This window comes from Vanessa cardui, chromosome 5, assembly GCF_905220365.1.
Source record: "Vanessa cardui chromosome 5, ilVanCard2.1, whole genome shotgun sequence".
NCBI classification, from domain to species: Eukaryota; Metazoa; Arthropoda; class Insecta; order Lepidoptera; family Nymphalidae; genus Vanessa; species Vanessa cardui.
The window spans coordinates 2215127-2287215 of record NC_061127.1 but is presented as its reverse complement, the minus strand read 5'-3'; the positions used below and the strand labels follow the sequence as shown (position 1 = coordinate 2287215).

Here is a 72089-nt window from a genome sequence, read left to right as displayed (position 1 = left end):
TTGATACATTTTATTTCCCAATGCAAATATCACTAAAATGTTAAGAACATCATCATTAATGAAATTTCCTAAGGAACGAGCTTGAGCCACTAGGAAGAAAAGGATCTTATAGCTTACTTACTTACTTATAACTTAAACCTACGAACGAGTGCTTATAACTTCGGTTATTGTTATAACCTACATTTCATTTTGTAAGTAATAAATTATTGATGGTTATATAAAAACAATAATGTTCATCATAATATAAAATGTCCTTTGCAGATTTAAATGAAAGGGAAAAAAATATAACGTACCCGTCGCCGGAGGCTGTGCGTTGCGTCTGACAAGCGGATAAACGAATGCACGGTATCTACGAAAAGAACGATTTCTACGGTATCTGTCAATAATATGGAATTGCTTTGAGTTGTTATATTTTTTTCCTTTTATTTTAAATGTTTCTCATCGTTTTCTTGGAAAAAAAATAAACTAACATTTTAGATATAAGCTAAATCCCACCTACACATATAACATATCATAAAATTGGGGTGTCTGTTTGTAAAATTAAAATAGCCCTTTTTTACTCAATGCATGTGAATGTATACACGGTACATACACCAAAATAACATTTTTTTTTTACAATTTTTGTCTGTCTGTTTGTTCCGGCTAACGGACTTTCACTGGCAGATAACTGATATAATAAGGAGTAACTTAAGACACAAAAAAAAAGTTTTTTTTGTTAAATTCAAACGCGTACAAGGTCGCGGGCACAGCTTGTCTAAAATAAAAATTAGATATATGTCACACTAAACATATAATTTAAATTATTTTCAAATGTATTATGTATATAATGATAAACAAAATAGCAAAATTCCAATTTTCGATCAAATTTCTATACAATATTCTATACGGCTACATTTAAATCTGTGGTGGAAAAACTATTGTATCTAAACAAAACAATTCAATTTCAATTGAAATTTGACTATGTACCCTATAACAAACTATGATTATTATTTTAGCAATATTAATATTAAATATTTTATTGAAAGAGACCCTCTTTATATTTTTATATAGGATTAAAAATATATAGTACTGCCCGCCCCGGCTTTGAAAATATTCAATTAAATTACATGCTCTATATGATCTATATGAAATGCACAATGTATTTAAGCTACTCAATCGGTTAAGGAATAAGGCTGTATTCTTTAGATACTCTTCAAAAATAAGCCATTATTTCACGTAAAAACTTAAGGAAAAAAAATGGTTATTGTGGGTTATCCCTAAGAGATACACATATAATATCGGTGAGTTTTTTGTTAATATTTTTAGGTGTACAATATATTTATGTTTAGTATATAATTTTCTAGTACTCTCAGTATAATCTCTAGTACATTATTTTCATCTATCTTGTAGGGTTCAGCCAGCAAAATAAGAACAACAAATGTGTTTATTTACGACACATAACATGTTATGTGTTTAATGTTATGTGTTTTGGAAAAGCTAGTGTACACACTAGCTTTGCCCGTGACCTCGGACGCGTTTGAATGTAACAAAAAACAATATTATTGCGGCTTAAGTTACTTCCCTATTATATCACTTATCTGCCAGTGAAAGTCCCGTCAAAATTAGCCCAACCGTTCCAGAGATTAGCCGGAGCAAACAGACAACAATTGTAAAATGTTATTTTTTAATTGTACCGTGTGCAGGTGCGTATGCATTGAGCAAAAGGGCTATTTTAATATAAAAAACAGACACTCCAATTTTATTACATGTGTAGATGTGTTATACATATTAACTTTCCTCTTGATTCACTCTATCTATTTAAAAACTCTGTACAAAATCCGTAATTTAAAAAATCTATGCATACACAGACAAACACCGGTAAGCGACTTTGATTTATTCTATGTAATGATGCAAATTATGACACTGTTCCAAAATTATATTAAACCAATTATTCTCATACCGATTTGTTACAAAATTAGTATACATACATTTAAAACTAATATATTCATACTCGGTATTGTTGTGTTCCGGTTTGATGGGTAAATGAGCCAGTGTAACTACAGGCATAAGGGACATAACGCCTTAGTTCCCAAGGTTGGTGGCGCATTGACGACTTGTAGAATGGTAAACATTTCTTAAAGTGCCATTGTCTATGGGCGCTGGCAACCACTTACCATCAGGGGGCCCATATACTATAAATAAAATATATATTCTTGCTACGTTTATATGGCCTATTCTTATCAATATGATAAATAATCTCTTTGTTTTTTTTTCTAATCGAGTATTTCACCTCGTAATAAATGACATTGTTATTGCCAAAAAAAAATTAATTTGGCACGATACCCCAAAAAAAACTAAATAGAAACGATATAATAGCAAAGTATTATACAGACTAAAAGAGAATAATACCAAGATTTATCAGTTTTCTCCAGCTAAATCTTGCTTTAGACCATGAATGAGAAATTATCTCGCAACACTGGGGATTATCATAAAAAACCACTTAAGAATGACATAAATTGGATTATATATTTATTAAAACTGACGTTTTGTTATGAGCCAGATATGTAACGGTATTTGTGAAAATAAATGATAGATCAGATAGCGAAATATGAGAAAAGAAATTAATATAGACGTAACATTCTGACCCTCGTTTCTTTCCGATAATATTATGACAATTTGTTTTTGTTATTCAGCTATTTGTAGTTACACAATTGTTTTGTAATTCTTTTTATAAATAATTTGTAATAAAATTAAACCGATTTCGAAATTTAAAATTCTAGACCGATTTTAATGAAATTTACACTGCTCCTTAAGTTGAAGTATACCTAACTTAAATTAAAAATGATCATCTCACTACGCATTTAAGTTTAGGTAAACTTGCACAAAACTTGCAACGTGCAAGTCTGCCTAGATACGACTTACACATTGGAGAATAATCCACCAAACATAGAATAATTTACTAAAGGCACAAAGTACATAACATCTTAGTGCCTAAGGTTAATTAGTAGTAGTAGCTATGTACGAAGATGCGGAGTATTTCTCACAGCGCTAATGTGTATAGGCGCTAGGCGGTGGTGTCCACTTATCATCTGGTTTCTAATTGCCAGACGACCTACCTATTTTATAAATGGTTTATTTAAATCACAATGAGATTGCTTCAACAAGACTTTGCTATCCAAATAGCAGGCACAATATAATTGTGCTGTTTAGTTAAACATTAACCATGAGGAATATGTGTATCATGGGATAAGGATATGTTTAATAAAGATAAGTTGAATTGATAAACCGTGTATCCAAAATGTACAGTCGGGGTAAAAAAAGGTTCGTCATCTTAAGATCTATTTTTGTGTGCTCAGTATGAGCGACAATCTGTTTTACCGATTGAGAATGATATATTGCGTCGCAATGATTTGATTTACATTCAAAAGGTACTAAAATTATAAGACATGATAAAGAAATGAATTTGAAAACTGACAATGGCTTCTTACTCTGACTAAAAACTAGACGATCGTACTTCAGAAAACTGTGTGCGAAGGTATCACATAATGATCCCAATTCAGTATGAAACAAATGAATGGTACCAAGTTATATTAAAATGGGCTAAGTTTTTAGAAGGAAGTTGTTTTACGCGGCATACAGAAAAGTGTACAGTAAATTTTCACGATAAAGAAAAAGTGTGATCCCTTCCAAGCAACCTATGCCTCTCTCTTTCTCTTTCTCTCTCTTTCTATTGTACCTTTATGATTTTATGTAATATTGTTTAAACTTATTTTTTATTTTTGTTTTAATTCACACGGGGGTTTATTAAAAATTGAATTTTTTGACATTTAATTATTATCAAGCGATGTTCATTTTTTTTTTGGATTAGTATATCTTAAATGCTGCTAGCGTGCTTTCACTATACTTCTCCAGATTTCATTCCAAGCAGGAGGAGACGAACCCACTATAGTCTGCAGTTACATGATAATGGATTAAAAATAAAGCAAATTTTCGACCAAATCTATAACATTACATTGAACATTGTTTGATCTCCGAAAATCATTTCACTTACTTTAATAGAGTGCGTTATAATATATCTTACAGCCTCTTTGTTGTAGTGTTCTATAATCAGATAAGATCAGAGTTAATATTATTATCACTATATGAAATCTATCAGTGTTATCCAACACAATGTTTGCTCGGCGGATTCATTTCCGACTGTCTGTTGCGGACGAGCGACAGGTTTGTGTTAGAATAACCGATAATATTTTCCTTATTATTTTTATTTTGTCACATCTTATGCAAATATAAACTTATATCGATACACGTGTACTAATGTAAGAACTATTACACTTATATTTTGCGACAACTGCGTCTTAAAATTTAGGTTGTGGCAGTAATTTGGATTTAGTTTTCCTCTGAATTATCGGTCCTGAAGGAGGACACCATATCGGAAAATACATGTGTATCTTAATATAGGAGTAACTAGTGCAGCTGTGTAAAGATTTTAAACATTCTTAACATATGAGTTGCTTCTCCGGATATTAGATTCTGCTTCCAACTAACATTTATAACCGTTTTGATGGTATTTCATGATGACATGATCTTACGATAATATATTTCAAAAATATATTTTTTCTGTTTAATGAATGATTAAAAATGTGCATAGCTGAGATGGACCAGTGGTTAGAACGCGTGCATCTTAACCGATTATAGCGGGTTCAAACGGAGGCAAGCACGACTAAATACATGTGCTTAATTTGTGTTTATAATTCATCTCGTGCTCTGCGGTGAAGGAAAACATCGTGAGGAAATCTGCATGTGTCTAATTTCATCGAAGTTCTGCCACATGTGCATTCCACCAACCCGCATTGGAACAGCGTGGTGGAATATGTTCCAAACCCTTAATGGAATCTCCTTAATGGAAGAGTTGGCCTTATCCCAGCAGTGGGAAATTTACAGGCTGTTACTTTACTTTAAGTATGTTACTTTATTTAAATTTAGAACGACAAAATGAAACGTCATTTTAAAAGAAGACTTCATAGGTGTTAGTTTGTCTTTCATATGTCTGTGAGTATTTATACGGGGTGTAAACGTATCTAATAAATGAGTATGATGGGAGTAGTATAACCAGAGAATGAAATGGTTGTAAGATGATCGATCATACTCCGCCGAGAACGAAAGAATGGTATGAGATTATGTAAATTATAAAAATGTTATGAGAGTGTAATATAAAATTTATATTATCACATGACTTTATAATTTTGTCGTTTAATAATCATTCATCATTACCATCCTGTAGTTGATGCAATCAGAAGGAGTTTTTTATTTTCAAGAAAAAAACATGTAAAACCTTTTTGCGCAATTACATCGAGTTCGAAGGGTTTCAACTGCAAGCGTCACACAAGTTTGCCCGAACATCGCTTTACTAAATAATAACACATTCATAAAAATACAAACACAGCTAATTTTTGAAGTAGCAGCGGTAGATACTTTACTATATTTTCAATTATATAAGTAGGTGGGCGGACAAATGGACCAACTCTGATAACTGGATGGATATTCTCGGTGAATGTATGAAATATAATATAGTGGAAATGATATTGATCATAATAATACGAACTAATATGTAACAAAAAATGGTTGAAATATTATTGTAATATTATATATCGTTATTTTTTTTTATTATTTATATCTAAAAAATAGCTTGGCATACTTTTAATAATAAAATACGTTTTCATTTAGTCATTATGTAATTTGAATATACGTTTCCAGGGATACAAACAACAAAGGGTAACATCAGCCCCTGACCACACCGCCAAGTGTACCTGTGGGAAGAAACTAGCCAGGACTAAATACATATAGCAATGTTTTAAGTTAATAAAAATATGCTATTTGTAACTATTATGTGAGTCGAGATGGTCCAGTGGTTAACGCGTCCATCTTAACCGATGATCGTGGGTTCAAAACCAGGCGGGTGTTTATAATTCATCTCGTGTTCTGTGTCATATATCTCAGAAATTCTACCACATGTGTGTTCCACCATCCCGCATTCGAACAGCGTGGTGGAAGATGTTCCGAACCTTCTCCTCAAAGGGCCATAACCCAGCAGTGGGAAATTTACAGGCTGATGTTGTAACTATTATGTATTAGTGTAGTCATTGGCAAAAAAAACCTATCATACATAAATCGGTCGATATATTACGAGTCATAATTTATGACCATACCGTTCGTTCGTTATTTTCATTTATTCAGATCGGTTGGAAATTCAACGTACTCGTTAAATTGCTATCATTTTTGTTGGAATTTGAAATCATTTGGACGATATACGATTAATACATATAAGCTGTTATTATTGGCAAATACATTTCATAACATAAATTATATCATTGTAATATGCTTTATAATGCCAATAGTTATCAAATGTCATTATAGTTCTAACAGACATCGTAAAATGAATTTGTATATTTATGTATTAGGGTATTTATTTGAGAGTTGAGATGGCCCAGTGGTTTGAACGCGAACATCTTAACTGATTATTTCGGGTTCAAGCCCAGGCAAACACCACTATGTATACGTGCTTAATTTGTGTTTATAATTTATCTCGTGCTCTGCGGTGAAGGAAAACATCGTGAGGAAATCTGCATGTGTCTAATTTCATCGGAATACTGCCATATGTTTATTCCACCAACCCGCATTGGAACAGCATTGTGGAATATGTTCTAAACCCTCTCCTTAATGGAAGAGGAGGCCTTAGCCCAGCAGTGGATAATTTACAGGCTGTTACTTTACTTACTTTATGTATTAGGCTGTGCTAGGTAAAAAAAACTTTACTTAAAAAAAAGATTAAATAATTTGATAAATAAGTTTATCTATACGAATTTCAAAATTAATAAATAATATTTTTATATTTTTTCAAATGTGTCAAACATTATAGGTCAAAATAAAAGTTAATTTTTATTGTAAGCACTTTTTAAAGTAAGTTTTCTTCTTTGAATGTTTTTCTTGACATTCAAATTAATGTTCATTACACTCGTATTTATGTTACGTGTAAATAGCTGCAAGTTTACCATTGTGCGACCAGAGCACTAATTATTATAAACTATTTATGAATAAGAAGACGTTTTATTGTATTCCGTAGCCAAAAAGCTACTACCTACCTACTAGCAACGTAGTAGATTATACTATATATATGGAAGACAGCGTAATAGAGCGGTTTTGCACACAGCTTTGCAGCTATAAAGAAACAAAAATTTGTATATGAGAATCCAATTCTTGAAGGGTTTTACACACTATTAAGTACCACGCTATCGTCCACGAAGAATGAAAACGAAACATGAGCGTTTAACGCAAATGACACCGAGCGAAACAACTTTTAATAAAGAAAAGAGAAGCGAAAATTATCAACTATATGATATCAACTATTGGCTGACGAGCAAATGGGCCACCTGATGGTAAGTGGTCACCATCACCCATAGACAATGACGCTGTAAGAAAGATTACCTATACCTTGGGCACTAACATGTTATGTCCCTTGTGCCTGTAGTTACACTGGATCACTCACCCTTCAAACTGGAACACAACAATACCGAGTACACAACAACAACAATACAGAGTGGCGTACCCAAGAAAACCGGTGTACACACCACTCGACCGCAGAGGTCGTCTATATGTTTCTAGAGTTGAGTTGAGATCTTAAGAAGAAGACCTTTGATTTGATTCAAATTGAATCAAAATATACTCAATGCAAATAGGCTTTTACAAGCACTTTTGTATCGTCGTTTTACAGAACGGTTAAGAATGTAGAATATCGATAAGAACCGGCAAGAAACTCACTAATTGTTCTATTCCAACATATGAAATATGTTAAATGAATATAATTTTTTCTACATTTTTATGTAGTCTGTAAGAAATGTGATCGATCATGTTATCACCACGTATTTGTTAATATAAAATCTTGGATTTATTACATTACATAACTTTACATAAAATATGAAAAGATAAGATTTATTTACTATTTATTCAGATTTTCTTGTTCTTGTGGAAAGTAGATCAGAACTAATCTAAAGTGGGCGAATGCAGGAAGCCAATAATAAAGTATCCTAGTTTCTTAACAAGTAGACGTATACAAGGTACGCAAATGTTCAGGCGTATATACAATCATCTTTCTAACACGTTAAAATTAGTATCAAAGTTGTTGATAAAATTAATCTGAGGCTAATCGTCCAAATGAAAAGATTGTGTATTTATTTTGAACTAGAACTGAAAAGAAAATGTTATTGTGGCCTTATTTACTCCTCATTAGAGTATAAGTTAATGCCAGTTCCGCCAAAATCAGTCCAGCCGTTACAGAGATTAGCTGACAAAAATTGTAAAAAATGTTTTTTTTGGTATAGGTACCGTGTACACATATACCGTATACATCAAGTATGCATACGGCTATTTTAATTTTACAAACAGGCACTCCATTTTTATTATATGTATAGATAAAATAAAATCAAATTTAATTCCTTTCCTCAATATATGAGTATTACACTTTATTGATTGTCGAATTAAACACTACCACTGGTTCAGAAAATAAAACACGAAAGGAAGGAAATACGGCGAAACAAACTCAGCGGGGCTGTTTTGTAAATTTATGATTATTTACATATATTAAATATCAAAAGAAATAGGCAGGAGGCGATTATTTAATTCCCAAGGGGGAAGCGAAAAAAGATTCTAAGCAAGTCGTATCAACATCGGTAAATTTTCTTTTTTTTTTTAAACCAATCACGTTAAGGACCATTGCCACTTGATATGAGCAGAAAATAAATTCAGCTGATTCAATTGGATTCATTAATATTATTTGAAACAGTAAAAGTTAAGCAACTTTGACTCTAATTGATTACTTAGCACACTGTATTAAAGTATTTGACAAACAACTTATATTTACTCGACTTACTAGATCAATAAACAGACAGAGAAATATTTAAATTAATATAGTATTTATAATAGTTTTTGCAAAGAAATAAGACAGTCAAAAATTGTACTGAACGTTAAAATATAAAATTAAACTGTAATTTGTATATTATTATGACCTAAATCATTACCTGTAAAACAAAGATAATAGCCAAAGGATTTATTCTCATTTTCAACCGACTTCAAAAAGAATTGCTATATTTGGAGTCGGTGTCAGCCAAGAAAACCCTATAATATATACATCAAAAAACTATGCGAGAATACTTTAACAAATATGTTTTTTACAAATTACCTTTTATACGATAATACACTGGGTCAATCAAGGGGCTCGTATCGCTTCTTACTTTTGATTGTTGAGGCACGTGCCTGTGGCTGACACCGGCTCCAAATATAACAATAACTATAACTACGTTATATAATCGTAAATCGACTTTTAAGTAGTCTAATATTTTTCATTTTATTTTACTTAGGAGGTCTCTAAAAATATGTTGAATGCGCAATTATTTTTATTACTTTTTAGTGCATATTTATTTGTTTTAAAATTGTTTTTTGTTTTGTTTTTGTTATTTTAAATACTGTCTCAAAATATCTTCAATATCAATCATTTCCCATTCCTACATATTGCAAGCTGTGATTAAACCACAGCCAGAGTATAGAAAACTTGGCTTATCTTTTAGAATAGGAAAGTAATAGAAAATCGACGTGAAAAACATGCATCAAGCTGAAATACGGCACTGGCGACCGAGTCCTTCGAAATCGAAGCAATATTCTAGAAATAAAACAGGCCAAGTCAATTCATCGTAACGTATGCTACGCATGCGACCACCTACAATGGATGCTGTGACAATTGCATTTGATTACACATTGCTGGCCATTCGTATATCTAACGAATAATTCGGACTTGCTTCTGAATTTTGTGTAGATATCTTGATGCTGTGGTACAAATTTTTGGATTAAAACTTGATGTTTTCACGTTCTTATTTTGTGTTTACAATTCGTCTCGTGCTCAGAGGTGAATCAAAATGTTATATGGTATAATTTGCACTTCTTCTTCAAGACCAAAGGAAGCCTTAGAACAACAGAGAGACATTTACGAGTTACCATTATGCCTTTGTTTACACCAGATTAAAATTTTAAACTATTTCTACAACAATGATTTAAACATTGATATAAATAAAAGTAAATCAGATTTGTTTACTCTATTCGATCATCTTTTATTCAAATATATGGTTATGTTAATGATAAGGTATAAGTACCTACTATAAATATAAATGGATATTGGTACCATTGTTGGGGATTTAAATAAATGAAAAAAAAATCAGTAAATCAAAAATTGAATACTAGCATTCCCTCATTAATAGAATCCAAATTCAAATACAGTTTACACAAATTTAGTTTACACTAAAAAAAAAAAAACAAAATGGAAGTCAAATTTCATATATTACAATAAATTACGCAATTTTTAACAAAGCACGCAACAGACTGGCAACAAACGACAAAGTAACACGTAAAACATCCGGCGCACTTTAATTGCGGCATATCGACCTGCCCGTATAATTAATGGCCGTAGATAGCGGGAGCTAGCGAGATTTGAAATATGGCGTTTCCACATTCATGTGTAAATGTTGGGAGGACGAGGCAGCAAACGCGAATTATTCGAATTTCGTTCAAGTTCAAAAGCCGAAAAAACATAGACACAATTAGATCCTAGATGTGCTCTCTGATTGACGGAAGACATACTTAATTTGACCGTTTCATACAAGGTTAATCGACTTTTTAATTTGACAGCATTATACAATAAGCTATTAATAAACAAATCACTAATAATAAAGATTTTGGTGCAAAGGAATAGTGACTTCGTTCTAGAGAACGAACGAACTTGGCTAGAGCTAACTACGTAGGAGATGTTTAAAATAAACGTAGTCGTAACTATGGAATAGTTCGATAGGACGTCAATTCAATACATCACAGAGATCAGTATTTAAATCTGCATTACGTACTTAACAAGCCATGGAAAGTGAACACTGTGTTTACTGTCGTTTGTTATTGTAAATTTCTAGACAGATAACCCAGTATTCATTACTGGGACCAGATTTCCAGTAATGTAACAGCATTACGTTCCTTATCAAACTATTTTTATTATAATATAATATATAAATCTCAAAACGGATTTCAAATTAAAAATCTTTCATATTTATATTGGATGGATAATTTTTCATTCAATATAATGAAATGGTAATTTAAAGCTTACCCTAATAAAATTGCGGCTACAATTTGTAATTTGAAGGGTATCTGAAACAATTAATACGAAAAATGAGTGTCTGTTATGGCTATTTAACACGGGATTTACAAGAGATAGGTCAGACCACTTAGGTATTGATTGTATTATCAAATGCTAGGTTTGAAGATAAAGATCTAGGTATGTTAATCATATCCGAGGTAAAAAACACAATAGTTAATATGCAAAAAAACCCATACTGCACTGACTAATATTAATAACTAGCTAGGAACATTTGTATTGATGTAACAACATAAAGGAAAATTCTTATTCGATTGAACTAGGATCCACCTCGAGTGTGAACACAAAATCATCAAAGTTTCGTCATAATCGGACGACGGTGACGGTGGCTTAGGAACTATTTATATAGGTAGATAAAATATAAGAGTTACATACATCAAAATATCGTATCGATATAACTCAGCTTTTATCGTTAGATATGAAATAATTTTCACTAATAATTTTAATCAATAAAAACTTTATCACAATGGGTATACCTAATTCATTTTTAATATATTACTTTTGACCTTTTGATTTCATGACATATTTTCAAGTCGTAGATAGGTAAGAAAACAATTAATCAGATACTGTTATACGTAAATTCAATGTTGCGTTAAGGAAAAAATCAAAGAAACCTTAATTAAAAAGATGAAATAAAAATAAAATATAAAACTTTTTTTCAAATGATATCCATTTTTCTCGTTCCAAGGCGTTCGTCCGCATGAACACAATAAAGTCGCATTGTTTCCGCGGTTATCATTTTTTGGCATCCTATTTGGTTTACGTTTTATATATATACATATATATGTATATCAGAACAGGTGCAGTTCAAATAAAACAGAGGATTTCATATTTTAGATTAATAATTCAATTTGTCTCGTATCTATTATGTTCCTGAATAAAAAAGTTACTCTATATAATTTATAAAGAGCATGCTCTTTTATATTGAACAAAAAAAGAGCATGCTCTTTATAAATGAAATCGATATTTTAATTATGTAAGGATTATTGATATTAAGGCGGGTTCTCACCGGCATTACTTACCCGTAATATTAGAATCAAGATTCGCTTTGAACATTCGCCTGAAGTCGAGTCGTTTTTTGTTTTGTAAGGTGAAGCGGTCATACTGTGTAAGGTAACATCGAGTCGATTATGTTAATTAGGTAAAAGAAACTATATTGATCTTGCAACTTTAAAATTTGACGTAAACGTATTTGAGGTTGCACAATATAATATCCTGTTCCATAAAATTGTATCAATACAGGTTGAATAATTACAAAATAGACACCTAAGTCGAGTAAGCAGTGCGATTCTGTTAGAAGTCACTTCTCACCTCACTCGAGGAATGTTAATTATAATAGCCACTTATAAAATCTGAGATTTCTCGTGTCCTACCGTGAGTTTCAAGTTCCTTACAGAATAGCTGTCATCTCATTAAACGATAACAAAGATCTTTAATTCATCGAAATCTATATCTATTCTCTTGAACAATTATTACTGGTAACGAATTGATTGTTATTTTAGATTTAGTAGAATACTAAAATAAGCATGGATGTTATGTTAAAGAATGTTTTAGAAATTTAAAGTGGGTGAGAAAATTCGAGTGTAATTTAATAAATCAAAAATATTCAAAATAAAATTAGTTAATAAATTTCTAACATTTGTCTTTGTCATTTTATAACATTTGAATTTTTAAAGTGAAATAAAAATACGCTTTGTAAAATATAAAGTTAAAGTTCTTAATAATAACTGGTATTTGATATCAGTTCTATTAAGTAATGCTAGTTATCTATTCTTCTGCGAAAAGTTTTAAAATATATTATATCTTAAAAGAGTAAAGGTCGTTACCCTCTTTAAAAATAGACATCATCTTCAAAGATGCTCACCACTTTTTGTTTTATTTTATTTTATTTGTATTAATAATCGTCTTTTCGTCGTATTTTCATTGGTTCTAATTTATTACTTATTAGATATGTGATTATAGGATATCTAATTATTTACTGGTGATGCAACTAATTCGATATTCTACGGCCAGTAGTAGTACTCAGTATTGTTGTGTTCCGGTTTAAAGGGTGAGTGTGGCAGTTTAACTACGGAACCAAGCGAAATAACATCTTAGTTCTCAAGGTTGACCTATAGGCGAAGGCATGGATTTTTTTTACAGCGTCATTGTACCTGATGGTGACCACTTACTATCAAGTCACCATCACTTATCATCAATCGTAAAAGCAATATTTATACAAAATTTTAAGTGAAGTTAACGTAGCGTAAAATGTGCCTTATAAATATATACGTAACAAAACCAAAATAAAACAACACATACTTGACACTAAGGAGCGTAACACTAACAAAAGTAGGATACAGCTAATAAACCGAAAATCTCATAAAGAACTACTCTCAATATATTTTTCACTTGGGGCTCGGAAAGCGCGCGGGGCACGCAAAGAGCCCCAAATGACTCGACTTCAGACTAATAAGAGCAACAAAATACGCGAAAGAAAGCAAAAAAAAACACAGACAACAGCAATGACATTTATCTAATTACGGGATCTTGATAAGGGGTGTAAAGGGGGAAGGGATAAGGGGAACTCGGGATGCTATCCCGCAGTCGGGAGCCAGCATCTGCGTGAGACAGACCTCTATATCACCTACGAAACTCGGATACATCGCGGGCATAAAATTTAGAACTTTACTTCGAATAAGAAATCTTCGTTCTAAAATTAAACGGTTTAAATGTGTGTTGAATTTAAGATTTTTGTGTATTTTATAGAATAGTGGGATGTAAAATTGTTTTATTATTTTATAATGTGAAATGATAAGTGATCACCAGTCGAAAAGTGTTATCGTAATTTAGTTTTCGACAATGACTGTCCTTCTCGTATTTGGACTTTTCGTAGGTAAGTTTCTTCATAAATATATTTATACCTTTTTAGAATTTTCGATATAATTTCAACTACTTCATCTAATGATTGGACTGACATATTTACAAATCAGTTGTTCATATAGGATTTTATTGGTTTTCTCGGTGAAGAGAAATATGAAGAGATATGTGGATGTAATGAAGGTGCTAAGTTTGTTCGCCTTCATTCCGACGCTTTACACAAAACATTTAAAACTTATTTTTTCTGTCATAACTTTCTTACTAACAAGATTGACATAAGTTTTTAAGATGTTCCTGTAAATGTGAATTATTTAAATCGAAATTGCTTATATTATTAATTCTTCATTTAATCATTTTCTGTATTAACTTCATTTCTATTAATTCATCAGTGGAATAATACTATTTTATAATATATTCATTTTAAATATTTAGTTGACTCATGTCGCACTTCGAATAGAATTATAAGGTCTTGTGAGATGAGTTATGTTTTTTAATAGTTTTATTTTTAAATAAGAAAAAATATCTAATATGTATAAGAGCTAGTTGTCGCACACGGGTTCGCTTGCTAGGATAACAAATACGATAAAAAGTAGCCAATATCCTTAATTTATAATAATTTCATCAAATTTGGTTGTACTATAATTTATGGATTAAATTAAATAGATACAGATTAAGATAAATTTTATACCATAGACACTACAGTAATATACTATTTTAATTTTGAAAAACAATATTTCTATCCGTCAATGTTAAATTGATTGTTTATTTCGTACTTGCAATGGCCGAAAATAAAAATAAATAAATTAACATAATCGAAATTTGAATTTAACATTCCAATTTTATTTATGGCTTAGCTTACGAAGATAACATATTTATATTTTTCTAACCCTCATAATGTGATTTAAAAAATTATTATAAACCTTATAATTATGTAATACTAAGTACCTAATTTAATATTACACCTATAAACTATAATAATTAAAGCAATGTTATATATTATGTTCAATTTAGAAAAGTTATAAGTGCCATAAACGTTCGTTTTCATACAGTTATTTATAATCATCGATGGCATATAATGTGGCTTCGTATCGTATTATAGATTGTATATGACGAAGGGCTTTATAGTTTGTATATGATATAATAGTGGATTAAATGTATGTGTGTGTATGATGAGATGGTAGTGATCAAATTAATACTCACTCCTTATATGTGAGCTATATTTTGGTCAATGGATACATGTTAATCATGACTTGAGACTGCTGGTTCCTTATTAATGCTTCTCGGGCTCAGCTTGTCTGATAGAATTTGCGCCGACGTAAAGCAGCGTGGTGAAATGATGTACAAGACTTCTCCTTAGGAGGCTTTGGTTCATAATAAAAAATAAGACTAGGTTAAGCAAGAGCTATGCTTTTGACCTTAAGGTATTGTAAGTCCTTTACAAGAAATAGTCGATCGTATCAGATTATCAAATATCCCTTCCAGAGGTTTAAAGCACGCTATCTTTCCCACATAGGATGGAACACGTCTTATATATGATAAGTTTCAATGGATGACATACGGATCGGAGTTCAATTTCGAGCTAGCTTTTAACTTGTCTATGATTATCCTTTCTTCAGTGTTAATTTAAAAAGGTCGTAAGGAAACCTAAATATTATGTCTGAATAAGAAATAACTAGCAACGTGGCAGTTTAGTTGAATTGGAGGTAATTTTTATTATATTCTAATGGTGCTTTTGTTAAATTTGATTTATTAACAACTCCTCCCTCCCTTTGAATATATGGCATACTAAAACCTTTGCCGACAATGTGCGCTTAAATTATTTACGTATATATTATAGAAGTAATAATACTCTTCTTAAGCCTAGTGCTTAATTTGTGTTTATAATTCATCTCGTGCTCGTCGGTGAAGGAAAACATCGCGAGGAAACCTGTATGTGTCAAGTTTCATAGAAATTCTGCCACATGTGTATTCCACCAATCCGCATTAGAACGGCGTGGTGGAATATGTTTCAAACCCTCTCTTAAAAGGGAGAGGAGGCCTTTAGCCCAGCAGTGGGAAATTTACAGGCCGTTACTGTTACTGCAAGCCTAGCACTTTCAGAGTTCTTATGGAAATCTTCATCCACAGAGTGCTTTTATGTATATGTTACATTTTTGAACTTCGAACATAATTAATTTATATTTTTTACATTATATTTTTTCAGTTAAACGCTTACTTTCTTTATTGATTTTTGAAAACATTTGCGCATAATAATGTCACCGTTACATATACAGAGTTGACTTAATTTCCTTTAAAACAGCGGCCTTGACTTAATACAAATCATTATCATTATCATCATTATCTGAACACAGTATAATACAAAGTTGCTTACCGCTGTCTGTCCCTGTGTATACTTAGATCTTTAAAAGTAGACAACGGATTTTGATACAGTTTTCTTATAAGATAGATTGATTAAAGAGGAAGATTTACATATGCAGTAAAATAGAGAAACACTGATAATTTTAGTTTCTAATTTAATATATAATAAAACCAGCTGAAGAGCCAGAAAAAATGTGAATGTTGTATTTTTGACATTCTGTAGTATATTTAGTCATCACTATTGTACCCATACGGAGCTGGGGCGGGTCGCTAGTATCATATTTTTTCAAATTTAATTCATTGACTTCTTTAAATAGATAATGAAGTAGTAGAATAATATAATATAATTTATAGGAATCATATTGGTGTCAGTAATGGAGTGAGGGTTGTTTTCACGAGGACAAAGTTGAAATTATCCATCCTGCTCCAATACGGAATGATGGATGCAACGTGTAGTGTAATTTCATCCGATGCATACTGTTAACTGATTTCAAAAAAGGAGGTTTTATATTTTTGGTTAATTTATTAGGCATTGAATCATATTGGTCTCAGTAATGGAGTGAGGGTTTTTTTTCGAGGACAAAGTTGAAGTTATCCATCCTGCTCCAATACAGATTGATGGATGCAACGTGTAGTGTAATTTCATCCGATGCATACTGTTAACTGATTTCAAAAAAGGAGGTTTTATATTTTTGGTTAATTTATTAGGCTTTCCAGCCATTTTGGCATTAATCATTCTTACTAACGTACAATTACAATATATCAAAAGATTATGTAAAGTTATTTAACAGCAAACACTTCGAGCTAATTAATGCATTAATTACAATCGCTTGCTATAGAAACGAAAGTGAAAAAAGAAACAGAAATAGCGTAGCAAAAACAAAAGATAAATATAGTTTGTGCAAGCACACATTAAATATGAAGCCGACATCTAAACATTTGTTTAAATAGTAATAAAAGTTAGCGCAATTTAAAAAGTAAAAAGATTAACATAAAGAGATGTTTGTTGTTCTGTTACCTCACAACTCCATCACTTTTAAACCGATTTGCATTGTGTGATGTAAGTATGTTAGCTCATCTGATGTAACTAGGAGATGCTTTTAATAAAGTGGACATACTAACAGTTACTTCACAATACATTTAGAACAACGCTATATATAATTACTTAGCTGTGAACGCGACTTTGTCCGCGTTTTAATTTAACAAAAAAGTTATTGTTATTGCCTAAGTTACTCCCTATTACATCAGCTTTCTGTCTGTAAAAGCCTCGTCAAAATCGGTTAAGCCATTCAGATATTAGCTGGAACAAACAGACAGATAGATACACAAACAAAAATTGTAAATAATAGCATTTTGGTATATATATGTATATGTATATGAAAATGCATTTAGTAAAAAAACGGTTTTTTTTTTGTTATTACAAACAGACACTTTTGTATTATATGTGTAGATAACAAAGAACTTTTCGTAAGGAACAGTGACAATCCTTCTATGAGCACGAGGAGGACAGATAAACTAATAACACCTAGTTTCCGACTTCGCGAAGTTAATACATCCTTCTTGGGGCACTGTATTCGCTTCTATAATAAGATTTCGCAGTTATTTTTAAACTTGGCCTAAAAAAATATAAGGTTATATTAATGATAAAAAAGCGTGGACTTACAATTTGTTGATTTCTAGAAAGCAAATGTATGAATTTATAACAACAACGGCCTGTAAATTTCCCACTACATTTCGGTTTCTCTCCTTTTGAGGAGATGGTTTGGAACATATTCCACCACGCTGTTTCAATGCAGGTTGGTGGAATATACATTTGGCAGATTTTCTATCAAATTAGACACATACAGGTTTCCTTACGATATTTTCCTTCACAAATTAAGCACATGAATATTCAGTGGTGCTTATCTTAGCTTGAACCCGCAACCATAGCTTCAGATGCATGCATTTTTAACCACTGGGCCATCTCGGCTCTCAATGAAGAATTGTTCTGTATACTTTCTAGAAATGTGGAAGAGAGTTACTACTGAATTCATTGCTGGTTCTTCTCAGCAGAATCTACCTTCCGAATTGGTCCTTCAATCAACCAAAAACTGTAACGTGTCGATTTAAAGTTTTTTTTACATGAATATGAGTGTTTACATGAATAGGAATATTTGAATTTTGTTTTGATAAAAATATTAGTAGTATTTTAGTTCTACAGGAATACCATTTGTAAATTTTATTTTGTTTTAATAAAATAGATTTTAGAGCTATTTTTCTCGCACATTTTTTTAAAATGGTATTGTAATTTAAAGCGTTTAGTGTGTATTGTGTATGTTTAGATGGTGTATGTTAACTGCTGTCCTCAGATCTATTCTGTACACTCTCAATATCTAATTATTATTTTATGTCAAATAAGTATAATAAAGATTCACCAAAGGGGTTTTTCGGAATTTGATAAAATTTAATTCGTACTAAATATGCTAAAAAAAATCGGTTTAATACAAGTAACGAATTCATTATAAAAAATTATGATTATTGTTTAAAAAACTTATGTCACCTAGTAACAGAACTAATTACTAAGAAGTATGTTTTTCGAATACTATAAAAAAAATCTATATAATAATTTTGATACGCGAAACTCAATAACTCGAATACGCTATTAATTATATTATTTTATAAGAAATTGCGGGAATTCTTTGAAACGGAGCCAGAGGAATGAAATCATCTTTGAAATTGGTAGGGTTTCGATACGGTTTGCAGAAACTAGGTTATAATATAGATAGTCCGTTTGATTACCAAGAAGTTTATGGTTTTGACGTGAAACTTGAAGATTAAGTTGTTAGAATAGTAATGCAATTGCACTATTCCGTCGAACGATAGTAGCTCTGTTTGTTTTAGAGCAAATTTCAGATTAAAAAGTAAGTCTGTAACGTAGTTAACCTTACATTCTGTAATATCTGTAAAAAATAAAATAATTTCCTATTTTATAAGGTACAAGTCCCGTTTATTCCCTATCCCTTGGGAATTCTGAAATATCCTAAAAATAGATTTTAGTTGTTGTTATAACCTACTTGCATGCTAAATTTCAAACCCCTAATAATTATAGTTACGGAGATAGATCTACTTTGGTTCGAAAATATAAATCCCATTTATTCCCTTCTTAGTGAACTTCTAGGACACTTAAGGCATGTGCCAAATTTCAAGTCTCTAGGTCCAGTGGTTTAAGCTGTGCGTTGTCTGTCAGTCACTCAGTCACTCAGTAACAGAACAGTTTTTTTTATATTGATTTTAGTGATCGATTATATTAAGATTATATTAAGATAGATTTTTTTATAATAGGAAGATGATATTTTAAATGAGAAATTTAATAAATAATTATGTAGAGTCGAGGTGGCCCAGTGGTTAGATCGCGTGCATATTAACCGATGATTGCGGGTTCAAACCCAGGCAAGCACCGCTGATTCATGTGCTTAATTTGTCTTTATAATTCATCTCGTGCTCAGCGGTGAAGGAAAACATCGTGAGGTAACCTGCATGTGACAAATTTCATAGAAATTCTGCCACATGTGTATTCCACCAACCCGCATTGGAACAGCGTGGTGGAATATGTTCCAAACCTTCTCCTCAAAAGGAGAGGAGGCCTTTAGCCCAGCAGTGGGAATTAACAGGCTGTTGTTGTTTGTTGTTGTTATGTAGAGTAAAATTTAATCCTAGGTGATGTAGTTCAACAAAATATAGAAAGGGTGTGAGTTAATATTGTCATTTATAATAATAATACTCGTAATATCATATGAGGATTATACAAGATACTATAAGTACTGAAGCTTATGAGTGTGTTAGTAACATAGTGATTTATTTATTGCCAATAAAAAAAGTAAAGTAACAGCCTGTAAATTTCCCACTGCTGGGATAAGGCCTCCTCTTCCATTAAGAAGAGGGTGTGGAACATATTCCACCACGCTGTTCCAATGCAGGTTGGCGGAATACACATGTGGCAGAATTTTAATGAACTTAGACACATGCAGGTTTCCTAACAATGTTTTCCTTCACCGCCGAGCACGAAATGAATTATAAACACAAATTAAGCAAATATATATATAGGTGCTTGCCTTGGTTCGAACCCGCAATCATAGGTTAAGATGCACGCGTTCTAACCACTGGCAGTATTGATTTATGGTATTGCCAGTAAGTGTTTAAAACAAAGTACCTTACTGGTTTTCTAGTTGATTAACTAATAAAGTTGGTAAAATCAATTCATTAGAATTTAAAGTAAATTGCAACCTTTTAACACTAACGACATATTAAAATTAATATTAAATAACATATACTAACATATTACGTACTATCTTAGTAGTTTTTTATAAGTTTAGTAAAAGTGTGTTTGTATGTGAGTTAGGCGGCACCGGCCTACTTATATTACGTTTTTAAAAACCTCTCTCACATTGGGATGTCTGGAAGGGATGGCTAATTAGTCATAAGTACCAGTATACAACATCCCAAAAATTTTATTTTTTTTCTTTCTGGTTTACTTATTTTTAATTATTTAATTTCGGTATATTATGTTAGAGGAGTAGAATAAAGTATATTAACATTAGTTTAAGTGTTTAGTCAGTGTGATACCGAAAATGATGAAAATAATTTAAATCGTTATTCTTATTACTTGCATCGATTTAGCTACGAATATTTGATACTATTACTAAATTACGATTATTTTCATTACGTAAAGTATAATTTCAGTTTCGGGCGAATGACATAATTCCGTGAATTTGTAATGCAGTAATTATAAATTTATGGCTTTCACCAAATCCTATTACACAGAGTAAAGTGTCTTGTGTTACTTTAGTTTGATTTTTATTTGTTTTTATATAGACAGTTGGACGAGCTAATGGACCGCCAGTAATTTGTAACCACCACCCATATAAACCCATAAGAAATATTAACGACTCCTTACATAATGAGTTACCAACTTTGGTAACTACGATATTCCTTGTGCTTTTAGTTACTCAGGCTCACTTTTTTTTTCTTTTTTTTTATGATATAGGTTGGTGGACGAGCAGATGGGCCACCTGATGGTAAGTGGTCACCATCACCCATAGACAAAGCCGCTGTAAGAAATATTAACTATTCCTTACATCTTCAATGTGCCACCAACCTTGGGAGATAAGTTGTTATGTCACTTGTACCTGTTACACTGGCTCACTCACCCTTCAAACCGCAACATAACAATACTGAGTACTTTTATTTGGCGGTAGAATAACTGATGAGTGGATGGTACCTACCCAGACGGGCTACCACCAAGTAACTTACTTGGTGGTAGGGCTTCACTTAATCTCCAAGCTGAAATACATCAAAAACAATACTGATTTTAATCTCGAATTACGAGTGTGAGAAATAAGATTATGCATCTGAGTTGGTGCACACTCGTTTACACTATAATATACGACAGTGATTAGATAACCTCTTTTCGAGAATGGACAAAGACTAAAAATTGGTGCGGTGAACACTATTATCGTCAACATAATTATAGCCTATTTTTAAAGTATATCATTTACGGTAACTAAACACTGTAACTTATATTTACCATTTTTTACATGTTTGGATTCCGATTTTATGTCCCTTTTGTCAGCAGTTACATTGACTCACGAAGACTTCAAACCAGAATGCAACAATACTAAGAACTGTGTTTGGTGGTAGGAAGTCTAATGAGTGGGTGGCCTTGATAGATTAACTGAACAATAGTTAATAACATTAAGATATTTACATCAATATATGAGAGAATTAATTTGAAAAAATGTAAAATAAATTCTTAGAAGATGACGTAACGAAATATCCCGCTCTGGAAATCGGATAAGAGTGACCTTTCTCAGCACAATTGGCTTTTAGCTTCAGTCGTGAGTTGAATAAAGCTATTGACTTCACGGAGCATGTAAAAGTAGTTGTTCTTGGAAAATAAGCGTAGTTGAAATATGGTATTGCGTTACTTATCTTCTATTTGCTAATAGCCTTCAGAATATCGAGAATATTTTATCGGAAATATATTTTTCTTAAGTCAGTGTTTTATCTAATATATATTTTAAACAGATTGCGAAATCAAATGAAATCACTACATAGTATATAACAAAGTCGCTTTCTCTGTCCCTATGTCCCTATGTATGACTAAAACTTTTGATTTTCATGCGGTTTTTTTTAATAGATAGAATGATTCGAGAAGAAGGTTTTTATACATAATACATGGCCAATTTAATAAATTAACACTGACATTTTAGAGTATGCTTAGTACGTAAGTACTGTGATGATCATTGCACCCGTGCCAAGTCGGGGCGGGTCGCTAGTGCGTTCATAAGAAAAAGGTAAATATAAAGTTTAACTGTTTAACCATTGTGTATGGTGTGGTTTTGACGTATGAGTTACACACACTTTTTCTCTTTATTATTCGTGTAGGCCGCAATAACGTGTGTATAGCATGGATGGCATTATTTAAGGATTCTCATATCATACAACTAATATCATCCATTCCTTGACACTTTTTTTTCAAATGCATGAAGACAACGGAGGCGGTCTGAAGAAGAAAAGCACCTTCAAGAGTTAGAGCCCGGATTTCGAGGTAACGACCCCTTAATATAGGCTACTTAGTTGTCGCGAGTACTCAATTTATTTATAATTTTAAACGCAATAGAAATAAAAAGATACCAAAGTCAAATTCTTAATAAGTGTAAAAGGCACGACTAAAGAGATTTGTAAAACAGCCGAGGATGAAAAAATAATTAAGACAATCAAAAAGGTCCTTAACTAAATATATAAATCCTTAAAAGCAAAATCTTTTTTTTAAGCAAAATTTATCAAATACTTTAGTTTTACTTATGAAACCACAACGCGTCTTACCCTGTCCAGTGAAGTTCGCCTTATCGTAAGTATTAAAAAAATTATAATTTTATTGGAACTTGCCATGCTAGCAAATATCTATCATTGATCATATAAGCACATATTTTTTTCAAATTTAGAATATCCTTCTTTTTTCGTCGTTTAAAAATTGGAATAACTTTAAAAGAAAAAATTATCTTATTTCAATTGTTATGGTCAGTATTTTATTGTTAGATGATTATTTACCCGACTAACCGTGTCGCAGCCGTCAAAATTATTGGCACATAATTTTAAATCGGTGATATCCTCATTCGAATACAAAGCAAAGAAGACAACTTTGATGTATATTAAATGGAAATATAACGAATAAATTGCCTCGCAAATAGTAAAATGATTAAATCTTAGTACACGACAAAATATTTATCAAGATTGTGTCATATGTTATGTTCGGAATCTTTTCAAGACCTACAATTTGATAGTACATGGTTTTGATGTGTGTCCGAGTCTAAATCTTTGGAAATATTTTATTTTCAAACATTCCGCACCAAATATTTTTAAATTATATATTGAGAATGCGACTTTCTTTTATAAATTTCATATACGTATTATTATAAGGAATTAGTTGTATTGCATATACAAGTATCTCTTGTATGTGCAATACGTCACACGTCATACTACATCACACCATAACACTCATCACACATGTTATGGTGTGTAATTTGCGAATTTTCACCAACTAAGTATTACATCATTGTATACGTTTGTATACTTACGATGCTGACAAAGTAAATATTTTTTGTACAAAAACTTTTCAGACCCTTTTTACCCCTTCAGGGATTGAATTAATATCGAAATACGTATTTTTTATTTGTTTAGACGACAATACTTAACAAGTTTAAGTACAATAGGATCTTTTTTATAGCTTCTGCGAAACAAACTCCAACACTCCATTTACCCTTTTAGGGATTGAAAATTAAAATAAACTGCTATTTATTCGGAAGCGGATGTACAATTTGTTGTATCAACCACAATGCTATTACATCGAGGTGCAGAGTTTCGTACATTCTGTTTAGTGTTTTTTAAATTTGCATTTTAAAATTGAATTCATAAATAATTTAACTGACACATTTTCCAATTAATTTTATAACAATATTTTCTTTTCAATCTACGATCAAACTTAAGGCTTGTGTTATTATAATATCAACTTGGAATAGTTACAGTTCGATAATGAGTTTTATTTTTTAATATAATGATCATAACTACCTCATCACGAGGTTCTTATTTCGTAACTGTAACAAATTACTAATTCACTTATTTAATCAAGAAATAATTTAAAATTTTATTCAAATGATTTAATCGTCTACAATAACAGTATAGTATAGTATAAATCGTATAAAAATAACTCAATAGGGTATTTTCATTGAAAGGTTTATACATAATACGAAGCTGTCTGAAGTCGGAAGTCCTTGTCAACGTAAACATTTTCTTGAATTTTGTATGGAAAATAAACAACAGGCTTCAGGTGGAAACGTCGCGTTATTTGCGGTACAGGTGATGTACAGAATGTTAGAATATGTTAAGAAATAATGTTAATTACCGTGACGTCTTAACGTTTGCTTTATGAATTATTTAGGTATTTTATAGCGTCTTAATTGTCAATTGTAATCACATAAGATAATATGCTTTTTAGTGTGTAAATAAGATTCATTATCGTCATCATTATTTAAACTGGAAGACATCCATTGCTGGACAAAGGCTTTCCACAATAGCTTAACAAAGGCTGTTTTCAGGATACTCATGTAGCTCCAGTGGCTTCGCGCAAATGTCGCCAGATTGTCAGTTCACCTCGGAGGGAGCCTGTTCAACCACAACAACAACAGCCTGTAAATGCTGGGCTAAAGGCCTCCTCTCCCTTTGAGGAGAAGGTTTGGAACATATTCCACCTCGCTGTTCCAATGCGGGTTGGTGGAATTCACATGTGACAGAATTTCTATGAAATTTGTCCCATGCAGGTTTCCTCACGATGTTTTCCTTCACCGCTGAGCACGAGATGAATTATAAAGACAAATTAAGCACATGAAACAGCGGAGCTTGCCTGGGTTTGAACCCGCAATCATCGGTTAAGATGCACGCGTTCTAACCACTGGGCCATTTCGGCTCGGAGAACTTTTTTCCTCGCCTCGCCCTTAAAGTCACCTAATAGAATCTAGCAACATATACATACACTCGGAACCTTTACAGAACGCAAAGCCTGTACCAGTTGCTAATGGAATATGTCAAGTACAGTAGAGAGAGCGGCTGCAGTTTCCAAATTACATTTTTATTTGTTATTTACTTCATTTTTATACGAGTATGTCACTCATAACTGTTTAGTCAAAGTATTGTACCTATATGAACAATGGAATTGAATATCAATTAGTCGAATGATGAATTTCACTAATAAATAGAAAGGAATTTTATGAATATATATTAAAGTACAATTTTGTTTATGCATACTAAAGTATACTTATGGCTTTTTAAACTGCGTAATGACAGAACGCACTAGTAATTTAGTCTTGATGATAAATGGTTAACTAGATATTAATTTTCTTATAATAAAATTGCCTAATTCACCTTTCAAAAATTAACAAAATATACTTTCTTTTAATTTAAAGTTACGCTAAATAAAAATCTCTTTAAGTGTTAAACATGCACGGTCCCTACAGATAAATCATTCGTTTTTCTAAAATATGATATTTTCTTTATATTATATATATGATATTCCCTAGTATTTGTAATCTTTACATATATACTCTTTAGTGACTATTATTATAGCTTTGCTATTGATTGTCAAAAATCTACAATCGGTGGGCCCAGTGGTTAGAACGCGTGCATCTTAATCGATGATTGCGGGTTCAAGCACAAGAAAGGATCACTGAATATTCATGTACTTAATTTGTGTTTATAATTAATTAATCTCGTGGTCGGTTGTTAAGGAAAATATCGTGAGGAAACCACGCATGTGTCTAATATCATAGAAATTCTAATTTATTTCAAACCGATATATCGAATTTAAGAAATTCTTTATGAATTAATCTTGATTTCCAAAGCTGGATATAGGCTACTTTTATTGCTAAGCAGATGACAACCAAACCATAACACAAGTGCTTCAGCTACTTACTTTGGGATCACAGTAATGTATGTGATGCTGTCTCCTATATATTTATGAAAAAAAAAATCCCCTCTAACGCGAATGAAACAGCGGATGACAGCTAGTATTTGTATATAATTGAAGCCTTAAAAATCATAAAATATATTATAGAGTAAATGCAAAACGTATAAAAAGATAATTTTTATGTTGCAAAGAAAAAGGCTTTTTTAGGCTTCGTAAATCAAGTAAAAAGCCCCGTAAGACCACTTCGTTGTCCGTATTAAGGTACTTTACCCATCAATAATGGATTGAATTATCGAGTGAAGACGTATCTCACGTACTAAAACCACAACAGCTTAATATCTCTTTTACAAATTCACGTCTCTAGTTCCACATAAGGAAAAGTGTATTTTTTCTCGAATATCCATAACATAATAAATTTCACACTGTCACTGATCATCAAATCTATAGGTTTCTTTCCCTGGGGGAGGACAGTTGCCCTCCTTCATCTGGCCTCAGTTGCCCCGAAGCATTTCACGCTCTTATGATTTATTTTTAAATTTCCTTCACATTCGCATAAATTCCATAAACAAACTATTTAGAATTTTGAAATTTTATCAGACAGAAACAAAGGTTTTTTTCCAATGACACTGTAAAGTTTAGTTAATATTTTTTGCAATAAATTCTAAATCCATTTATGTGATTTAGACGAAGAAGAATTTCCGTTAGCATTTTTCTGACAATCAGTAGTTTCAAAGTACTGGCCATATCCAAAAATCATTTAATAATTCATGACCAATATATATTCTAAGACGCTAATTTTCATTATTTGGGCCATTTGTAAATGAAGCTAGAAATACATTACTATTTTACGTTGATAATTGATTTTTTATATATGTTTTATGATATTTTCATAAAAACACTATAAGATTCCATAAATATACACTATCTACAGTAATATTATAGACGCGAAAGTCACACTGTAAGTCTGTAGGCATTTCGCAGCCAAACCACCGAACACAATTCAATGGAATGTGATATGAAGCAAGTTTGAACTTGATTGAAAGGACTGCCTTTTTATGTCTTACACATGTTGACTAACTAAAGCAAGCGAAGCTTTAGATGGTAGCTAATATGAAATACAAGCATACAAAACCAGATTTACTACTTAAGAACAGGATAATATACAATGATTTTATTGGAGATAAGTTCTTGTTTTCTTCTGATAGACCAATGGAATATATTAAGTCTCCACGTTTACTAAATGCTAATAGAGTGCTGAATTTATAATTTATCAAGTATCCCAATCTTAATAGCACTAAATTAAATATATACATTAGATGCAAAAATGTAATTGCGTTTTTTAAATTAAGTAGTAGATCAAAGTGCTTTTTCAACTCGACATTTCTAGAGAAACATCAATCTCTTCCAGACTAAATGTATTCAGAGAAAGAAAGCTCGCAGGCAAATATAAAAAATCCCACCAAATGTGTCTCTTTGCTGTGCTATCCTTAGATGGGTTCCTTTTTCTTTGAACGACGGAACGTGTTTTTTTATTAATGCATTGCACATGCTAAAATTTAACTTGAAAACTGGCCTGAAAGTTAGAAATTCCCAATAGCCCTATTCCTTCCATGATAAGCTAAGCACGATAAGATATATGGGACCAACGTGGAATCAAACAGTCTATAGTAAAATTTCTTGTTACCAAACCTAATCCTGAAAAGAGCTGAGATGGCCCAGTGGTTAGAACGCGTGCATCTTAACCGATGATTTCGGGTTCAAAGCCAGGCAAGCACCAATATATATATGCGCTTAATTTGTGTTTATAATTCATCTCGTGTTCGGCGGTCAAACAAAACATCGTGATGAAACCTCCAGTGTCTAATTTCATCGAAATTCTGCTACATGTGCATTCCACCAACATGCATTGGACCAGGGTGGTGGAATAAGTTCCAAACCCTCGAGACCCTAGAAATTTAAATTAGATCTCTCGAATGTTTCAAAGGGCCTATGCATAATTGTTTGTTCATGCACATGTAAAGATTGGAATATGTGTTCGTTGTTAAAATTTTGCTTTTATTATTTCACGATAATAACAAAAAGCCTTGTTCCTTAATGGCATTTCTATAAATATATGATTATTCCTAAGATGAAAGCAAAAATTTACGACCCGAGGAAAATAAAAGAAATCATTACGAATGCGAACAAGAATCGTATCCAAATTAATTTTTAAAGAGGACTGCAAGGAAGTATTTTTCTCTTTGAACTCAAGTTAAACAGCACTAACAGATGCGTCGTTACGAGTCGAAGGATGTAGCTTTCTGTAGTTTTCTTGGAAATATAATATTTATAAATAGATATATATATATAACATATAAGTTAGATTATACTATATAACATAGAAATCGGTTTTATCGCCGATCAAACGTTTTATATTTAGAAACATAATCCAAAACTTTTATGCGAACTTAATGAAATTTTTCCTCGAAATAATTATCCAGGCCAACCTAGCTTATTACATGAAATACCATCCAAATTATCTCTTATAAATAAAAATGTCTTGCTTTGTAGAAGATCAAAGGTATTAAATATTAGCTAAGAATAATTTGTTTTGTTTTGAAAGAAATGAAACGAAACTTTTACATATTATGTACTTGATTTTTTTTATTTCCCTATCTACCCAAGATAGGTAGATAGCTAGATCACTTCCCTACTTTATTTCATTGAATGTTAAATTATCACCACTACCCATAGACTACACCCGACACCACCAACTTTCGGAACAACCTTGAGCCTGTAGTTACATTGGCTCATTCACTCTTCAAACCTTACCCTAGCGGCGGTAGAATTTATGATAAGTCGTTAGTACCTACCCAGGCGGGCGCTCAATCTTCTAGGGTTTCCTAGTACAACCATGAATATTAATTTTTTTTCTACTTTTTTATATTAAAAGACATTATTTACTATTTTATCTTTATATTACCAATATTATGATTGATTGATATTAGTGATATCAGGATCATCGTCATCACTATTATCATCATTGTTTTGCTTATATTTTAATCTTTTTGTTATATTTTCCGTCTGCTGTTTGTGCTGCTTCTGTTTTTTAATTAACTGAATTTTCGTACATCGAATAAAGTTATGTTAATTGCGGTTTTCATCTTAAGTGCAGCAGTGTGTTGATTAAACCCTAAGCTTTTTCTAAAAAGGTCACGTATTTTGTCTCAGAATACGTAACAGTGTTTTATACAGAATTACGACTCACCACTCAGTGTGTCCCACCTATTTCCTGTCCGGATTTTAATAGACACTTCATTTGCTCCGAACGGGCGGGACATATGTACGTACACGTTTTATTGCACTCGTGAAATTCGAAGCTGCGTAGCCATTATCGCTATTTTTTGAGTAAGTAGGAAAGAGGAATCAATACCATTTAATTCAATACTAATATTATAAATATGAATGTAACTGTCTGTCTGTCTGTCAGTCTCTCTGTCGCTCTTTCACGACCCAGCCAATGAACTGGATTTGATGAAATTTGCTTTGAAGCAGACTTGAACTCCAAAGAAGGACATAGGCTACTTTGAACAAAATAAATAAACTAGCAGTATGACGTCACGATGACGATAGCCACTCACCTTTATGTCAGTAACCTAAAATTCTGTAAAAAAGATCCATAATAGTAAAGCATATTTTCTAATTATTTATAGTACTGCTACTAATTGCTGTTATTATCAGCACTGTTTTATTGCTTGTATTAATTAAAAAATGAAAGGGTGCTAGCTTCATAAATTAATAATTTTCTAGTACATAATTAGGCCACCGTTTGCTTGAAACATTGTATCAAGAACTGAGATGTGACGTTGACACTGTCATAGTCATAATATGAAACGTTTATTTATCACATTAGTTTGACATATTTTTGTTTCATGATCTTTTTTCCCCCTCTATAAATATACTCTATTAATATATTTAAGCATCAAATTTACAGCCAATTATGGGTACAGAGCCTCATTGATATATGTAATTTAATATATTGACAATAAATATATTTGATTTGATCTGATAAAACTGGAATGATAAGAAAATAATAATAAATTTTCTGAGTAAACTAAAAGGTTAAGTATCAGGATTTTAAGATGACACGGCGTCTTGAGCGTGACCCTTCTTAAACTTGCGCTGCAATATTTGTTATGCAAAGCTAGCTTACGCGCCAGTACATGGTCTTCAGACTGCTTTATCCCGAGTAAGCCCGGATTAGCATGCGACCATTTGATTAACGCTGTGAAGCAAGTCGAGTGTACAAAGTGGTTTGTTTCGTACAATTGCAGCTTACAAGACGCCATAAATATTCTCGATTTTCCCTTTATTTACTTAGATATTAGTGCTCTTTGGAATTATTTGACAAATTTTCGAAATATTCAATATAAAATATTTCAGGATATTGAAAGAAAAAAATTAAATATTAAAGACAGATTTGCTTTCGCACTTATAATATTAGCATATATAAGTAAGATAATGTAGAGTTCCAATACGCTTTCCACACTTTGCTGAGCGTACAAAAATAATGCTACAATCACACCTGATATTGTCTATGAAACATTGGCGAACACAACAATATCGTTATTGTAACCCTGCGGTTTAAAGGCCTGATAATAAAATTAATGTAATCAATGGATTTATTTCAATTAGCGATCAACGTTGAAATTAAATTTAACTCGTTACTAATTCATCGGTGACAATCATTTTAACTTTGACGCTGTAATAAATTACTTTAACACGTCAATATTAATGCTTCCGAGTTCAAGTTTAATTTGTTGATATAATATGGTTAATTTTGTAAGAGTTCTTGATAGAGTCTTCATATACATTTATGTAGTTGTACTAATAACAACAACAACAACAGCAGCCCGGAAACGCACGGCTGGGTTAATCAAAGAACCAATAATTAAAGGGCCTCCTCTCCCTTTGAGGAGAAGGTTTTGGACCATATTCCACCACGCTGTTCCAATGCGGGTTGGTGGAATCAATACGTGGTAGAATTTCTATGAAATTAGATACATGCAGGTTTCCTTGCGACGTTTTCCTTCACCACCGAGCTCGAGACAAATTATAATCACAAATTAAGCACATAAATATTCAGCGGCAGCTTGCCTGAATTTGAACCGGTAATCATCGGTTAATATGCACGCGTTCTAACCATTGGGTCATCGCGGCTCTTGTACTAATAAATCTGACTGATATTGTAAGGCGCTCGTTTATTTGTAAAAATATAGCACCTTAAAAACTTTTCGCTGGTGTGAAAGCATTTTTATTTAAGAACTTGGAACATATTCTACCTGCTCCAATGCGAGTCGGAGTATATACTTAATATGACATATTTTCATCCAATACGCAGGTTTCTTCGTAATGTTTTCCTTCACCCTCGAGAACGAGATGAATTATAAACATAAGCATAAAAAATGAAATATAGTATGCCTCGATTTAAAGCCGCAATTCACGTTTTTTTTTCAATGGACATTGATATTTCCTTTTTTATGTTATAATTTGGCGGACGGTCAATAGGGCGATCCGATAGTTATCGTCACCACCACCCATAGACATTAGTGCTGTAAGAAATATTAATCACATAACACACTATCAATCTTGGAAACATTCTTTACCTGTGAAATTGTCATTCTGCAGCACTAGCCATTACGATTTATTTTAAATAATTCTAATTTCAAATTAACCTCCTTATAAAAACAGAGTATTCTTATTTCAAAATTAGTTACATATTTGTTGTTTAATATTATGATTTCATCGCATTTGAATCTTTTGTGTTATCCTGGACCGTCATGGCAGCAACGCGGCATAAGCGGCACGCAACATAAATGACGTTTACGGAGCGAACACTACAAACGAACACGCCACCTGTTATTGCTTTGCCCGCTACCGTTCTGGAATTTGCACCTGAAACACCAATAATATAAAATTATAATAATAGAATAAACACCGTGATCGTCCGAATTTTAGTCGACAAACACGAATTAAATTCTACCTAATATGCTAATTCAGCTGAAGCTATCAGTTAAAACCTATTAACGTAATAGTCTTTATATTTAAGACTATTCGGCTCTCATACTTTATTAATTCTACGAAGCGAAGATTTAACTTGCAATGATTTTTTAAATATAAATAATAAATAAATATTATGCAAAATTACATTCATTACTGTGATACCAATATTACTTATATTAAAGCACTCGTTTTACGGAAAATCAGAAGTAACGAGGGTACCACAAATACCTGGGTGGGTGGGAAAACGACATAGAAAACTAATGAAATTTTTTTGCATTAACTCGGCTGGGAATCGAACCTGGGACCTTGGAGTGGCATAACCATAAAAACCGGTGTACACACTACTCGACCATGAATTTCATAACAATCAAAATATGTAACCTCAATTCAATACAATAATGTAAGAGAATAAGTCTTATTTCGCCAAACTAACACAATGTTATTCAGTCAAGAAAAAGTAGTCATTTTGAGCAAAAACTGCGGGATGTCCAATCTGAGAGCACATTTATTTGGGTCATATATATTCCACTAAAGACGTAAGACGTGCAAGACAATACAGTCCTTAGTACCATACATTTAAAAAGTAATTTTGCTTGCTCATAACACGAATCGGTATACATATTATATTATTTCAGGAGTATAATATTTTTATTCACTAAATTCTCTAGAATATACGGTACAGCCGCTGGCTTGGTATTATTTATACGAGCGTCGCCTTACTGACAATCTATTGAAATTCTTGCCGCTAGAATAGATCTCTCGAAGAACTTTAAAAGCACTTGGAAAAGTCTTGCATTGAAAAATGAATATTTAAATTTTAAATTATCATTTCATTAAAGCAAAACTAATCAACTGTGGTATCAGAATAAAAGTATAATTATAAGCAAACCTTGGAAAATATTTTTATTATGGAAAAATGAAAGTTGAAAATAAATTAGATGAGAATTAAGATGGCCCAGAGATTTGAACTCGTGCATTTGAACTGATGCCTGTAGGCTCAATGCCTGGTAAGCACCAATATTTTTTTTGTATTATTTCATATTTAATTTGAATTTTTAATAAGTTGATGAAAAACATTCAATGTAATTCTGTCACGTGTCCACATTCTAGCAGCGTGGTGGTATATTCTCCAAGTCGTCGTCTCAAAAGGGGACCCAGTACTAGGATATTTACAGACTTTAATTGTTATTATATTAGACTAGAATACAAATCTAGAATTTAATTTTTTTTCGCTGACTTTCAACATTTTGATTACTTAAAAAAATGTTTTATTTATAATTTCTTAATATAGAAATCGAAGCTAATAGGAAGTTTACGCGTTCTCAGTTACAATAAAAATTCCTACTCTTTTAAAAACCGACGGGACAGTACGACAAAGGACCAAAGGATCAGAGAGTCTACACTTGTGTAAACTCGCAATTAGACTAATAAAATAATTGGCTAATCTATACATATAATAAAATTGGAGTGTCTCTTTGTAATATTAAAATAGCCCTTTTTCTGCACGGTACATATACCAAAATAACATTTTTTACAATTTTTGTCGGTCTGTCGGTCTGTTTGTTCTGGCTTATCTCAGGAACGGCTAGACTTTTGACGGGACTTTCACTGGCAGATACTGATATAGTGACTTAGGCTACAATTTTTTTTAAATTCATTCGCGTACAAGGTCGCGGGCACAGCTAGTAAAATATGAAACATTATAATTTGCTGGCAAATCTTCCACTCTCATATAATCGACTTTGTTAAACGTCCAGTTGATAGAGAAGCTTTAGACATTTGTTTTTGTCATGTTTGTATTGGAACAGGCAATGTTGTCTTCAATTTCAAAAACGTGTTAAATTTTTTTTCGAAAATCCACCGAACTTGCAACATCACACATGAATTTTATTTTTGAGGGGTTTAATATTTCTCCGGATAACGCTTTAAAATGAAAAAACAACCCCCGTTTCAGTTAGCGCTCCGCGTAGATGTAATTGGAAAGGTTTTTTTTAGTTTCAATGCACAGTTATAGTTCTATTTGGATAAGGTTCTTTATTTTAAAATCGATTTAATGATTTCGTATGTCATTAAAATTTCACTGCCATAGAAAAGTTGGTGTGTTATTAATAGTTGTAAAAGTTTATTGAGATAATTCCGTTTTGCAACAATAATGGTCAACAATATAATTTTAGAACGAGGTTCGTTTACGTTACGTTCTTGGCTTTTTTTTAATAATTTTATTTACATAATTTATAGTAAGATTTATTTGCAATTAGTTTTTCAATATAATAATAATAATTACCATTTATTTTCCACTGGGGAAAAAAATATTTCTTTCCCCTGATGAAAGTGCCGGATGTAGGACTCACTGGAAACCGATTGCCGAAATACCCGCCAAAAACCAGCGGTATCATCTACATCCCTTCCAGGGCGTTTAGGAATCGTTTATGCTAACAATCGTGAGGAATAATCACCATGACTTAATAATTACCAAAGCTAATATGTAATATATAATGATATAATTCAAACAAACAAAAAAGTCTGTATAATTAATCTGTCTTAATAAACATAATTAGTTTAAAGAGATAAGAATATATAGACGCCTTCAGATAGCTAATACTGAGCCGTCTTATCTCTTTATCTGAAGAGGCAATTTGATGGGGCGTTACCAATAAATATGTCACGCTGACCTCACACCTCTGTGACCTGCAAGTGTCACAGGTCCATTCAACACAACGTCTCGTCTCGAAAGCTGCTGCATTGTGATTTGCTCGTATCGATTACGTAAAATCCTTAAAAAAGATGCATTGCAAAACTAAACCGAAGATTCCCTTAGTATTGTATTACTTGATATACCTACTAATAGAAAAAAATATATCGCGTGATAGGTAACTTAGGAAATAAAAATAAAATAATCAGAAGTTTTTTCACATTTGGAGAAGAAAAGTAAATAAGATATATATAGATAAGGAGGAGTTAGGCATCAACTCGTTATCATACATGATAATATTCGAAATATAAGTCTAGTCGTTCACGTTCGTAAGCCTTTGCTTTCGATATTCCATCAAAAATAACTTTTTGGCTGTCATGTGTTCTACGTCATAGGAAACCTCCGTAGCAACAACAAAAAAAAAACAACAGTCTGTAAATTTCCCACTGCTGGGCTAAGGACTCCCCTCTCTTTGAGGAGAGGTTTGGAACATATCAAACCACGCTGTTACAATGCGGGTTGGTGGAATACACATGTGGCAGAATTTCTATGAAATTAGACACATGGAAGTTTCCTCACAATGTTTTCCTTCACCGCCGATCTCGAGATGAATTATAAACACAAATTAATAATATGAAAATTCAGTGGTGCTTTCTTGGGTTTGAACCCGCAATCATCAGTCAAGATGCACGCGTTCTAACCACTGGACTATCTCGGCTCTACTTCCGTAGCATGTACACTATTATATCGGTTAATATATTTTTTCATTCCATTTTTCATTAAATAATGCAGCTTAAATGAAGCCATTACAGGCCTTAATAGTTGATAATGCAATTTATACGCCCCACGCTTTTCTTCTTATGTAGATTTTTGAGTGCATTAAAATCAGAATTTCGTTTACAAATTAAAATAATAATTTTACTTCAATACGAGAAATGATAAAATGTATAAACCAAAGTGCAATTATTTAAGTAAAGTTCATCATCACCAACAGCCTACAAATTTCCCACAGCTGGACTAAGCTTCTCCCTTTTGAGGGGAAAATTAAGTAAAGTTAAATAATAGACAAAAGTGAGATTTTCGGAGATATGTTCAGAATTACTACTTACTAATGTATTGAATGTATGGCAACTCGACGTTTCCCTGGTCGATTTGGGCTATGATAGCCAATTTTAAAATTAACTAGATGCGCGTATCACCACTAATACATCCCTTTCCTCCTTTCTCGTTTCTCTAACTAAGACAATAGCAACTATCTTCAGAAGAGCTAGGGAATTGTTTGAATATAACGCTCTGTCTCTTCGCATGTTTCACTTCACTCGTAGCGTTAGTTAACGTTGCATGACAAATATTTTATCTCGTCTCCTGCTATTCTCACTGATGCCTACAACAGCTCGTAATATCCCCACCTGACATCGTCAGCGGAATCATTATAGCCATTGAGACCGAGACTTTTTAAGGTAACACAATCTTATGAAGCTTCTTAAGAGCTGAGATTGTCCAGTGGTTAAAACGCATGCATCTTAATTGATGATTTCGGGTTCAAACCCAGAAAAGTACTTCTATATAAGAGTATATGTGTTTATAAATCAAATCACGCTCGGCGGTGAAGGAAAACATCGTGAGGAAACCTGCATGTGTCTAATTTTATCAAAATTCTGCCACATGTGCATTCCACCAACCCAAATTGGAATGGTGGAATATGTTCCATACCCTCTCCATGGTGGGAGAGGAGGCCTCAGCCCAGCAGTGGGAAATTTACAGACTGTTTACTGTTATGAAACTTCTATGTATATCAGCTTTAAGATAAATCAACTCAAAACCAACAACAGTCTACTTTTTAATACAATAATACAACGATTGCCATATCATGTATATGTACCTACCAAATGATTATTAATTCAATATGAAAATTTACACAAAGAGGCTTTTATCGTTATTAACCGACCCGCTATCTTGTCGGCATTAAACATTTATTTGAAAGCTATTACGAATTATATAATATTTGGAACTGCCTTAATTAGTCCATTTAATTTAAAGTGTCAATTAATGTTGTTGATTTTAGTATATTTGATAATTACCACATTTTACACGTACTAACGAACTTTATGCCTGTTAAATTAATCCAGTATATATTTTGTCACAATGTTGAATAACTAAGGCTTATTGCGTTCGATTTTATTACTATGTCAAATCTACGTATAGTACGACGCAACTTAGCTGTAGCATCGGCAAATTCAATAAAACCGATCACTCCCGATTTACACAACCAATAGAAATAGCTACCTATCGCGCCATTCGACGCCATTCGTCGCTATAGATTCCCGCGTCAGTTCCACCCGAGAAAGCTAGTGCATGTAAATCGACGTGTTAAATTAACGCATATATTAGATCATATGATATTAAAAGTTATTACGTTTGTGTAAAGATTATATTCAGATAGATAAGAAATAAATATTGATAATTTGGGATAGCGTACTTAATTCGGATGTGATCGGTTTTACGAATTTTGCCGATGCTACATCTGAGTTGTGTTGTATTAAACTTTAAGCGCTCATATGGCTTGTAGGACTTTGCTTTCTAGGGGTGGATACAAATCATTTACGCTGACATGTTTTGATTGTTTGGCCTGGATCGATTGTTGCAGCGAAGAGGTTGAAAAATATAGTGTTCAACAGTTGTGCACTAAGTACGCACACACAAATACTAATAAACTAGTATGACATTTGGCCAGTGTCAAGCACAGCTGTGAGGTATACGAGATAATAAAGTTAGTGCGTTTGTTTTAGTTATTTTTAAGTGCGACACTCTATCTTAATGTATAAATAATCTAAATTGCAATGTTAGTTCCCTTGGTTGGTAGTGCACTGACGATATAAAAAGAGCTTCAGTAGACGACTTTATACAAGGTGACAAATGTCGAATACATTTAAAAAATAAATGTCTTTCGCCTTTTTGTGCAAAAGTAAGTGAGATGGATATATAGGACGTGTAGTTTTATATTTCAAGGCTTGATACTTAATTAGCGGTGTAGCGAGCTACTTCGCGTAGTTTTCATGTGCTATGCGCGCATCATATAAATCCACTGTCATTGTTTTTTCATATTGCGACAAAAGAAGTACGACTGAAAATCTTAACAGTAAATATTAATATTAATAATTAGATGTGATCTTAAGATACTTTTTCTGAGTATTTTATTTTAAAAATTATAACTTATATTTAAATAAAACTTCAATACAATTTCAAGTGGAGATATTGTAGTTTTTTTTACTCAGTAGCTTTTTTATCTGTTATTTATATAAACGTTCCTTTTTATTATTTATTTTCTCTTGCGTAAAATGTATGAACATGTTTTATTTAAAGTTATTTCGTTTTTTCTTCGAAGGCTCATACATTATATATTTCTAAATGAGCGTTAAAAGCTAAAAGAGGAAAAGTCCCGCGTTCTCCTAAATATTACATCAAGCTAAACAATTGCTACGCGTTTTCTTAAGAAGATCAATTCTATTTTCAATATAAGATACATAATTGCTTGATTTATACAGAATATTAATGGCAAAAGTATCACTAGTAGTGTTTGATGACGTCCGTGGTCGATTAGTGTGAACAGTCAGTATAAGAAAACCTTCGTCACTTTCCAAATTAATTCCTTTATCAAGTCTTAAACTCTTAGTACTTTTTGAAACTAAAACACTAAATTGACAACTGCATATAAAATTAAACTTATATAGTATGATAACTTGGTTCCAAATAGTATAACATCTTTGGACTACGTCTAATTTTATATCAATATGAAATCTTTTTAATGGCGTAATTAGACATTCGATTATTAAATTAGATATAATATCTTCTATTGAATTGTTAAAATATGTTTGTCATTGTCATATGTGCTCGATCGGTAAAGCAGTTTATCGTTCATACTGAGCACATGAAAATAGATCTTAAGGTGACGAACCTTTTCTTACCCCGACTGTACACCGGATTTCATGGAGCCTACCATTGAAATCTGGTGTACTCCGAGGTCCCGGGTTCGATTCCCGGCCGAGACAATGTAGAAAAATTTCATAAGTTTTCTATGTTGCCTGAATCTGGGTGTTTGTGGTACTGTCGTTACTTCTGATTTTCCATATTAAGAGCTTTATCTATTTACATTGGCATCAGAGTAATGTATATGATGTCCAGTTTATTTATTATTTATTTATGTATTAAAAAGTGTTTATGTGAAAGATGACAAAATTTATTTTTGAATTTTTGTGTATGACATAATATCTTCAATCTAGACTATAGAAGAAAGTGCTTGAAAAACAAACCACTTTTTCAACGTCAATATACCGCCAATCATGATATAAGATAATAAATCCCGTGAAGTATATTTTATATTTTATGTTTATACACAAGTGGAGCGTGTTATACAAAAGTGTTTCATATTACCTTTTTCGATCGATATAAATAATAAAATACTATATCTTAATTCAGCCGGGCTATTAATTTATTGCGTATCATTTTGGTATTACTTCTTTTTTATTTTACTGAGGCTTACGTCATTTTTAAAAACGTTAATTTTTATTTATGCTTGTGAAGTTATTGTGACGTGTCAATTTAAATATTTAGGATAATTTAAATTGAGTTTGAGAATTGAAACAAATGATGAAAAACAAACAATGCATCCTGCGCTAGCTTTTTTTTTAAAAAAAGGACAGCTATGCTTTTTCAGACGTTTTATGTTAAAAATATTAGTGCTGGTTTCAGCAAGTATTCGATACGTTCACGCAACGTTCATTCGATTGAATTGAAACTGTGCAGCTGATGTCTGCACTTGTGTGAAACGATGGATAGCCTGTGGTTTTTTTACCCACAGTGTTGAAATTATAAATTAATCTATGAAATTTATGAAACCCTGGTACTATTTTAATTAAGTGCTTTAAATAAGTTACTTAAGAATTTCTAACATTAAACAAAAAACAACAACAATAACAACCTGTAGATTTCCTACTGCTGGGCTAAGTCCCCTTCTCCCTTTGAGGGTTTGAACCCGCAATCATCGGTAAAGTTACACGCGTTCTAACCACTGGGCCATCTCAAGCTTTTAACATTAAGGCCTTAATTATTTGCATATTACAGTACAATAACAGACTTAAAATAAAGACTCAAAAATAGTTGCTGTATAAATCATGATCACGTGGAATGGTGGCTGGAATGGTAACCGCATTACCCTGGTGAATCGTAATTCTCTTGGGAAACTGAACCAGCTCTTCTACCCCAGTGGGTGTAATAACGTCAGGTGTTATACTGAAGATATATAATGAAAAGTTTTACAACAACACTCCAAGGTCCAAGTGTTAAGACTCAGGTTGGTTTCAAACCCCAGGTCCTGGTTTCAAACCTCGACATTAAGTTAATAGGTTTTACAGTCTCGAAATTATCTGTAACTCGCAGTTCGCAAGTTGACACTGTTTGTTTTGGGTCTGAAGTCTCTCCGATCGTGTCGGATTCGCCGTTCAATCGGATTATGAGAGTGAGTGTGCATTTATGTTTATCCTGTGAAGTTAGCCAGTTCCTTCCGAAAATAGTCACCCATGCCGAAATCAATCAGAGTAACTTCATAATAACTCATATTTTTAATTTATTAATATGAAATCTGTATGTTATACTGATGAGCTGAGATGGCCCAGTGGTTAGAACGTGTGCATCTTAACCGATGATTGTGAGTTCAAACCCAGGCAAGCACCACTAAATATATGTTCTTAATTTGTGTTTATAATTCTCGTGCTCGGTGGTGAAGGAAAACATCGTGAAGAAATCTGCATGTGTCTAATTTCATCGAAATTCTGCCATATGTGCATTCCACCAACCCGCATTGGAACAGTGTGGTGGAATATGTTCCAAACCCTCTCCTTAATGGAAGAAGAGGTCTTATCTCAGCAGTGGGAAATGTACAGGCTGTTACTTTACATTTTCTTTTATATTATCCTAGTAAAAAAAAAATTTAGTTATTAAAAAAGTAAGTCTTGATTGTAGCGTCTACTAACGTTAACAAACAAACTCAAACAAATCTGTAGTTTCGTTCTATCCGTGTAGTATGAATAACATGCTCCATACCTAGCTTTATATGTATTGGATATTTATTTATCGCTTGTCTGGTAATTGTAATTGTTTTCTTTTATGGCAAAAGTAAATTTAGACGAAGCGTAAATGGATGGATTATTATTAATTCATAAATTTGGGTTTGTTAATTTAATTTCTTTGGTAAATAATATCCTCAACTTTCCAAAATTGGCATAAATATTTTAGTAACAAAGAAATACACATAAAGTTAAAAAAAACGGTCTTGTGTATGGAAATAATGATGATTTTGATGATATAGAGAAAATTACCAACAAAAAAAAACGTAATTACTAATATAAGATCAAATATGAAACAACTGAAATAGATATGGGCCAGTCACATACCATGATCTGAAGCCAAAATCAGTTACTTTAAGGAGACGTTAATTGGGTAAACGCTATAAAGGAAGAAGTAATTAAATGGGAAGACTATATAAAAAACAATTGCTAGTCAATGCTTAAACATGCTCAAACAACAATACTTAAAAAGCCCATGACCTAGAAAAATAGAAAGCGAAATGAACTCAATCAATTTGATTCCTTCCTTTTTTGATAATTTCTCAAAAAATAATATATGAAAAACATGTACTCGTATATATACGTAATTAATCCCTATATAAGACCAATATTTGAGAGTGAAACCGGAAAACAGGTTATGATACTAATAATTTTACGAACCATATTGAAAGCAATTTCCCGAAAGAAATTTATAAATAAAAAACATAAAAATTGTATGCATTATTGGAAACAACGTTGAAAAAACACGTAGCAAGGATTTAAACTTCAAAATAAAAAAATATGTATTTTTAAAACATTTTCGTATTTTATAGTCATGTTTGTATTGAAAAGAAAAAAATCTGAATGTATACTCAAATCGGATTATGTACAGATACAGTTTGAAGTTGTGTTTGTTTAATTGGAGTTTTTTTTACTTTTTTATATAAACGGACCCTGTGATATATGATTTTAAATTAACATGGTTATTTTTATTATTAAAGTTATTAATTTCGGGATATTTACCATGTTTTTTATTTTTGTTCGATGGAGCTCCATATTTCTACATTATTTACGAATGTCTTGTTCACGAGACTGAAGTTTCCGGGTAGATGTTGATAATGTTAGAAGTCCATATCGAGCTCCACCTGTATGTACCTACACACACACATGTCACACCATATATGTCGTACACAATGGTGATTTTTGGGGATGCTCTAGCAATTAAATGTCGCAATGAATATTTTGCATACAATACTTATTAATTTTTATAAACGTAATTTAATTTTCATGATAATATATTTTGGGGTATATCGATATAGACCATAGCGCTCAGTATCAAGAGAGACTAGCCAACTACTTACAATATTTTATAGTGCGATATTTTATGAAACACAGGAGCACTCTCTAAACCGTCATTCTCTTAAACTGAAGGGTCGGCGGATCCAACAACCCAAGACTTTGAGTTCTCCCAACGGAGGTGCTAGTAGAGGTGATACTGGTTCCGGTCGAAGCGAGCAACCGCGCCAACCGTCAGGGCGCCACGGTAGCATGTGGAAGCGATTCTGTGGCGCCCGTCGAAAAGCTGGAGAGGATACCGTTGGTTTTATAGAGGGTATTCCGGTGTAGTAGGGCACTAGGCGTTATGGGCATTGGCGAGTCCCACATACCACTCGTAGTGAGGAAAACGCGTAAACACTTAAACCTTATACGTAAACACTTCTTATCGTAATTTCATTTACTTATACTCTATGGTAAATAAATTTACAAGTAAACGATTATTCTTATTGGTCTAGTCTAATAAGTTTTTTTCCGTTGTTACGTTTATTTTGAAACTAAAAATGTAATCGGCTACGAACGAACGAATGAACAGCCGTCCGACAGGAAATACATCATTCATTTTTAATAAAGCCGGTTTTTCAACTTGCGATTAAAAAAACAAGTTACGTTTATGGAATACTCTATTTTTATGAAATAGTCCTACCGATTATATTCCTATCTCATGTATCCTTACTTCAAGTATCATTCAAACGTTAAAAAATCTCTTAGAATTCTGGAATTACTAGAATTGCAAGAATGTAAAAAAAAAAAAACAAATATTGATATATTTCAACTCAAAAAGGACTTTTAAACGACTCGGACTCACATATATAAAACACGGGCGACTATTAGTATTAAATATTTGTATATATCGCAAAGGCATTATTGGAACGTTATTGGAACTTTTAATTATATAATATATCAAAAAAACTTTTATGTTAAGTGACAAGTACAGAATAAACCATTTATCCCGAGCGAAGCCAGGTTTACATCTTATATTATATATTGGCCAAAAAATAATGCCTTTATGAATATATGTATGTGAAAAGTGTTATGACATTAAACAAAAAGGTCAGTACTCAGTTCCGACTTCTTTGTTTAATTTGTAAGGTACCGTACAAGTTAGCTAGATTGTTAGTACAAAAATAAAGGTAGTAATTATTTTTAAAAATAGAATCCATAATTTTCTTTTAGCAGGTAGATTTAAAAATACAACGTCTAACGCTTTTATACAAAAGGGTACTGTAATAAATATAAGAAAAAACTATACACCATGAATGTGCAACCAAACAGAATCTTAAAAAAAACAATTAAAACTTAACTATAATTACACTAACTCACTCACTCTTCAAAGTAATATGAATTATTATTTAATTTATCAACAACTTCTCTTCTGAGCACCTACAAACTATCCTTTTTGCTTTTCGAGAAGTTAGCTTGATCTTGTTAGCCTTAAAACCGACTCTTGTGCAATATATTATTTATTTAGTTCCTGCTCCAGGTTTTGCTTGCATGTTCTTCATGGTAATCAGGGGTATGGCGATTAAATATCAACATATAGACTGTCAGGCAGTTCTATTTACGATCTTAGTTTAGATGGTGTATTAAACAAATTAGCGATGACTATTTGTGAGACGAAAATAAAATTGAATATACAAAACACATTTATGTTTTTCTCGCTGTAATGGCTCTTTAAGCGTTTCCCCCACATTAAATTGGTTGGGAGGGGAGTAAGTTTTATTTTGGTCTCACCGATAGCAAGATGCCTTGTTGTAGTACCTTTTCTCCCTTTGGTGGGCGTCACGTGATTCCTTTCAAACGCTTCTATGAAGAAACGAACGAAATACATCCCTAGCTCCTTGAAGAGGCGAAATAAACAAGATATAAATTATGCATGTAGAAGGCAGTATGAATATAATTACAATAAAAAAATTAGGTAACATGAATTATTCTTATTCAACATCGATATTAAATGAATATAAAAGGTCTTAACTCCACTCATCTTTAATAATAAAAATGTCTGTTTATATTTGTTTGTCATCTATGTTTCTAAATTATAGGTGAATTTAGTTGGTCGTTGTACAATGCTGTCTGGGTATCAAAACTCTTAACGTATTTTATTGTGAATCAGCAATACTTAGTATTGTTGTGTTCTGGTTTGAAAGTGAAGTATTTACAGGCATTAGAATCCTAACATCTTTGTTTCAAGTTTGTAGAAAGGAATAGTTATTATAAAATTACAGCGCCAATGTTTATGGGAGACGGTGTCAGTATGTATAGCAATTTTGTTCTGTGTAAGTTTTTTTAGTACTTATGTGCTCATATACATATATACTTTTTATGTATATCCTTATTAAACTACTTGAAAGGGGAAGGCCACTAAAAATGTATTAATTCCTTATAAGGTAATTTAAGTATGCGTGTCTCGTTATGTTGGCTTTTATTTAAATGAATGCAATACACTTTTTGTGAATAAGAAAAGTTTATTTTATGACTGTATATGAATTCGTCTTTTAATTTTATTCAGGTCAAGACGTTTCGGTATAAACCGAGTAATTGCTGTGGTATCAAGGCACTGAATACATTAAGTACATAATGTTAATGTAGCTGATGCACTTTTTCATACGATTGATTTATATATTAAAAAACCGCGGAAAACTTAGTCGCTTCCGTCATTTCAGATTCAATAACGGCTTCTTAAAATAGTTTTAAATATAATGAATATGTATTTACAATGTTTTCAAATAGTGGTATAATCTTACCATCATTTATTGTTAAATATTCCGATCGAATGCTAAAGATTAAAGATTATTTATTCTCATAAAGACAATTACATAACTTACATGAGATCATAATTGAAAAAAATGCTAACCATATACACCACTAGGTGGTAGGTCTTTGTGCAAGCCCGTCTGGATAGGTACCACCCACTCAGACATTTTATTGCCCAGCAGCAATTCTTGGTATTATTCTGTTCTGGTTTGAATGGTATGTCACTGTATAGGGATATAACATATTAGCTCCCAAGATTGGTGGCGATATAAGGAATACTTATTATTTGTTACAGCATCAATGTATACATATATATATATATATATATGTGTATATATATGTAGGCAGTGGTCATGACTTACCACCACACACAATTAATAAACATAATGCTTAGACAAGAAGGAGCGCGTTTTGGAGAATCTGTGCTTCGTATATCATCCGGTTTAATTTTAATATTCTTATCATTAATCAATTTGATGGACTTGCACAAAGCCTAGCCATCAAGTAGTTTATACGTAAAATACCACCAGCTTTAGCTACCAGCTGATTAATAACAGCCTACAAGAATATGAGCCGAGATGGTCTAGTGGTTAGAACAGACCGGACCGGACCAACTAGATAGCGGGTTCAATTCTAGGCAAGCATCAATGAATTTTCATGTGCTTAATTTGTGTTTATAATTCATCTCGAGCTCGGCGGTGAAGGAAAACATCGTGAGAAAACCTGCATGTGTCTAATTACATAGAAATTTTGCCACATGTGTATTCCACCATCCCGCATTAGAACATCGTGGTGGAATATGTTCCGAACCTTCTCCTCAAAAGGGAGAGGAGGCCTTAACCCAGCAGTGGGAAATTTTGTTTGAATGTTTGAGGAGATGTGTAAACAGGTTAATTAAATGGTATTAGGTGGTTGTGGAACTGTAATAATTAAATCATATAGAATATATTTATCTTCAGCTTATGAGTAACCAACTAAGTATGATAACTAAGATGCTTAGAGTATTTATATATCTACTATAAGACCCTAAATCATATTTGGACGAGATTGCCAGTCTGAAAACTAGGAACCTTAATAAGCCTAAACTAAAGGTAGTACTCGTATCATGTCTAAGCGGTATTTGTTTGTAAAATAGAGTGGATAATCCCTTTGATATGCAAATGAAACATTTATGATTTAAATGCGGAGAAACTCCATTAAATAATACAAGGCGACGATGTATATTCCAGAAGCTTAGTGCTTGCTTGACACTAAGAACCTAAGTGCATAATTAAAATTTCATATGAAAACACTTCCTGTAGATGAAATCTGTGTCTTAGGAATGCTGGATTACGTGCATAATACAAAAATGCATTTTGTTAAGCATTTTTTATATGTAACTTTCTTAAAATCTGTGGGAGAGGTTTCGTAAAAGGGACGGAATAGTGTAACAGGAAGCTGGGAAAGCGCGTGCTATTTGATTAGAACAATGATGGTACCAACCCATTATCCAAGGTTAGATAGCAGACACGTCATGTGCGACTTCATATTTGTATGTGAAATGTATATTGTCGCCTTCAGGGGAAGTACTGACTCGTATCTCGTGACGTCAACCGGCATGGCGGTCCTTTAAGCTGTCATGACTCCTTTTTGTCGTCATTCGACTCTGTGTGTCTTTTGTTATTATTATGACATATTATTATTTATATGAAATATCTACATATTTTTCAATTTGTAAATATTTACAAACTGAATTTTATGTTTTTATTTATTTGAAAATATAAAAAATTATCGGTTTTTTTTATTTTTAGAGTTCTTTACTCAAAGGAGTATTATTAAAAATCCTCTATCCGTCAGTCTGTCTGTCTATCACTAGGCTGACCGGATCTTGTGAACTGTGATTGTTCGACATTTGTAATTTTCAAAACCAATGTATATCTGTAGCTGTATAATAATAAATCATAATAACAGAATAAAATTAATATTTACGGAACCTTAAGCATTATTCACTTTAAAATTAACAAATTAAAACAACATTAATATTTAATAGGGGTTATATGACAAACGTGATTTATTTGGCATTTGTATAAATAATGGTACGAATCCCATCGTTGTCCAATGATAAGAAAACGACTACTACATATTATGTATGTATATACATATATATATATATATATATACTGATTTCAATGCACGTTCATTTAAATATGTAAACAATACAAGTTGTTTTGCATTACAAAATTTTATGTGGATGAATTTTCGTATAAATTGCGTCGTAAATACAGGCATGGAGATAATTTTTTCGATAACATTGTTGACAGCGTATGCGAAAAATAGTAACATAAGTTTGAAACTTTAACTTCTTCTGTTAAAGAAAATGCTATGTTTTGAATGATACGAATATCGAAATATAAAACTTTATACTGACGGAACTATACATAGATTCCTTTATATATTATATAAGTACATATTACTTAGATATTCGAATCTCGATAATTTATATAAACACGCCACAATATCTAGATACTATATGTATATATGTATCTATGAAGCCGCGGATCCCGAGAAACTAAATTCGAACCCAATGTCGGGCCGATATAAAATTATTGGGTTTTTTCTGTCGTGCGTGCACTCCCGTATCGTGTGGTGTCGTAAAATACGTAAAGCCGTTGTTTCTGCGCCTGAACTCTTTCGTTCGAATCGGATTTTTTGTTTTATAGGGTTTATATGCACACATGCGTACACATTACTAGATAATAATATCTCTTCATCAATTGGCATGTCTATCTTGAGAATCAGTCAATACGTCATTATTTAGTTGACTTGATTTGACGAAATTTATTTAAGTAACACATACAAGGAAAAACGTACTACGATCATACTAATTCTCATCATTAATGTAACCATGGACTGATACGAATTTTTTTAATTAATAAACGAATATAAACTTTTAATGATAATTAACACGTGTTAACACCAGATGACATAGTACTCTACGGCAATAAATAAAAGCCTATTCATGTAAACAGTCAAGCATAAAATATATTATGCTGAAGTTGAAGCTGTATTTAACGATACTTTCGAGTATAATGAGATCGGTACGATTGTATTTATTTATTAGCTAGCTGTTCCGAGTTCGGACGAAGTAACTCTTACTTTATCTTTGTAGTTGAAATGTTTTAGTGAGCGTTGCATGCGAAACGAGTAATAGAAATGTCAATTATATCGGAATACCGCCTTTTCTTGACCGTAGAAGTTCAACAGAAGACAGAAAACCAAATCTTTTTTAAATGGACCATCTAAGGAATATAGACATATGTATATCTCGCGCAATTGTAAACAGTAAAATATTGTGAACATTTATTCGACTTATAATAAAACATATACAAATAAAATATTTCGATAGGTTTGGTTAAAGTTTTCATAATTTAACTCAAATTTACTTCGATAGATTATAAACTACATTATAATAATGTGTTAAATTGTAAGTCACGCTGTATACCTTCGGGTTACAGCCGAATGGGCCGGCACGCCCGGGGAAGTACCACTCTCTCACTTAAAATCGGCGTAAAGTGGTAGTTATGCTACCGCGTTTCGTCCGGTAAGTGAGAGTTCCGGAGGCCCAATCCCCCTCCCCCCCAAAACTTGATGGTTGTGCAGAATTTGGTTAAATTACCCCAGGAGGGTACCATCAGCGACAGCGGTGGAGAATCCCTCTCTGGGCATCCATGCTCAGGACATACACCACCTGAGCAGGGATGCCCAGGCTGCCCTCCGAATTTGGCAATTTTGCGCTCGCCACTGTTCGGGGCAAGCGGAGCAGGCATCATAAGGCCACCCCTACCACCCTCGCTGTGGACTTCTGCAACATAAGGGGACTCAACTCCAATCTCAACGCCGTTCACTACCATCTGGAAACGGCGAAGCCGGCCTTGCTCTTTTTAACCGAGACCCAGATATCTTCTCCTGCCGATACGACTTTTCTCTCGTACCCTGGGTATAAATTGGAACATTCCTTTATACCACGAGCTGGGGTATGCGTTTACGTCAGAGATGATATCTGTTCTCGACGCCTCGGCAGCCTTGAAGGACAGGACCTATCGATTATCTGGCTGCGTGTAGACTGCGATAACCATCCGCGAATCTATGCGTGCCTTTATAGGTTCCATAGCGGTAATGCCGAAACCGACTGACTGGTTGAGCACGTCCAAATGGCTACAGATTCCGTGCTGCAGCAGATTCGATCCGCAGAGATCATTATTCTGGGTGACTTTAATGCTCACCACGCAGAATGGCTCGGCTCACGCACCACCGATCATGCGGGTAGATCTGTTCTGGACTTGGCTCTAGCATATGATCTGACACAACTGGTCAACTCGCCAACGCGAATACCGGATGTGGAGGATCATACACCTTCCCTGTTGGACCTTCTGCTGACTTCGCATCCGGATGGCTATCAGGTTATCGTCGATCCCCCTCTGGGCTCGTCTGACCACTGTCTCGTCTGGAGTGAGTGCCGGTTGTGCGGTACTCACGGCCTCGCTTTGTTGGGTGCCGCCGAGTATGGCACTACAAGTCAGCAGATTGGGATGGGATGCGGTCTTTTTTTGCATCGTACCCATGGGGGCAGATTTGTTTCTCGCCGGATGATCCGAACGCTGCTGCTGACTCTGTTGCCGATGTGGTGCTTCAGGGTATGGAACTATTCATACCTTACTCTGCAGTACCCATCGGTGGCAAGTCCCAGTCTTGGTTTGGTCGCTTCTGCAAAACGGCATCACGCCGAAAGTGGGAACGCTATCAAACTGGGCTAATGCATCTGCGTCTCGTGATGTAAATACCAGCGCATTCAAAAAAAGAATATAAAAATTCAAAAAGAATATAACTCTGCCTCTAGGTCCCTCAAAAACGTGATTGCTAGGGCGAAGACGGAGTACATTGGCAGGAACACGAGCGTTCTGGTCTCTCGCTAAGGGTGTCTTAGGGAATTTCTGTCAGCCCTCTTTTCCATCTCTGCACAGGGACGGTGAGTCATTGGCCCATACCGCGAAAGAGAAAGCTGATCTTTTAGGCTCTCTCTTCGCGTCGAACTCGACTCTGGATGACCAAGGAAAATCTCCACCAACAATTCCGCGGTGTGATACCACGATGCCGGAGGTTAAATTCCGGCAAATTGCAGTTCGTAAAGCACTTCTTTCCTTGGACATTCATAAGTCGAGCGGACCCGATGGTATCCCTCCAATCGTGCTACGGACATGTGCTCCCGAGTTGGCACCGGTCTTAACGCGTCTTTTCCGGCAATCCTACACATTAGGCGTCGTCCTGAATTCCTGGAAGACAGCTTTGGTGCATCCCATCCCTAAAAAAGGCAACCGCTCAGACCCGTCCAATTATAGGCCTATAGCCATCACCTCCTTGCTCTCCAAGATAATGGAGTCCCTTATTAACTGCCAGCTCCTGCGGTATCAGCTGATTAGTGACCGCCAGTACGGTTTCCGTCGGGGTCGCTCAGCCGGTGATCTTCTAGTTTACCTTACTCACAGGTGGGCTGAAGCAGTTGAGAGCAAGGGGGAGACATTAGCAGCCAGCTTGGACATAGCGAAGGCCTTCGATCGTGTATGGCACAAAGCGCTTCTTTCGAAGCTTCCTTCCTATGGGCTTCCCGGGAAATTATGCAATTGGATTACCAGCTTTTTGGCAGATCGGAGCATCAAGGTCGTTGTCGACGGTGCATGCTCTGACTTAAAATTCGTCAATGCTGGTGTTCCACAAGGCTGCGTTCTATCACCCACTCTGTTTCTTCTGCATATCAATGATTTGTTGCAAATCGGGAACATTCATTGCTATGCAGACGACAGTACCGTTGACACCTTATACACCGGCCGCGCTAATATTTCTCGGGAAAACGAAGAGAACCGGAACAAACTTGTGTCTGAAATCGAGTCTTCATCAAACGAAGTCTCGAATTGGGGCCGGCTAAATCTAGTCCATTTCAACCCCAAAAAGACGCAAGAGTGCGCGTTAACCGCTAAAAAAACACCATTTGTCGTATCTCCACGATTTGAGAACATTCCAATAGCCGCTACAGGTAGTATCGGAATACTTGGCGTTGATATTTCGAGCCTCGTTCAGTTCCGTGGTCAATTGGAAGGCAAAGCCAAATTGGCTTCAAAAAAGCTGGGCGTGCTCAGCAAGGCGAGACAGTATTTCACGTCGGCCCATCGCCTTAAACTTTACAAGGCGCAAATTCGGCCTCACATGGAGTACTGCTCTCACCTCTGGGCGGGTGCTCCCCAGTACCAGTTCCTTCCATTTGACCGCAACCAACGTAGAGCGGCTCGAGTTATCGACGATCAAGCCCTTTCCGATCTCCTTGATCCTTTGGCTTTGCGTGGAGATGTCGGATCACTCTGCATCTTCTACCGAATTTTTCGCGGGGAATGTTCCGAGGAATTGTTCGGATTAATCCCGGCTGCTGAATTTCACCTTCGGACATCTCGCCAAAATTCTAAGTTTCACCCGCACCACCTTGATGTCCGAAAATCCACAACAGCGCGATTTCTCAGACATTTTCTGCCTCGCACAACCACTCTGTGGAACCAGCTTTCGCCGGCGGTTTTTCCGAACCGATACGACATGGGAACCTTCAAGAAAAGAGCGTACTCCTTTTTGAAAGGCCAGCAACGCACCTGCAAGTCCCCTGGTGTTGCAGATGCCCATGGGCGGTGGTAGTCACTTTCCATCAGGTGAGCCTCTTGCTCGTTTGCCACCTATGCCATAAAAAAAAAGCAGTATATTAAGGTTTACAATCTTTCGATACACAATATCTCGCGAGATTATAATCTAATTGAATCATCCCTCTGTTCATATAAATATTCATTTTTTATTCTATGTAAGAGTTAATAATATGCGAAAAATAGTCAAGATGACTTGACACGATCAATTACAGCTGTGTTGGAAACTGACAGATGGCAAAATAGTCTGAAAGCGGAAATAAATCTGCGATTTTTATTGCTCAGTTAACATTCGGTTGTGTCGTCTTGGCAGAGAGAGCCAACTTTATTAAATACGCCATGAAATTGCTTGTAACGGTTAGTTGTGCATTGCCATTGTGAATCTTGCTTACTAATAGTCCAAAATCAACATGTGTTCCATATTTAAATATTCGTAAAACATCGAGGTCTTATGTCAAATTTTAACTGAAGTAGATACAATTTTTTTAAATGAATTATTAATTTCTTTAAATACCTATCGCCTGAAGACATTCTGTGCCAGTCAACCTTTTGGTCAAACCTAAAACAACGAATTAATAATTGACAATACATAACAATATACATCATTATATATAAAACTGTAAAAGAAAATCCTTACATACCTATAACATATACATGATAAATGTTATGTATTATCTCCAGCAATACTATTATACATAACAACAACTGGCACACACGATTCATTATAGCAACCAAATTAATTCTAAATCAAATGCGAATGCACATTCCCGGTAGTGCGATAAGACGCGTCTTTTTGTTGACACACTAATAATTCTATGTTCCATATGCAGTTGAAACCCTTAGAGTTTGGAGTAATAGTACAAAAACTTTAACAACACAAAAACTCATTGGTGATAAAGGGCTGGTTTATTTTTCACCCCGATGATCGGGTTGAAATTCAACAAGGACATGCTGCTAGTATTCTTGCGACAGCTGATTGTCATGATTTTTAATCTATTTCAACAACAACAACAGCAGCCTGTAAATTCCCACTGCTGGGTTAAGGCCTCCCCTCCCCTTTTGAGGAGAAGGTTTGGAACATATTCCATCCACCACGCTGTTCCAATGCGGGTTGGTGGAATGCATATGTGGCAGAATTTTTATGAAATTTGTCACATGCAGGTTTTCTCACGATGTTTTCCTTCACCGCTGAGCACGAGATGAATTATAAAGACAAATTAAGCACATGAATCAGCGGTGCTTGCCTGGGTTTGAACCCGCAATCATCGGTTAAGATGCACGCGTTCTAACCACTGGGCCATCTCGACTCGACTAATAATAATTTATTTCAATATACCTAAACCTTCCCCCAACCCGTATTGGAACAGCGTGGTGGAATATGTTCCAAACCTTCTCCGCAAAGGGAGAGGAGGCCTACACAGCAGTGGGAAATTTACAAGCTGTGATTGTTGTTGTTTTATATTAAAAAAAATATTTCAGTGTGAATTAAAAATAATAAATAATTATTATGACGAAACCGTTCATATTTCGCGCGCTCTATCTGCCTTTATTTTTTTAACAGAGGTCTACAAAGCAGGAGGGTCTTCATTTGGATATTTATAGCTATAATATTGGAGCATAATTCGGTCGTAGATTTTTCACAATCCATGAGCAAGTTTAATGCTTCTATTAACAATATAGATTTTGATTATAACACAAAAGTCCCTTTTAGTTCGAAAGAGGTTTGTTCCTATACGGTCTCATTTTCGTAAAGATCTGATGGGTTTGGAAGGCAGGCAGCGATAAAATTAAATAAATACTATGAAGCCAAATCAAGCGCAATACCTGTTTTATTTTTGCTATATTTGTCGTTGAAGTAAAATTTTAGTTAAAGAAAATTTTCAATTCTTGTTTATATTTACAAGAGAAACTGTAAGGATATTAATTTCGCTTTATATCCATTCCTTCCTTTGTGATAAAGACCATATACAATCTGAGCTAGCACACGTTAAAGAGGTCCTACAGCGGAAAGGAATTGATACGGTGAGTTTCGTCTGCAAATCACGGGATCGAGTGTCGAGTGTACATAAAATAAATTCAACTAGTGACAATGGTAGGGGTGAAAGTGACAATAGTAGTGGTGACCGGTGTTTACGTAGCAAACGTACAAGAAAGGAGGTAGTTCGATACGGACACCTCTAACATTATCAGCATCTACCCGCAAACTTCAGTCTCGTGAACAAGACATTCGTAGACAATGTCGAAATATCGAGCTCCACCGAACAAAAATAAAAAACATGGTAAATATCCCGAAATTAATAACTTTAATAATAAAAATAACCATGTTCATTTAAAATCCTAAACTGTAAGGAGTTATTTTATGACATTAGAAAAACAAAACGTCTCTCAGTTTGCATATACGCTCTTCTTGAAGGGTTAAAAAGATAAATCAATATAAATGTGCATATACATATCTTATAGCCAACAACAGAGCTACTTGATGGTCCAACATGAAAGCACTGCCGTCATTACCCCCTTAAGAAATATTTAAGATTGCCAATGTACCACCGACCTTGAGAGCTAAACTGTTACGCCATTTAAATGTGTAGTCACACTAGCTCACTTACAAATCGGACCATAAAAACACTAAGGATAGCCCTTGAAAAGAACGTATGAATGGGTTGTACCTACCCAGGTGGGCTTGTACAAAATTACGTTTTTTGTATTACTTTATCAAACACACAATTAGAGAAAAGTGTTACGAAACAAACCGCCTGTTAAGCTCATTATTACCGCGATTTGAAACGTGAACACTTGTATTATTATGAAAAATACTATTATTATTATTTTATTTACTTCACTTCACTTAATAAGTTTTTAATTTGTTATCGAGCCCTCCAACGAAAAATATAAAACCATTGTTAATATTTACCAAACTTTTTTTAATCATCATTAGTTCAAACAAAAGGCTTTTTGTTGCCGCGGTCTTTGGATTTTCTAAATCAATTAATTATTTATTTTGTATACATTCGCATAAAGGTATTTCTTATTTCTTATTAAAAAATATTACAATTATATACTTTACGAAATAACGTAGGCATTAAGAAGAACTGCAATACATACGACATTTTAATTGGCTTGAAAAAGAAGAAGATAATGAGTTCGATTCTTTTTTAAATATTTTATTCTGTTTCTTGATTTCGTACTTAATTATTTATGTACCTTTCTTTTTTAACAAATTAAAAGTCGTCAATCGTTAAAAAATAGTTTACATAGTAAAAACTACGGCTTCATACATATATGTAACTATGTAATAGCTATACAATTTTTTTTAAAATAGCCTCTTATTGAACTCGCTGTTTGTAAAGAAACAATGCATGAAATGATTACAAAAATATTTAACATGAACTTTCAGTATTTTGAATTAAAGTAATCCTCAAAATATTATACTGATCGGTTAAGGGTCCTACTTATAAAATGAAGATTTATATTATTATATATTTATAGCTTCATCCATGCTACTCTATATTGCGGTTTTTCAGTACCTTACGATATTTCTTATAACATAAAGCACGTGATCATAAAATAAATATAAATTACACTTGTTTTGCTTGCTGGCTTAAGTTTGATCTTAATAGACTATCAAAGCAGAGAACGCGTTGAATGAAACGACGACTAACAATTGACCACTAAGTACTTGCACACAAGACAGACGACGATTGCCGAGTGTCAAGATAATAAAGTCGATTCGCTTGCATTAGTTATTTTGTCATACGCTCTTTTAACTCTAGATGCATATAAAATCTAAGCCAAAAAGTATTATATGGTCTATATTTTATAATAAGGGTTAAATAATAATGAAAGTTTTATTGGTTCATTAACAAGAGTTGAATACGTGTTAAATAGTATTTCACGCCGTTTTTACAATTTCAATGATTAAATTCCGCTAGTTTGTATTATCCGACAGTTGGACTCGACTCATTAGTATTCTGTGGTTGTGTTTCAAATTCTGGGAACTGTTTGTAAATTGTCTGTTTTTAGTGTTTTATTTGTATAATTTTATTACTAGCATGCCACAGATTAAATAAATAAAGAATTATTATTAACTTGCTGTTACCCGCGGCTACGCTCTTGTAGAATATAAATATATTTACAAATTTACTTAAACTATTATGTAGATGATTGGTATACAAAAGTAGTATGTCGATCATACGCTGTTAATATATAAGATTTATGGAAAAAACCCCATTTAATTTTCATTATGTAGGTCATAGTAGCGCTTGAAAGCAACAAACTGTAGTCATCTAATTTTTTAAATAATTAACTTTTAAAAATAACATTTATAACCTGCCACAGTGACTTAAAAACAAACAATAAAATCAAAATAAACTTTATTTAATTAGGCTTTTACAAGCATTTTTGAATCGTCATTTAACAATTAAGTGAAGCCACCGGTTATGAAATTAGAATCTACCGAGAAGAACCGGCAAGAAACTCAGTAGTTATTCTTTTTCAACATTTACAAAATACAGTCATATTAGTTAAATACAATTATATATGTATGTAATGTATCCTGCCTGTAAGTCAACGGGTATTAACTCCACGCTTTTTTACCATCTACAAAATCTTGTGTTGAATAATTTTTCTTCCTTCCTTACCAATGTATTTTTTACAAAAGATTTGAATTTCCGAAACGGCAAAGTTAAAAATGTCTGCGGAATAATATTTTATATCTTTACTCGTTATATCACTGCACCAGTAAGAGTTAAATAATTTCAGGTGTTCATGGTTTACGAATAGAAAGACTGTCAGTTGAAATGTTAAAGAAAAATGATTATCCTGATCAAATCCCGCTGCATTATTAATTAGATTCATCAACTACAAACACAGGCATTTTGTTTGTGCTAATCATGCTCTTTTTTAATTTAAATTTTATATTGAAAATAATTGATAATATTTATTAATTTATACTTTTTTTATTAGTTATAGCGACAGCACACAACATCACCTACTTAGAAGTACCACAGTACGGCGACCCGCGGCGCGATGGTGACCTCATATGCCACTACGTAAGCGAGAAGGGCGATCCACCCCTCCACTCCGTGAAGTGGTATCGTGACAACAATGAGATCTTCCGCTTTACGCCCGGACAACAGGTGGGTGATAATTGTACGATTTTCCTTATGTCAACACTACTGACATTTATTCTACTTTATGCCACGAGAACTTCATTAGAATAACTAAAGAAATACACAGAATATTATGTATATGGAATTCTTAGCAGCGGACATAAAAATAATATTAAGTGTAGGTATCACGTAAATAATTATCTTCTTGGATAAGGCTTACTTAGAAGACTCCCCAGATGAGAAGCAAAATTTTTGGAACTCATTCCACCAAGTTCTTCTAAAGTTATGATGGTAATTAGTATACACTTGTGATGTATTTACATCTGTTACATACAGGTTTTCGCACGATGTTTTATTTCAAAGTTGAAAACGTAAATACTAAGTACTAGTACTATAACATACTATAAAGAGGCTGTCTGAGGCGAGGCTGTCTTTCGCTGGTTCTTCTCGAATTACATTATTCGTTAACAAATCAGTGGTAGATTTTATTGAATATTAATTATTGAGTGCAGTATATAAACTACTATTTTTTCGAACTAAACGTACGACAAACGTGTGTCCTTAATATATTAATACATTAAAAAAAAAAAACGATAAATCGACAGAAACTGTCGTTCTTCTGTCTGTCTGTTTCTTCCGGCTAATATTTCGAACTGCTGGACCGATTTTGACCGGACTTTTACTGGCAAATAGCTGATGTAATAATGAGAATAACTTAAGCTTCAACAATAAGTTATTTGTTAAATATAAACGTGCACAAAGTCACAGGCACAGCTAGTCATAAATAAAATAAATTCAATTCACGTTATTAATCAACAAAAGGTTTTTAAATTATCGACACGCTGACAATATACGGGAACTAAAATGAAAATTCGAAAAATGGTGTCACGGAGTCAGTGGACTAACAAATTGAGCGATTTTTTAAATTTCGAATTGAAATTCTGTTAACATTAATCGTTCGATATTAAAAGTCACTCGAGTTCATAATAATAAATGGGAAGCGTTGAAATTAGATTAATTTAACAAGCGCCTGAAGGTTCGAGCCGTCTTATTGCATTGAAGTGTCTTGCCTTACAATTATGTTTAACGTTATAAGGCTCATTCATATAAAACAATTACTATATTGTCAGATCTTTGGACCTAAAAGGCTTCATAGCTTCAAAAAATTCATTTGTTTCAATTTCAAAGTAATAAAATGAAAAATAAATTAATACACTGAACGATTAATTTGTTGAAATGGAAATATCATTGTTACTTTTATATGTGCAACATGTAAGCAATTTTTGGAAAACAGATTTTATTTTCTTAGTAATAAGGCTCGGTGTTATCCCCTCATGGGATTGCTGTGTTCCGGTTTAAAGAGTGAATGAGCTAGTGTTACTACTGACACAAAGTTCATTACTTAGTTCCCAAGATTGGTGACCCATTACGTACGGATTCGTTAATATTTCATACAACGCCAATTTCCATAAACGGAGGTTAATACCTTCCAACAAGTAGTCCATTTATTTTAACAACTATGTACACTATAAAAATTTTTTTTTTTTTTTTTAATGATATATTTACTTTGAAATTTCTTTCACTAGCCTCCAACGAGAACCTTCAACACGACAGCAGGCAGCGTGTCACGTGGCGCATGTAACTTGAACAGCTGTTCCATCAGTGTGGTGTTGCCGAGGAGGTACAACACAAGGATATCCTTCACCTGTGAGGTCTCCACCGAGGGGCCGAGATTCGCAGTCGTCAATCAGACGAAATATTTAACAGTCGCTGGTAATTTACTTAACAACATTTTTTAGTGTGACCTTTGTACAGTCGGGCTAAGAAAAGATTCGTTGCCTTAAGATGTAATTTCGTGTGCTCAGTATGGCCGATAATCTGCTTTACCGATCGAGAATATATGACACTGACAGATATATTTTGACAACTCGGTTTAAGATATTGTATATAATTTAAATTTGTAATAAGTAATTACGCCATTAAAAAGATTTCATGTTCTTATAAAACTAGACTGTCCCTTAGGACATATGTTACACTATTTTGAACCAAGTTAGCATACTATGTAAGTTTAATTTTATATTCAGTTGTCAGTTAAGTGCTATAGTATCAAAAGGTACTAAGAGTTTACGACTCGATAAAGGAATGAATTTGAAAACTGACGAGGGTTTTCTTACTCTGACTGTACAAGCTGGTCTGTTAAGTTAATTAAAAAAAAACTGGTCATTACGTTTGATGTTGGGCTAAGCCAGTGTCAATTTATCTCTAGACAGTGAATCCATTTTATCACGTAGAATATTGTAACATGTATTGTGTCTCATTTTAACAATATCTTTATATTTTATATAAAGGTTACATATAATTGTATAGAATTAAATTTTAGTTTGGTTAAAAATCACCATTAAAACCTTATTACAAAAAGTCATAGGCATAAATATAAATATTGAAAAATAAACATTGAACATTATTTTTATGTTAGCCTGGTAGTTTATGATACCCTAGTAGTTCTTAGCGCTAGCAATCAATAAAAGTTAGCTAGGGAAGCCTATTCAAACCTCCACGGTGGGTAGTGTTTTTTAGCGGTTTACATGCGTACGCCACTCGGAGACCCGGGTTCGATTCCCGGCCGAGTCAGCGTAAAAAAGTGTTTGTGGTACCGAGCACTTGTATTATAGAAATCAGAAGTAACGATACTTCTGATTTCTATAATACAATTGATTTAGCTACTTACATTGGGATCAGAGTAATGTATGTGATGTTATCCAAAATTTATTAATTATATTTATTTATTATTTATGTAATTAAATATATATATTCTTCATTCTGCAAATTTAGTAACGTTAAAAGAAGATCCAGTGATAACGGGAGCTTCAGGGAACGTTCAGCTTGGTGAAGATGTTTTGCTCAATTGTTCAACTAAGCCAGCCATGCCGCCAGCGAATATCGTGTGGTACGTCGATGGGAGACCTGAAAAGGTATTTCATTTCCAACATACACCAATTTTAACAGGAAATAAGCGTATATAGTTCTGCACGATTCTTTGAAATTTATCGCTGCGTATGCGTCAATATTATTTTCTGGATAAAGCGTAATTCAATTAATGATACACAACAAAAGAATAACGTTTTTTTTGGTATATTTAATTAAAAAGTATTTGTTGTAAATTATCTATACTAATAGTAGAAATTTTAAAGTAACTATGTCTGTCTGTATGTCTGTGGCTCTTTCACGAATGAATGAATGAATATGCAAGCGAAGCCGCGGGCGACTGGTAGTACAATAAATACTTAATTCCTAATGCTTGAACCTAGAATTGAATGCGAAATTTTAAATAAATACTGATAACAGAATGATTATATTTTATGCCCGAGGGCTTGCTTTCAATAATTGGTATCCGTCGCATATTTATTATTAATACTATATTATTCCCATCTTCCGCTATCGTACAAATATTAAATACAAGCCTAACGTCCCAGCCTCGCGTAAGCAATTTGTTAATAAAGAAAATTTAAAACCTATAGCAGTCAGGAATAATGCGGCTTCCGTCAGTGAATTTGGTTTAGATTTATATGTATTTTCATTAGCATCGGATATTTTTATACAAAATTTAATTGTTTTTGTTTGTAACAAATGTATATAGAATAGAATACTTTAGTATATACTATTTATTAAATTTCAAACAAACATTTGGATACAATCGTAACCGTCACTATATTATGTTCGAACAAAGAAACAATTTACTGTTTTTCAAAAAGATATTCGAGTTTCAGTTCAAAGGCAACAATTGTAGATTTGTAATAGCCTGTAAATTTCCCACTACTGGGCTCCTCTCCCATTAAGGAGTGACTTTTGGAACATATTTCCCCACGCTATTCGAATGCGGGTTGGTGGAATGCACATGTGGCAGAATTTCGATGAATTTAGACACAAGCAGGTTTCCTCACGATATTTTCCTTCGCCGACAAGCATGATGTGAATTTTAATTTTAGTACATATATATAGTGGTGCTTGCCTGGGTTTGAACCCGAAATCATCGGTTAAGATGCACGCGTTCTAACCCCTAAGCTCAGCTCAAATTCTTATACATCATATAATATTATCCCTGGTTATAATACTCGAAAATATTATTAAAAAAATACTTTGCGTTCACATATCGCTTTTAGATTGAGTTTAAACTTTGCACCGGTATTGTTAGCTAAGCCTCACGTACTCGTAGTTAACATAGTTAAGAGTTGAAATATAAGGCATAATGTTCACTATGTCCCAATTCATAATATTTCGAATCAACAGAGGCAAAGATGATATGATAGTTCTTCATATTCTACTATTTCTTTTTGCTTTTAGTTGCGACGCCCTTTATTTTGATCTAAAAAAACTTTCGTATGGAAATTTATATGTTTTTCTCTGTTCAATAACGATTATGGTTGAATTTCAACTATGTATATATAAAGATCCATTTATCTAGGTCGTAACTTGGAATGTTTCCCTATACCTTCACTGGACCAATTCGCCTGACCAAGCTTGGGTTGAAGAGATTATTTAGCAATAAGGTTTTCTCTATATTTATAGCAATTACAATACTCGTACAATAGTTTGAATATTATATTTCTTTTTTTTTTATTAAAAAAAAAATGCGACAAATTAATAGAATGTTTTATGACAATTAGTCCATTCTGACCGTAATACCCAAAATGTTTTATTTACAAAAAAATAAGTTTAGTGTTTAGTCGTTTGTCCACCGTTTCTAATTAAAAATAGATAAGCTATAATAAAAACTGGACTTAAGCCGGACAATAAATAAAGCTATGGTCTATAAAGGCGGAGGAAATTAAAAGCGTAATATGTCCTCAGACAGAACCCTGGATGAGCGACAACACGGAAGTGTCATCAGCTGATGATTTCGGCTTGCGGTCCAGCTGGCGCCCTCTGCGTGTAAGAGTGGCCACAGCGAGAGGTTTCATCGCAGTCCGCTGTGAAGCCAATCAGCCTACACGACCGCCTTATATGAGATCTTCGAATGCAACTCTGGTCGTCGCGCGGTCACCGCATTTGTCTATGTACACCGCGTCTGGTAAGTCCAGCTTGACAGGTAAAGCGTTGGTATAAAATTGTGTCGTGACTTTGTGACATTATTGTTCAGCAGTGTGATTTTGTCAGTATTTACTTCGTTTGTTACTCGTGGAATATTGATAGCTGACTTACTAATTGATAAGCCAATATGTGATACATGTAATCTATAAATTTTATAATTATCATAGTCTTTTTTATGATATGTGTTGGCGGGCGAGCATATGGTCCACCGCCCATAGAAAATTGTACTGTAAGAAATATTATCACTAATGCTCCAGCAACCTTGGGAACTAAGATATTATGTCCCTCATGCTGGTAGTTCCACTGACTTACTCAGCCTTCAAACTAGAACACATCAATTCTAAATAGTAGTGTTTGGCGGTAGAATATCTGATGAATGGCTTAGTACCTACCGAAATGGGCAAAAAGCCTTACCACCAAAAAGTCATACATAACATTCTGAGATTTCACACGAATGTTTTGCGGTGAGATTCTTGTTTCTTGTTACAGAATAACCATATAGTTTGAAGAGTACATGCATTTATATAAAGACATGTCACATAGCCACGCCCTGGAGTTTTAACGCATCGCATTATATACTGTACATAAAGGAAGTGTAGTAGAATAGTAATTCCATTGTATTTAATTGATATGTAATATAAATTTCGTCACTACATTACATCTTAATTGTTCTTCTCATCGAAAAAGAATAACTACTCAATATCTTAATAGTTCCTTTCAGTAGATAATCTACATATGCATACTAAGATTACTCTCGAACGGATTCTTTATTTTTGATTTAGAGTATCAATATTAAGAACAGTGAAGCCACTACTGCTCTTGATATGACTTACAACTTGGTGGTCCATTTGTACATCAGCTCTGTTACTATGAATGAAAATAAAATTAAACATAAATAGTAAGAGAAACGAAATATAATAGAAACGTATTGTTGATTCTTACAATCCCAATTATTCTGATATTGTTCAAAGAACGCCTCATTACTAACCAGTTTCGAAACAATGGACGAAGTATCAATTTATTTAGTTTCAAGTCAATCGTCTACAAATACAAAATAGTTGTTGTTTTAATTATGAACTTGTTTACTTTTGTATCTATAGATCACAAAAGTTAATTGAATTTGGGTTATGTAACTTTGGGTAAGCCTTCTGGGAATAGAACAAATATCTTGTTACTATATGAAAATATTTTTACATTCTTTATTTAATTGAAAGCTTATAAAACATATATCAATATGTACAGGAATTTTTAATCAATAGAATGAGATGGGTATTGATATTTGTTTAATGATTATTTAAGACAGTGTTAGATGGTTTTATTCTTGTTTTTTTTTTTTTCATTTTGTTCGTAACTACAGAACAAAATTAGTCCCTATAAGTTTCTTTCACCGGTTCTTTTCCAGTTAGTGCCCGAATAGGTTTTTTTAATCAATTTAATATATTCTTATATAATTAAATTTAAAAAATAGAATACATAAAAAATAAAAAAAATGATATTATATACCTTCATAATATTATAGACCGCTTACACTAAAAAAATTAGCAATTTGTTTGGAAATCTTACAATTCGATTGTAATCACTTTCACAACACTGCATTAATATGTGTTGACAAGTGTAATATTATTACAGAAACTTTCATCTCGAACGCGCGTTGACGATACAAAAGTTTCCAATTTTCCTTTGATAGAGCCGCAGCTTTAGATCACAAAGCATTGGGGTAATTCAGAAAAGCCTTCCATTCGGAACGCTAGCTGGTGATAGTTAGAACGTCGTTTTGTGGTCTTTTTGGATTAGTCGCTTATATATACCATAACAGGAATAGCATACGATATGCCAGCGACCATATCTGGCTATTTTATTAACGATAAAACTGAGCTCAATCTAACATCTGCAACTATTTAGATACATAAAACCTTTTTTAATAGAGCTCGTTTTTTTTTAAATTTCAAATAAGAAGGCAGGAATAGCATACGATATGCCAACAATCATATCTATCTATTTTATTAACGACGAAACTAACCTCAATCTAACATGTGCTAATATTTAGATACATAAAACCTCTTTTTTAATAGAGCTCATTTTTTTTTTTAAATTTAAAATTAGAAGGATGAGCTATATGATATGTAAAGGGCCACAATGCACAAAAATAGTCTGTAACAAATATTAACCATCACTTTCATCTCTAATATGTTTCTTACCTTGGAAATTAACTTGTTATGTCCCTTGTGCCTGTTACATCGGCTCTGAAAAGAAAAGGTTTCGATTTCCTTAAATAAAGTATCAACCGCTTAATGTCCTGCTCGACATATATCCCTTGGGGGTTTAAGATTTATTTTATTACGCAGCTCCAATGTGGGCTTGGTGGAAAAAATTCTTAATCAATTTTCATCAACGACAATCCTCATGATGTTATCCATACAAATATTGTAATTATGACAACTCTGTCTGTCTGTCTGTCGCTGTTTCAATACAAAACCATTGAAAGGAATTTGATGAAATTTGGTATGAAGCAAATTTGAACACCAAAGAAGGACATAGGCTCTTTTTTTGCCTAACACACGACAACCAAACCTCAAAACGCAAGCGAAGCCGCGGGTAACAACTAGTATTTTCATAGCCATTGGCGATTCCTGATCTTAACGTATGTTACAACAAATAAATAGTTAAGTACCAATTATATATGCAAATTTTACTCTGTGGTAATACTCATCCCATATTCCACTTGTAAACGACGATGCTTAGTATTGTCAAGTACCGATTCGAAGTTAGTGTAGTTGGATAAGGGGCATTGCATCTTCGTCCCATGGTTGGAAGTGCGTTGCTGATGTAAGGACTGATTGGTGATCTTACTATGTGACTATTTGATCATCCGACTGACATTTATATAACACACTATTAAGCACATCATATTTAGGATCGATTGTTACGATCACTGTTTTACGTGCAAAGTTGTATTGAGTAGTTATATTTTTATTGTTATTGAGATGTGGGCTATGTGGCTCAAATTTCAATGTGACACTGACCTATTGTTTTTACGTTTCATACTATATCACTATGTTTTGTCTACAGGTTCCAGTTCCGCGGATGTAGCTTTGGTGTTGGCGACGTGCATCTGCGTACATATATTTTCTAAATACAGTGCCTTTAGTGAAGTCTAACGAAGTTGGATAGGATATTGGTATTTGTATAAACGAAGAGAATAGTCTTTAGGTAGTTAATTTTTCCATCCACTTTCGACACGTATTCCAATAAAACAAATAATTACGACGCAATTTATTCCAGTATGTTTCCTTTGTGACTTGAATTTTAGGATGAATTAATTTGTTTGATTTGTATGGATTTGTTGTTTTTGTTGAATAAAATATGTCATATATTTTATGATTATCTGTATTATAATTATATTCTGTGCTAAATATGGATTTTATTACAAGGGAATTTCGTTTAACATCTGTTGTTTTGTTATTAAATACTAAAAGTTGACTCGTGAATCGTGAATAGAGCATATTCGTTTATCGCTGAATATTAAATATTCAATAAGAAATTATTCCACATATTATTATATTTGGAAAAGTATTGTTTGTCTTGACGGTAAATTTTAATTTGAGTCATATTAAAAACTATTTCATAGATAGCATTTATTGTCAGAGGATTACGCATGAAAAATTATATTTCTACAATTGATTTCACATAATACATCAAAGAGTTATGTATTGTTCTAAGTCTTCATATTAAAATTTAACTATAGGTTTATGAAGATCATTTTTACATTTATTGTTTTGTTTCTTTTTATTGCGATCACAAACGGCTTTGTACTGTCTATTCTGTTGCAGACAAAAGACTACTGAACAAGAACTCGATATGACTAATATCGAATTCAAACGCAATTCCCTTCGAATTCGAAAAAGGTTTTAATTAGAAACAATTTTTTTTTATAAAAATTAATGCTTGTTTATTATAAGTCTTAAGCTGTGTGGAGTGGATGGAAATTTATACGAATGTCATCAGAAATAAAAATATATGAAAACAAAAATTATCTATAAATATAGCAAGCACTGAATTTCGACGTTTTATTACACGTAAAGTTTGTAATTATATTTACATATGTTGCGACGGGAGCCGAAATGAATAAAATTTAAATCTGTAAATTATAAAAAAAAATATAAATGTTGTCTAAGAATTTAAGATTTTGCTTTGCAACGAAAATAACGAATCTATCGTATCTAAGGGCCTATGTTTTGATACTTAATGTGTCTCATTTGCTATAAATTTGTTTATTATTTCATTTCTAATTGCTATCGTCAGTGTGAATGTTTGGTTAAATATAATTTATTAAGAGCCGCGATTGTATGTTTCTTAATTATATCTAAATATTATTTATTACATCTGATAAATTCTTCAAATTAGGATAAATTATGATTACACTCGGCCCAAGTTTCATTTCTACTTTCGTTGTAATTATTTACAAGCGACAACTCCGTCCGCGTATAATTTTCTAAATAATTTATTATTTTATAATTTTTTTCTTTTAAAATTTTAATATTAATAATATCGAGATTACTTCTGTATTTTATTTTCTGTGTAAGAATAAATTGTTATTGATAGAGTTGCAATCGATTTATTCGAAATTCAAATGTTTACTTTTTTTTAATTTGAATATAACCTTAAGTCTTGTTCAAATATTGAAAAAATAACCTTCAAATATTTCATTACGCTATTAGGTTTTTTATACGATTCACAATTCGTGTGACACTTCTGACTACAGAAAAGCGTAAAGCGTGTTTCTGAACGCTTCCATAACTGTGCCAAGTAATTGTGCGCTGAAAAGGAAATACGTAAATTCAAGATACAATAAATATATTTGGATTCGAAAGTATAAGTTCTGAAAATCGGCCGGATATTCGAATGTTTTGTTGATGTGACAATCTTACCATTGAAAAGTTTCAGAAACTTTTTTAATGTTGAATATGATTATAAATAAAATATGTGATAACTGTAATCATCGATAGTTAAGATAATCACAAGATAACGTCACACCTGAATCTTGAACTAAATCTGGATACTTACAATATGCAAATGATATCCTTTATAAGTCGTATAAAGTTCTATCTCAGTATCAATCAGAACTGAAACAGGATCTTGGAATGAGTTATAAACCGGCTCCTTAAAATGGGCGTCATAGTGGCAAAGTGCAACAAGCCTCATAAATTACTTCTTTTCTTATTTTAAAGAACTTACCGGCCTATATCTTGATCCAGAGTATGAGATAAACTCAGGATTGCCCAAAATATTTACTTACTTTAAATTTGTATATATCTTTAGGTTGGACATGTATATCTTTGACATGAAACTTGGGCTCGATTAATATATTGTTGTGCCAATTTCTATAATAACGCTAATATAATTGACAACTCTGTATATATATGTAAACTTAATAAATAGCTACTAAGGTGTCTAAACTAATATAAGGATAACATATTTGATTCTTCGTTTTTGGTTTCGCGTAGATAACAAGGGGTGAATTACTAAGAGGATTCGAAATATATTTCAGCAAAGAATATAAGGACTATATTAGAACTCTTCATAAAAAAAACTGAGTTTTTAAAACGTGTTAAGTTTTCGGACTATTTGTTCAAAATGTTTACCATTTTAGTGATTCTTTTTTCAAATAAATAAATAATTTTACCGTTTTTCTTTTCTATTCTAGTCTCTATAGTAATCTCTCTCAAAAATGCGCCAAACTTCTCAATTTTCTATTGCATCCATCGCATCCCTTTACTTTTATCATGTTATCTACCTGGTTGCATAATGATTACGCTACGTATTCAGATCCCCAATCGTGGTTTTAAGACTTTACTGCTTCAACAGATTTTGGTCCTAGGACATGTGTTCATGATTAGACAACTAATTTTAAGAGCCACGCCAAAACTGTAATGAATATTGTATGGGTTTACTCTACTCTAGATAGGTTTACCAATACAATATTTATTTAATCATATGAATCCATAAATACGTCGCCTACGACATATTTATGGATACGATGCGATGATACGATGGCGTACAGTAACTGCAGAACTAGGGGTTTGCAGTTACTGTACATATTTCGGTACAATACGTCGCGTCACGTAACTTTTTGTATTTAACATCAAGCCTTACAGTACAGGAGATGGAAGAACTTGGTTCAGGTTGTCAAACGAACCCAAACGAAAATTTTAATCTACTTTTCGAAGTCGTTGCTATCTAAACGAATGACTCAGCCAAGTAATATTAACAAAAAAACTTCGACGGATTTCCTAGTAATTTGTAAGCGACTTTTAGTTTTTCTTATAAATTCAATCAGAGGAATGTTTTTGTTATATACCAACTAAATTTATCACCAACAAATTTAGATAGAAAACTAGAAGCAATTTCACTTAAATCATTAAACTTTTGACGCGATTCGTCGGAACAAATCCTTATTACTGTTTATTTGGTGATAGAATATACCGTATAGTGTTCTGATATTGACAATCTCGTGGCCGTAGGTCTTGACCTTCGATGGTAAATATTTGTTATCTAAATATTAGTTTTGGCATCACGATCAAATCTTACAAAGCTAAGAACCTACGCTGACTTTGTAAGCTTACACTGGCCCTTCAGGCTATTACGAGTATTTAAGGATGGGTGAAACAAATAACATTTACGTTTATATAATAGAAACTAGGACTTCTAGAATGATCGAGAATACGTATATAATGTATAAACTTAAAGAATTGTATAATATGAATATCTTAATATGCTTTCAACTGGGAAAAAGTAATTAAAAGGTAACATGTACACAATTGTTTAGTGTTCGATAATTATATTATATAATATTCAAAAAACGATTCGTTTCACTTACGGATAGTACAATCTCGACAAGTATTGATTCAAAAGCGTTCAAATAAAACGTTTCGTAAGTTTGAGATATCATTATCTGTCTTTTACTCTCATCCCATCCGTTTGAAATTTTAAAAGATGTTGTATTTTTCTCCATTGATCCTTATACTAATTAATTACTTTCTCTTTCGTGTTATATCATATATGAGTTTAATTAACACTATTATTTTTTCAAACTCTTACTTACTCTTTGAAAAAAATCTCGGAATCTCTTACCCATTACAGAAATAGAAACTTTAATTATAAGTCTTGATATTGGCGCTATTTGGGTAACATTGTGTGTAATAGCATTTCATATGTAAAATGGGGATGTACTTGTTCGTTTCTCATTGCTTAGCAATATACGAGTACAAAATTTAATCCAGAATACCGTCGAGTTTATCTCGCTTACTAAGATTATCATATTAAACTAATATTCTCTTCAAAACAGCACATTAACATAGGAAGAATTCTTAGTAATTTACCCATAAAATTAAATGTATTTGATTTTCGTGTGACCCGTCTTTTGAGTCGTTTTGTGATCGTCCACCTTTTAAAGTATGGTCAATTTCTAGCACTATCAAATTATTCTGTGATACATGTGTTTATTAGTTTGTATATTATATAAACGACCAAGATATTTAGACGAGTGGCTTAAACGCTGCTTTCGAATATAGATGTCTAATTATTTTGGTCGAGTTACATTATGTATTATATGATATTGTCATTGGATGTCACGTTCTTAATGGCGGCAAATAAACGTAAATAAAAACAAATGTGTTTTATTATCCTACTTTTGTATTACATTATAACGGTTTCGTTTTAATCAGGTAATAGAGTTGTATGAAATAGCGTTTACAATAGCATACAATTACACTACACCCATACACACACATACACAACACACACATTGCAAAAAATGTTTATTAATTTTTATTACAGATAAATAAATATCACGCACACAGGTATAAGACTAAGAGCTTGTACCTCTGTATGCGTGCGACTAAATGCATATAAGTGCAATTCATATGCAGCATCCATCGCTTACATTTTTAAACGTATTTTTAGTTCAAGCCATTATGTCGCTCCACTCATTTTCCCAGTTATTATAGTGAACGTGTTAAATATAGGCTGTTAAAGTTTGACTTTAAGACACATTTTTAGGCCGTAGTTTCTGTCCTAGGTTCGAGCCCTGAGTTAGGATGTATACGTGACCCGTATACTTGGACAATAGTGTACAACAGTAAATAAGGAGGATGTTAGTTTTCTATATGTACAAATACATACATCTGTCTACCTGTCAGTCTATCTATCCGTCCGACAAAAGGCACGTACACTTTAGTAAACATTTATATTCCTCCGCGGCAAAAGATCAAGTTCTGTATTCAACAAATAGGCCAACTTATTTAATGCATAAAATATTTAACGTAAACAATGAAATAATTGTTTTATTGTATTATTTTTAAGAAATTACACTAAACTAAAGTTTGCCGATATTGGTATCGTTCTTTTAAATTAAGCATTTAATAGGGGTTTCTTTAATTGTAGGATTGAACCTGCAACGTGGAGTTCCTCGTGTAGCATTGCGACGTCGACATTGAATACTATTACATTTAAAGACGCGAAAACCTTAAAAACAGATAATATTATTTGTTTTATGCACATATAAAATAAAAAAATAAATGCAAATCAACTTCTACCAAAGAGTTAAATATTGAAAAGGCTGCCTAATACAGAATTAATAAGTTATTGTAAAATATACGAACTGCACAGTAACCTTTTTTTTATTTGACACGCGCACGAAATCGTAGCCATAGCTAGTGAATAAATATAGCACAAAATTAAAAGCTCATAGACTTAGATAAAAAATATGAATTTAATCATAGTAATTTCTTTTGATCAGGCCATAAATTGAGAACGACTTTACAGATTTCATTAATCTTTTATATTAAGTTCACTAATACTTTTTAGAGAGTTCTTAGGAGGAAGAAAAATCTATAAATATCCTGCGATATTTGGAAATTGATATACTCTGTAAGATTTACAGTAATCTATAATTAGGTAAGATTTTAATTTATTGAGTACTGACATTATATATTCCTTAATAAGCGACAGAGCAAGATAGCAAAATTGATTGAGCAAAAGTCACAAGGAATTAATTGTGATGTTCGTCTGATCTTTTCCGTCTTTATATGTAACAACGAAATATTCATAAGCATACCACCTGTGCATAAATATATGAATGTATAATCATAGCAAAATTGATTCCTTAAGTAAATTTAATTGCTAAAATTTTAAATGTCGAAAAAAAGTAACTACTGAGTTTCTTACTGGTTCTTCTCGGTAGAATTTAATTTCCGAACCGGTGGTGGCTTCACTTAATTGTTAAATGACGATTCAAAAGTGCTCGTAAAAGTCTGCTTGAATAAAGATTATTTTGATTTGATTTCAATTTTAATATTTTCTTTACATTAGATTAAAATACTAAAACATTTAACAATATATTTACGAATAAACCAAACAGATAAAAGTATTATTCAAGTGTGTTAAGTATTCCATATTTTATTCTGAAAATTGTCTAAAAAGCTATTTAAGCGAAGAAGCATATTTTCAGATGTTATCACTTGGTCTAGACCAGCGCTGGGTGAAAGCCATTACAGCGCCACAAGATAGCTAACGATTAAGGAGCCAAGTGTACGCCTCAATAAATTGTTGTGATAACTAGGCACCCGTTTTAATGGGTCCATTTAATTTCTTTCTATTATAAATACAATGAAGTTTAATTCAAAATTGTTTACATTAATACCGAGATAATATTTACAGCGGACACTTGGCGGTAGGCCTCGGCAAGCATGCCTAGTTAAGTACAATAATTAACTTATCAATGACTTTAAAACAATTGTTTTTATATTTCCATGTTTCGATTTTCC

At 33.0% G+C, this 72089-nt stretch overlaps 1 protein-coding gene across 1 annotated transcript; it reads left to right on the top strand.

The window, feature by feature from the left end:
* Window positions 1–13814: 13814 nt before the first annotated feature.
* Window positions 13815–65567, top strand: LOC124529948. Its single transcript, XM_047103899.1, has 6 exons — window positions 13815–14093; window positions 57032–57204; window positions 58764–58950; window positions 60010–60149; window positions 62026–62245; window positions 65335–65567. Exons 1-6 carry the CDS (start codon window positions 14060–14062, stop codon window positions 65421–65423), a joined length of 843 nt encoding a protein of 280 aa, XP_046959855.1. The 5' UTR covers window positions 13815–14059; the 3' UTR covers window positions 65424–65567.
* The last annotated feature ends 6522 nt before the right edge of the window (window positions 65568–72089 follow it).

Coding starts and splice junctions, on each gene's coding strand:
- LOC124529948 (XM_047103899.1), top strand. CDS start 14,060: ATGACTGTCCTTCTCGTATTTGGACTTTTCGTAG. Junction 58,951..60,009: donor GAAATATTTAACAGTCGCTG/GTAATTTACTTA, acceptor CTGCAAATTTAG/TAACGTTAAAAGAAGATCCA. Junction 60,150..62,025: donor TCGATGGGAGACCTGAAAAG/GTATTTCATTTC, acceptor ATATGTCCTCAG/ACAGAACCCTGGATGAGCGA.